Here is a 72,089-nt window from a genome sequence, read left to right as displayed (position 1 = left end):
CACACCGGAAAGGGATGTCCCAATATCGTCTGTCCACACTGCCATAAAGTGTTCTGCTTCCGCTGCTTGAAGTGCTATTTTGAGTATGATTATGTTTTTGAGTCCCATCTACAATGCACTGTGGTGGGTAACAGTCAGTCTCTCAGAGAGTTGGGAATGTAGAGGCTATGGCACATGGTCTTTGGAACATTAATTAATGCCTCATTCATTATCACTTGCATAATGAATCATTCATTATCACCATATTGATTGTAATTACTCCTGGAAATATTACACAAAATATATTGTACAAAGACAGTAAATTGCTATGCTTCATTATTGTCCATTATTGTCCTCAGTTGTCTGCATGCTACTCAAGTAAAAGATGAATAAATCCCGAAGTTATAATTTGTGTTCTGAGACCAGTCATGAGTTTCTGAATATCAGGGGGGAGGAGATTAACATGTTTTTGTGGCCTATGATGGGTTCAGGAATCATATCACAGACAGTCTATAATCAGGTGGCCATTTATAAACGCTCCTCCCATCCACAGATGGTGGAACCTCCATTCCAGTCTTATTACATCTGACTAGTGTTCTGAGAATGGTCATATTTTTGGCCTCTGACATGTCTATATACAGCCATGTTATAACTATCATACATAACTGACTCCTGGTGGTGGCACTTTAAATAGCCTATACATCTGAACTAACAGGACGTCGCCACTATTTTTAGCACAGGATTATTTGCTTCCTATGGATTTAAAGGTATCTACATTTAATCTGCACGCTTATTACTGCTAAATTCAATAAAAGATAATTAATTAATTTTACACAAAAATAATGTAACAAATCTGTTGATATGGCACTGTGGATGTATTAGACTTCAGACTTCAGAATTAAAAGAGCATTCAAAATAAAAGTCCACATTGAAACTAATGCAAACAGATAAAAAAAGTGGAAGCATGCCACAATTGGACTAGATAATGCATTTGTAGGTTGGAATGTTGTTGAATAAATTCAATAAAAGATAATTAATTTTACACAAAAAGAATGTAACAAATCTGTTGATATGGCACTGTGGATGTATTAGACTTCAGAATTGCATTGGGTACTGTCACATCCTGATCAGTTTCACCTGTAATGGTTATTGTCTCCACCCCCTTCAGGCGTTGCTTGTTATCCCTGGTGTATATATCCCCGTGTTTCCTGTCTCTCTGTGCCAGTTCGTCTTGTATGTTCCAAGTCAACCAGCGTGTTTTTCCCGTGCTCCTTCCTTTTCTATTCTGTTTTACTAGTTCTCCCGGTTTTGACCCTTGCCTGTTTTCTGGACTCTGTACCCACCTGCCTGATGTCACAATCGTCTTGATGAGGAAGAGTGGACCAAGGCGCAGCGTGATATAAATACATCCTCTTTTTATTATACGAAGAAGATGAACATGAAACGAAACACTTTACAAACTAATAAAACAACAAACGACCGTGAAGCTACAAAACGAAAGTGCACACACAAGCTACTAACGTTTAGACATAGACAATTACCCACAACAGCCTAATGCCTATGGCTGCCTTAAATATGGCTCCCAATCAGAGACAACAATAAACAGCTGTCTGATTGAGAACCAAACCAGGCAACCATAGACTTTCCTAAACACCATCACTGAACACAACCCCAAACACTCTACAAAACCCCCTATACAATACAACCACCCAAGACGAGACAAATACACACAAACATCCCCCATGTCACACCCTGACCTAACTAAAATAATACAGAAAACAAAGATAACTAAGGCCAGGGCGTGACAGTACCCCCCCCCCCCCCCCCCCCCAAAGGTGCGGACTCCGGCCGCAAAACCTGACACAGAAGGGGAGGGTCCGGGTGGGCCTTCCTACGGCGGCGGCTCGGGTGCGGGACGTGGCCCCCACTCCACCATAGTCAATACCCGCTTTGGTGGCTCTGGCAGATCCTGGCGGCTCTGGCAGATCCTGGCTGACTGGCGGCTCTGGCAGATCCTGGCTGACTGGCGGCTCTGGCAGATCCTGGCTGACTGGCGGCTCTGGCAGATCCTGGCTGACTGGCGGCTCTGGCAGATCCTGGCTGGCTGGCGGCTCTGGCAGATCCTGGCTGGCTGGCGGCTCTGGCAGATCCTGGCTGGCGGGCGGCTCTGGCAGATCATGGCTGGCTGGCGGCTCTGGCAGATAATGGCTGGCGGTCGGTTCTGGCTGCTCCTGTCTGGCGGGCGGCTCTGGCTGCTCCTGTCTGGCGGGCGGCTCTGGCTGCTCCTGTCTGGCGGGCGGCTCTGGCTGCTCCTGTCTGGCGGGCGGCTCTGGCTGCTCCTGTCTGGCGGGCGGCTCTGGCTGCTCCTGTCTGGCGGGCGGCTCTGGCTGCTCCTGTCTGGCGGGCGGCTCTGGCTGCTCCTGTCTGGCGGGCGGCTCTGGCTGCTCCTGTCTGACGGGCGGCTCTGGCTGCTCCTGTCTGGCGGGCGGCTCTGGCTGCTCCTGTCTGGCGGGCGGCTCTGGCTGCTCTTGTCTGGCGGGCGGCTCTGGCTGCTCCTGTCTGGCGGGCGGCTCTGGCTGCTCCTGTCTGGCGGGCGGCTCTGGCTGCTCCTGTCTGGCGGGCGGCTCTGGCTGCTCAGGACAGACGGGCGGCTCTGGCTGCTCAGGACAGACGGGCGGCTTTGAAGGCTCAGGACAGACGGGCAGTTCAGGCGGCTCTGGGCAGACGGGCAGCGCAGGCGGCGCTTGGCAGACGGACAGCTCAGACGGCGTTGGGCAGGCGGGCAGTGCAGGCGACGCTGGGCAGACGGACAGCGCAGACGGCTCTGGGCAGGCAGGCAGCTCAGATAGCGCTGGGCAGACGGCAGACTCTGGCCGGCTGAGGCGCACAGTAGGCCTGGTGCGTGGTACCGGAACTGGAGGTACCGGGCTAAGGACACGCACCTCAAGGCTAGTGCGGGGAGCAGCAACAGGACGCACAGGACTCTGGAGACGCACAGGAGGCTTGGTGCGTGGTGCCGGAACTGGTGGTACCGGGCTGGAGACACGCACCATAGGACGAGTGCGTGGAGGAGGAACAGGGCTCTGGAGACACACTGGAAGCCTGGTGCGTGGTGTTGGCACTGGTGGTACTGGGCTGGGGCGGGGAGGTGGCGCCGGATATACCGGACCGTGCAGGCGTACTGGCTCCCTTGTGCACTGAGCCTGCCCAACCTTACCTGGTTGAATGCTCCCCGTAGCCCGACCAGTGCGGGGAGGTGGAAATTGCTCCCAAGGATGAACGAGACTTCTACAATTTATTTTCTGAGATATTTTCTGATTTCCTTTGATTTTCCCATGATGTCAAGCGAAGAGGCACTTAGTTTGAAGGTAGGCCTTGAAATACATCGACAGGTACACCTCAGGTGCCATTAATACAGGTAACGAGTGGAGGACAGAGGAGCCTCTTAAAGAAGAAGTTACAGGTCTGTGAGAGCCAGAAATCTTGCTTGTTTGTAGGTGACCAAATACTTATTTTCCACCATAATTTGCAAATAAATTCATTAAAAATCCTACAATGTGATTTTCTGGATTTTTCTTTTCTCATTTTGTCTGTCATAGTTGAAGTGTACCTATGATGAAAATTACAGGCCTCTCTCATCTTTTTAAGTGGGAGAACTTGCACAATTGGTGGCTGACTAAATACTTTTTTGCCCCACTGTATGTGCCACCTCTATTGGAATCCTATTGGACTACTTTTTTCCTATTGGAAATTAGAGTAATCCTATTGGATCATATAGGATTCTCGCAACCCTAAAGGATTTGTGTCACCTCTATCAGAATCCTATTGGAATCCTATTGGACTACTTCTTTCCTATTGGAAATCAAAAGTAATCTTATTAAACCCTATTGGATTCTCGCAATCCTGTAGGATTTTGTGTCACTTCTATCAGAATCATATTGGAATCCATTTGTACTACTTTTTTCCTATTGGAAATCAAAAGTAATCCTAATGGATCTTATAGGATTCTCGCAATCCATAGTGTGTCACCTCTATCAGAATCCTATTGAACAATTGTTTCCACTATTGGAAATCAATCCTATTGGATCCTATAGGTTTTTGTCTTGTAGGATTTTGACACCCCGATCAGAATCCTATTGGATTTTTTTCCTTAATTAAACACATTAAATTATATGTAGTTTGTTGTCATTTGTTCCAGTACAATAAAACAACATTAATTACTATATGTTCTTTGATCAGAAACAACAGTTCTATAGTAATTTCAGTTTTATTCACCATAAAATACTATATACAATGTTACAATACCACAATATTTGGGGTGGGGGGTATGCACAGCATCTAAGGAAAATAAATGTTTAGGTACAGTAACACACAGATATGAGTTTTTCTTTCATTTATTATATAATAGTCAGCTATGCATACAATACATGGAATGTTCCCTTTACTCTCTTTATGTTGGGATAGGGAGAGGAAAATAAAAGCCTAAAGATAATGAGACCCCCCCACCCAACTCTTTCCCTCCCAGGGTTGTAGAAACCCCTCTCCCTCCATCCCTCCCTCCCAGGGTTGTAGAAACCCCTCTCCCTCCCTCCCTCCCCCCCTCCTGGATGTAACTACCAGTGCCCATCTAGTGACCTCTTGGCACACCTGATCCAGGTGTTGTAAAAAAATAAATGATGATCTGTGTCATTAAGATTACATCAACTTGTTAATATATCTCTATGCTGTTTGGCTGTAATGCCACATAGCACACCTTTTTGACACAAATGTAAACAACCTTGCAGACAATCTCAGTAGGTTTATCAGCTATTGTTGTTGCAGTTGAAACAATAACTTTAATGTGTGATGCAGATGCACCAGATGCAAATGTTTACTCACGTTGTGTCCCCTGGACATCGGGGGGATGGAGCTGCATGAGATAGCTACTGTGCTAGCGGTTTCACCAAGTGGCAAGGGTGGCAGTTCAATATCGGTCACTTATGATGTTATTACAGTTCACATGTGTCCACTGTCCCACCTTCTTAGGTAATTGTCTAAGAAGTTTGGAGGTGCTCCATAGATGCTCCACATGTTAAGCAGCCAAGGTAACTATAGTCTATAGCCACGTTTTGGGGATAAATCCTTTAAAATGTCATGTAAATATCTATACAATTTCAATCTACAAAATGTATAGAAATTCAATAGGAGAAAAAAACATTGAAATCCTATAGGATCCTATAGTATTTCAATTCAAGGATCCAATTAGAATCCAATTAAAATCCATTAGAAAAATCATATCAGATTTTGGAAGCAGCCCTATTGGACTCCCATGGGATTATAATCTATATGATTTATATACAATAATCTAATAGAGACAGTTTTTTTCAGTGTGCAGGAGTCTGGTGTAGCGGTCTAAGCTCCTGACTGGACCTCCTTGATGACCTGTGTTTGATCCCTGGCTCGGCTGACTGTCTGTGCCCTTAACCACTTTCTGTACTCACATCTGTCCTGTCAACAAAATTAGTCTGATCTCACAAAAACACATTTTACCCTAGTCTAAAAATTCTATTAGAATCCAAAAGAAAATCCTATCAGATTTTGGAACCAGTCCCATTTGACTCCTATAATCATATAGAATAGGTTCCAAAATCTGCTAGGATTTTCTCTTGGATTCTAATAGGATTTCTTTTCTTTTTTTTATCCTATAGGATTTTTGGACTTGGGCAGAATCCTGATTTATCAGCCTGTCAGGAATGGCACTCACCTACTGTAAATCAAAATATTATCCACAAAACATGAAATGTTATGTACATATCAGTTATGCACGCTAACAACCAGCATAGATAAAAAGCAAGCTTGCTAGCTAGCTCACAAGACTAGCCAAGTTAGCTGCTTTATTCCTTGCATGCGATTGGCTGTGGTCTTGGGTTCGGCACCCAGCCTGGAAGACAGGGCTGTCTGTCAGGCATCATTCAGGGCTTAAATGTCCCACGGGTGCATAGTGATCAACGCAGCCACAGGGCTACTTGATGAAGTGCATCTGAACAAATTAATGAAGGATGCATGGTACTTTTGATTATCTCTTAATCTCCACAAAGAGACCTGTCTTATTCGCACCCATCTCAGTGAACTAATCGATTGCGGAGGACGAGACTAATTTATTGCGGAGGCCGCAGGGATGGCACAGTCCAGGAAGAAGGGGGGTGTGGCTGTACAATGCACTTCTCTCTCCAGAATGTGCTCTCTCCCACTAATTTGTGCACATTCATTATTTCATAACTTTATTGTGTGAATTGTTTGCGTTTGATTGTTAGTGTCTATCAATTCCCCATTACATAGGCCTATATCACCAGTAGTACATTTACCATTAATTCCTATAATTTCTAATTTACAATGTTTGTTTGGTTATGGTAATGTCTGTTAATGCATTCAATATATTATTATTATAGATTTTACCGTTCTCATTGTCGGACTGGACAATGAGAACGGTCATCTGTTGTTTGCAGAGCGCACAATCAATGCTACACTTGTCTACTTGTCTATCATCTACTGCATCTTGCCATCTTTATGTAATACATGTATCACTAGCCACTTTAAACTATGCACTTTTATGTTTACATACCCTACATTACTCATCTCATATGTATATACTGTACTCGATACCATCTACTGCATCTTGCCTATGCCGTTCTGTAACGGTTTTCTTCCTGGGATGAAGGAGAGGACCAAAATGCAGCGCGGCTAGTGTTCAACATGTTTAATAGACGAATAAACGGTAACACTACTACAAGTAACAAAATAACAAATGTGAAAACCGAGACAGCCCTATCTGGTGCAGACAAAACACAGAGACAGGAAACAATCACCCACAAAATCCCAACACAAAACAAGCCTCCTATATATGATTCTCAATCAGGGGCAACGATTGACAGCTGCCTCTGATTGAGAACCATATTAGGCTGGACACAGAAACAGACAAACTAGACACACAACATAGAATTCCCACCCAGCTCACGTCCTGACCAACACTAAACAAGCAAAACACATAAGATCTCTGGTCAGGACGTTACACGTTCTGTACCATCACTCATTCATATATCTTTATGTACATATTCTTTATCCCTTTACACTTGTGTGTATAAGGTAGTAGTTGTGGAATTGTTAGGTTAGATTACTCGTTGGTTATTACTGCATTGTCGGAACTAGAAGCACAAGCATTTCGCTGCACTTGCATTAACATCTGCTAACCATGTGTATGTGACAAGTACAATTTTATTTTATTTTATTTGTGATAAACACGTTTTGGTTTTATTCCATTTACGAGTTTTGTCAATTTAGTCATTGTCTTTTGTTTGGAGCCTCCTGTCAATGTGGAGTAAGGATGCACACCTGATTATGCATAGAAGTAGGCCTATAGGCTGCCTGGTTTGCGTGCATATGTAGGCATATCAATGTTCCCATTTGGGGATCTGATGGTATTTCTGACTGGCTTAATGCACAACCACTAATGAGCTGTGGAGCTTGTTAAAGTAATGTTTTCTTCACCTCAAACAGCAAGCAAACAAAGTCTGTTTTTACATCCATTGAGAAAGACAATAATTCCTCAATGTATTTGAAAAATCTTTCCAGCTCTTTCCCTTTTGATAACCACTCAGTATGAAAGGGGAAAATGTCATGCTCTGATCCAGTGGAAACATCATAAAATAGGCCTACCTGATTACTTCTTATCCCTTGAACAAATAGCCTACAGCTTTGTCTGTCCCGGGTCCCAATGTTGCAAGCAGCTTTAGGCTGGACCCAAGTTAATAGTTGATATGTTTTAAGTTCGTTGCAGACAGTCCATGCATAGCCAATGTGGTATTTATTTTTATCAGGATATTTTCTACCTGCAGGCTGAAATGTTTTTGTTTGTTGGCTTTATAGGCTATTTTTACAAACTGTTGTTGGCAATGACAGTAGACGTAACTTTTTAGGTTTGTATCATTTTCATTTAGATTTGGACAGAATTTTACGAAGACATTATTATAAATGAAATGAATCTCTTCCACGAAAATGTGCATATGAAAACCATAACTGGCACACATATCGGTAGAAATGGTAAGATAAATTGGCATTCCACATGAGAAAGTTTACCGACTCCTTGTGTAGCCTATTACCGGCAACTTCAGGAGAGTAATGGCAGAATCTACAAAAGCCAGTAGGAGCGAGAGGAGAATGGTCGGGACAGCTTCAGTTCTCCCTCTTATGTTTATCTTGATCTCTGGCTCCCTCTTGAGTCATTTGTGTGTAATTTCATCAAACAGTGAGCTTAAAGCATCAGACAAGCTCAATAGTTTATTTTATTAAAACACATAGGGTATTGTCTAAATATGGAAAAATAGACGTTCAACATTTTCGACCAATCAATTGGTTGAAAGAACAGACGAAGCGCTGATGGCTTGACTGCTTTTTGCGAGTGTCGGCTCACTTGACCGCAGTGTACATATCACAGTAGCCACTACTGTGATATGTACACTGCGGTCAAGTGAGCCGACACTCGCAAAAAGCAGTCAAGCCATCAGCGCTTCGTCTGTTCTTTCAACCAATTGATTGGTCGAAAATGTTGAACGTCTATTTTTCCATATTTAGACAATACCCTATGTGAGCAAAAACTATTTAACAATCCAAGCAACTTTTCTTCTAAAACATAGTTATTACACAGTTGAATAATGCAACCAAACCATATTACACTCTTGAATAATGCCACAATTCACAAGCATGTGCAGACAATTAAAGGGTTTATTTTCTCCTCCGTACACATTAGCTGACAATACACAGCTAACTCCTGCTAGTCAAGCAGTCAAGCAAAGAAACATAAAAAATACAGTTGAGATTTAAAGGTACGGTGACAATTTCAGAATGTTACAGGCTGTTATTACAATTTCAGGTAAAAACTCAATAAAACAAGTCTTAAAAATAAGGAAAATGTATGTACATTTAAGCTGTTTCAAAATCATTGCTCTGCTATTGCAATTTGTACTGTAAGAGTGTTGGCTCAACAATACAATTCTGTTTACACTGTCCTGCTTAGAGGGGGGCAACTGTCAGGCGAGTGTCGTGCGCTACTTCCGGAGGTAGTGGTTGAGACGTGACAAGTTTGCAAGTTTACATTGCAGTAATATGTGTAGCCGAGGGTATTTTTGCGCAAAGTCTACTAATTGTGAAGTCCCTCTAAGTTTGTTTCACAAAGCCTATATTTATGGAGTGTGACCAGGCAGCTGGCTGACCCACTTGATTTCAGCAGCCTGCTCCACTCTGCTCTGCCCTGAAACATTTGGATTTCTCTGGATTTATGCAACAGGCAGGCCCCTGGAAGTCCTGGCTGTACTTACCTTATGGCGACCTTAATACAGATCCACTGGTTCTGCCCATTAAATCTAGCTGGGAATCAGTATCGACCTCTGATTTACTCTTAACCTTACAAAGAAGTACTGAATCTTTACATTTACATTACATTTAAGTCATTTAGCAGACGCTCTTATCCAGAGCGACTTACAAATTGGTGCATTCACCTTATGATATCCAGTGGAACAACCACTTTACAATAGTGCATCTAACTCTTTTAAGGGGGGGGAGGGGGGGGTTAGAAGGATTACTTTATCCTATCCTAGGTATTCCTTAAAGAGGTGGGGTTTCAGGTGTCTCCGGAAGGTGGTGATTGACTCCGCTGACCTGGCGTCGTGAGGGAGTTTGTTCCACCATTGGGGTGCCAGAGCAGCGAACAGTTTTGACTGGGCTGAGCGGGAACTGTACTTCCTCAGAGGTAGGGAGGCGAGCAGGCCAGAGGTGGATGAACGCAGTGCCCTTGTTTGGGTGTAGGGCCTGATCAGAGCCTGAAGGTACGGAGGTGCCGTTCCCCTCACAGCTCCGTAGGCAAGCACCATGGTCTTGTAGCGGATGCGAGCTTCAACTGGAAGCCAGTGGAGAGAGCGGAGGAGCGGGGTGACGTGAGAGAACTTGGGAAAGTTGAACACCAGACGGGCTGCGGCGTTCTGGATGAGTTGTAGGGGTTTAATGGCACAGGCAGGGAGCCCAGCCAACAGCGAGTTGCAGTAATCCAGACGGGAGATGACAAGTGCCTGGATTAGGACCTGCGCCGCTTCCTGCGTGAGGCAGGGTCGTACTCTGCGAATGTTGTAGAGCATGAACCTACAGGAACGGGTCACCGCCTTGATGTTAGTTGAGAACGACAGGGTGTTGTCCAGGATCACGCCAAGGTTCTTAGCACTCTGGGAGGAGGACACAATGGAGTTGTCAACCGTGATGGCGAGATCATGGAACGGGCAGTCCTTCCCCGGGAGGAAGAGCAGCTCCGTCTTGCCGAGGTTCAGCTTGAGGTGGTGATCCGTCATCCACACTGATATGTCTGCCAGACATGCAGAGATGCGATTCACCACCTGGTTATCAGAGGGGGGAAAGGAGAAGATTAATTGTGTGTCGTCTGCATAGCAATGATAGGAGAGACCATGTGAGGATATGACAGAGCCAAGTGACTTGGTGTATAGCGAGAATAGGAGAGGGCCTAGAACAGAGCCCTGGGGGACACCAGTGGTGAGAGCACGTGGTGCGGAGACAGATTCTCGCCACGCCACCTGGTAGGAGCGACCTGTCAGGTAGGACGCAATCCAAGCGTGGACCTTGCCGGAGATGCCCAGCTCGGAGAGGGATTTAGATGCCAATTGTGTCCCGATGATGCCTTGAACATGAACTTAGGTCCCCAGACCCTCATAGTGACCCTTTAACAGTTAAACGATTTCCCTGTAGTTCTACTCCAACATTGCATGTCAGTATATAATTGCATTGTTACTTAACTGTATAATGTTCAACCTACATAATGAATTACGCAAACTCACTCAAACAATCACATGTAGTTTTAGCCTGCTTATTCGTTGTCGAGTCATTCCTCATAACCTACAGATGCCGTATCTTAATTTGATCATCCTTTTGTTGCAGGAATTTTCCTGCAGCAGAAAATGCAAACTTGCAGTGTATTCAAGCTTTAAAAAAGCTTCTAAAGTTTGTAATTTGATTTGCCCTAACGAAAAATGCATCAACCCTTACAAAAAATGTCCATTCATTATAATCCACAAAATAATTCACATTTCGTGTTGCTGTAAGATTTTTTCCCCCGGTAGCAACTGGCTCAAATTAAGATCCTACATCTGTACAGATTAATACTGGAGCCAGAATAGCTCCTATTACTTCATTAAGAACTTTGATGGAGTCACCCGATCGATTATAGGGGGGATGGGTGATGGGGGCTGTCTGCCGTGCACCTAAGCTGCTTTCGTGTTCCCTCCTTCTACAGGTCTGCTTAATAGCAGCCATTTGATTAATTCAATTTGACTTAAAGCTTAGAGAAAAGGAGAGAAGACGAAAAGAGAAGGCAGTCCAAAACAGATCATCCAAGGATTTTTGTAACCAAACCCATTGTCAATTGACCATGCCTTTGCCTACTACCGCTCGTCAGCCTTTTACTGTTCTCTGATTTTAAAGAGCGTTGCCTTCCAATATCACTTTGCACTATTTGTTACTGCTTCACTTTGTGATGTAGATGGATGTGTGTAGAGTGTAGATGGATGTGTGTAGAGTGCATTGGTACTCTCATTGCCCTCGATGATCTGACTTTACAGTGCTATTACTAGACTGTATGAAGACCAAATTACACTTTGACCAGAGGCTCATCATGTGTCAAAAGAGTGTGTTCTCTCCTTGCCCTTCGGTTCTGGGTGCTCTCTCTGTGATAGCTATAGCGAAAGGGTCAGTGTCAGGGCTTTGCTATCTGTGGGAGACTCTATCCCTAAGTGTAACCTTGCTTTGAGGCGATCTCTGTCAGTGCTGTCAGCCTGCCTCACATACTGCTAAGAGGCTTGCAGATAGCGGCCCAGTTTAGCAGGACCCCATCAGACTAATCTTATTAGGTCAACTGGACTCTATCAATCTTAAGATAGAAGAGCACACAGTCATACTACAGACCATGTGGTTAGCACATGACACGTGACACTTGTGATCATACAATCAGAAAGCTGTATGAGAGCATTCTCATGATATGTGTGTGTACGTGTATGAGTGCGTGTGAGATTTTTTCTCTCTAAGAAGCAGTCCATCACAGTCCAATAAACGGTGCCATTCACCCCACCCCTCTGGTTTTTCCAGGAAATCCAGCTGTATAGCAGGCCATTTCCAGGTATCCATGTACCTACCATGTACATTGCTGCATCTGTGGACTGGCCTGTGTCAGTTTTTTAAAATATATTTTCAGCCCACTATGGGGGACGGACCATCCCACTGGCAAAAACTGGTTGAATCAACATTTTTTCCATGTAATTTCAACCCTAATTGGATTTGAAAACTAATCAACGTCAGGGAATTTCATATTATTTTCACCCAACTTTTTACCTAAATCCAATGACATGGTGATTTTAAATTTTTTCACGTTGAATTTATGACAACTCAACCAAATGTAAATCCAAACTAGACGTTGAACTGACATCTGTGCCCAGTGGGATATGTCTGTTTACTGATATCTTTATCACTGCCTTGAACTTTGTCCTCGATATATAATGGCATCTTATGAGAGGGTTCTCACAAAACATCCTCTCGTACTAAATACCACTTAAACAATACTAAAGCCCTCTACCTGTACCTTGCATATAAGCTGTTTTTCTTTCCTTAAGCCCCCCTCTCATCCTCAGTTGTCTCCTCTCTCTGCCATTATGTGGGGAGCATCTGTAACCACCTGTAAATGGCACTCAGACATCATATGAACAATAGATTAAATAAACAATGAATAAAACAAATGGCAAACTGTGTGATAGTGTAACAAAAGGATGCAATCAAGATCTTAAAGTAATTGATTTGGTGTGATGACAAAGGAAGCTATACTTATCCATTTCAGGAAGTGAAATCCCCTTCGCCATGTCTCACAGCCAATCCAATGGAATGGTTGTTAGGCGGTCGTGCGGAGCTAAAGAACAGGGGAGTGAACAAGGAGGGACACCAAACCAATCAAAGCCCATCAGAGATTCTTAATTGGGAAAAAGTCTGTCCTCTCCTCGACTCCTCAGTCCTCCTCTTCTCTCCTCCAGTGAACCGGAAACCGATAAGTGGTTGCCATATGTAGGAGAGTGTCAATAATTTTTTCTCCAGTGGAGGATGCTCAGGTGTATCCTACCGTGGAAGAGTTTTGAAATCCACGCACCCCCTTTGAAATAGCTGTTTTTTAATTTAAATATGCTACTTTTCTTTTTATCAATAAAATGTCTAGCATAACTATACATTTCTTTACACGTATATTTTGGGATTCCACCTCAGTAAATGTAATTTGCCTGATGACGCGCTAGTGGCGAAGTAGTCTCATTTCATACAAGTGCATTTGTTTCTACCTTTCCTCTGCTCGCCTCTTCTCCCCGATTACTTTTGACCTTTTTCAAAAGGAGGCAAGGAGAGGACGAAGGAGACAATGCAAGGAATCGAGGAAATCCAATTGAAATTCTCCCCATGAGATTTGTTTTAGCATGCAATGTCTGTGTCCCTTTACCTTTTCACCACCTGATCAGTCTAACCACTAATGAGCATGTCCAGGTTTACGTTGGGTTATGGCAGCAGTCTGCACTGTTCGTCATAATGACGAAGACATATGTAGCATAATCCAAAACACATGTAAGCATGCAAGCTTTCCTGCCTGAACCAACACTGTGTAGAAGATGCACAGCTGTGCACAGGTCATCTAACAGCTTTCCTGCCTGAACCAACACTTTGTAGAAGATGCACAGCTGTGCACAGGTCATCTAACAGCTTTCCTGCCTGAACCAACACTTTGTAGAAGATGCACAGCTGTGCACAGGCCATCTAACATCTTTCTGCTCTGGCACGTTTAGTTCTAGTCGTTTTTCGGTTTGACACTGCCTCCTTGAATAAAACTTCCATTGTTACTCTGGCCTCGGTGGAAGCCACATTATTACCTTTGAGTTCTAAGTTCTTGTAATAAAAAAACATTTGTTGTGTGACCCTGGGATAGGTAGAACACATTCCCTTTCTTTCCCCCTCTTTCTCTTCCTTTCTGATCCCTTCTTGCTTTCCCTCCCCCACCGAGCCTTAACTGCACTCTCAGGGCTCCAACACTGTTACTTATGGATTAAAAGCTAAAGCCAGTTGAGAAGTCAAAGCTTCCCTGTCCCCCCAGCCCTTCCCTACCCTTCACCTGCTCTCTTTCACCAACTATCAGTCTATCTATTTGTTACCAGACTGGGTGAATCTCACCCTTCTTCTCACATCCCGATTAGTCCCTTGCTCCTAGGTTTGGGGCAGGTCCCAGTCCAAAACAGGGGTGGTGCCCCAGGGACTAAATTACAGGAAGCCTGTGGATTTTTTTAAACAAGAGAATTCTAAAAACAAGAGGAAATATGTAAAAAAAAAAAAAAAAAAGAAGCAAAAAACCCCCCACCTTACTTGGATTACTATTTATTTTGAATGTTCATGCCAAGATACTGCACCTGCTCTACTGCTGAATGTCAATCTGCTCATCACTTGGATTCCTGCCATTCAAAGACGGAGAGCATTGATATGGCATTATAGACAAACTACTCCAGGTCAGCAACACTTCCAATCAATATGATTTAGTTGTACTATGTTTCAGTACTAGGTAGCTAGTGTTTTCATTTCAGTACATTCCAACCTAACTTTTATGCTGTTGTGCTGTTTTATGTGGTCAGTGGTTGAAATACTTACAAATTACTTAGAACTTTTCAGGGTAAATTTTGTGACATTTTTGGGCCCATCTGCACAGGTGTGTTATCAGCATAGGTGTATGGCCAATATCAGCTATGAAAGCTGCAGTGATATCAGGATAGCTGGATTACACCCTAGACTAACATTTCAGATTCATAGAGGAATTTGTTTTTGATGGATTCAATAATCCTAGAGTCACAGCATCACATTTTAGTTGTAAGATCAGTAAATGTCCCCAAGAGACATTGTGCTGGATTTTTCATTCTATATCTATCCAGTATTGCTTTCTTATAATTTGTTTCATAGCTTAAGTCCTCACAGCTAATGTCAGTCATTTGAAATCAATGGATAATTTGAATAATATACAACAAACATTTTATATGATGCTTGTGATATCCCTTACTGTAAATTGTACCAGCTTGTTAGCAGCTTATTAGCTATTACCACTATTAGCTTTTTAACAATAGCCATGTAGCTTAGCTACTGTTTGTACACTGTGTGTTCACTGTATGTGCTGGCCAGGGTTGAGGTTAATTCCATTTAAATTCCAGTCAATTCAGGAAGTACACTGAAAATCCAATTCTATTTCTCTTTAATGTTTTTTAATAAGGAAAATGTGTAATTGGAATTTGGTTTAATTTATGAATTGACTGGAATTTAAATGGAATTGAACCCAACCCTGGTGCTACCTGCAACTCACAATAAACTATAACTTTATCATGTTGTACACTCACCCACTTCAGAACAGGTCATGTTTTATCATGTCAGCAACTGAGGGGCAACCATCCATTGAACACCAGTTCATGAATTTACATTTTTGTCTTTTAGCAGAAACTCTTATCCAGAGTGACTTACAGAAGGAATTAAGGTTAAGTGCCACGTTCAAGGGCACATCAACACTTTTATTTACTTAGTCGGCTCAGGGATTCGAACCCGGCGACCTTTTGATTACTGGCCTAACCTATCCAACCTGTCCACCTCTTTTGCACATAGCTGTGTGTGTAGAGTTAAGGAAAGAGGGGCAGTAAGCCTACACTTTTGCTGCTTAACCAATATACTATGTACATAACACACTTAGCAAATAACACTTTTAGTATGAGCACTTTAATTTTAGAAATTAGCACTTTTAGTTTGAAATTAGCACTTTTAGTTTGAAAGTGAGAGGGCATGGGTCAAGGTGTGGGGACAGTGGTCTTTTCTTTCAAAATCCAGGTAACTCAATCAGGGTTAGGGGTCAATTCCATTTAAATTCAGGAAGTATTCAGTTGAGGAAGTAAACTGAAATTCCAATTCCTATTTTCTTCAATGTATTTTCTGTTTACTTCCTGAATGGTCTGGATTTAAAAGAAATTGACCCCAACCCTAAAACTGCACAGTTCCATTGATAGGACAGGTTCTAATAAAAGGTCAGTGATGATCAATCAAAGCTTCTTGATGGTCTTCCAAATCCAGTTATGTCTGGAGATATTACAGAGTGAGATAGAAGAGATAGAAGTGGAGGAGAGGCTGACCACAGGGAGTGAGTGACTTCAGAGAAAGAGAAAGCGATAGGAACATGGAATACATATTTAGAGCCACGTTACATGGCCCCCACCTGTCACAGCCTCATAGCAGCTAATCTGATTATTATTTGCATGTCATGAAAGCTGACGTTGCAAAGAGCTGGGCATTGATTCAGTTATGGTTTCAGGGCACCCTGGTCTGAAGAGACAGATGGACTGGGACTGAGCTCCTCCAACATCACATTACATTCTTATATAATAAGGATGATTTTTGTCCAAACATGTTGAGGCAGTTTTGAGAGTTTAGTACTACAACACTGTCAGTCTTGTTCACCGGTGATTTGTCTTACATCATTACTTCATATGTATCATTACTTCATACTTCATACAGTTGTCCAAAAGCAGTTGGTAATTCCATTTTTTTTTCTTGACATTGTCAAGCATAGATTGGTACCTTTTTTCTAATTTGGCACACAGAAACTAGAGGCCATGAGTAACTTGGCCAAAAAGAATGGCACCGATAGGTGGTTCTGTTATAAGCAATCTCACTTAAACCCTCATATCCGCCTCCCCGTTTGATCTTGAAACTTGAAACTTTGTACTGATCACTGATCAAATTTGCATCAAAGATTCTCCTACACCTTAGAAATTTGGGAAACTTTTGAAAAACGTATTCTCATGAACATGTCCAAAATTACACAAAATTCGGGTATGTATGCCAATGGTAAATTTTTTTAAGTTGTGAGAAAAGCTAAGGGATCGTGTTACTTCACAACAGCCTATCAACTTGAAACTTTTTAGGGGTCATCAGACATTTGCCTGATGGCCCAAAATTGATTATTATGCTGCTTTATTGTTCGGTTACATACTGTCAATTCGGAAAGAATTCAGACCCCTTGACCGTTTCCACATTTGTTTACGTTACAGTCTTATTCTAAAATTGATTAAATTATTTTATTTTTCTCATCAATCTACACACAATACCCCATAATGACAAAGCGTAAAAACAGTTTTTTAGCTATTTTTGCACATTTATAAAAACTAAAACTAAAATTCCTTACTTACATAAATATTCAGACTGCTATGAGACTCGAAATTGAGCTCAGGTGCATCCTGTTTCCATTGATCATCATTGAGATGTTTCTACAACTTGACTGGAGTCCACCTGTGGTAAATTTGATTGATTTGACATGATTTGGAATGGCACACACCTGTCTATATAAGGTCCCACTGTTGACAGTGCATGTCAGAGCAAAACCAAGCCATGAGGTCGAAGGAATTGTCTGTAGAGCTCCGAGACAGGATTGTGTCGAGGCACATATCTGGGGAAGGGTACCAACAAATGTCTGCAGCATTGAAGGTCCCCAAGAACACAGTTGCCTCCATAATTCTTAAATGGAATAAGTTTGGAACCACCAAGACTTTTCCTAGAGCTGGCCGCTCGGCCAAACTGAGCAATCCGGGGAGAAGGGCCTTGGTCAGGGAGGTGACCAAGAAGTCGATGGTCACTCTGACAGAACTCCAGAGTTCCTCTGTAGACATGGGAGAACCTTCCAGAAGTCCAACCATCGCTGCAGCACTCCACCAATCAGGTCTTTATGGTAGAGTGGCCAGACAGAATCCACTCCTCAGTAAAGACACATGACAGCCCTCTTGGAGTTTGCCAAAAGGCACCTAAAGACTCTCAGAACATGAGAAACAAGATTCTTTGGTCTGATGAAACCAAGATTGAACTCTTTGGCCTGAATGCCAAGTGTCATGTCTGGAGGAAATGAATGTCTCTGAATGTCCTTGAGTGACCCAGCCAGAGCCCGGACTTGAACCCGATCGAACATCTCTGGAGAGACCTGAAAATAGCTTGCCAGTGACGCTCCCATCCAACCTGACAGAACATGAGAGGATCTGCAGAGAAAAATGTGAGAAACTCCCCAAATATAGCTGTGTCAAGCTTGTAGCGTCAGACCCAGGAAGACTCGAGGCTGTAATCGCTGCCAAATGTGCTTCATCAAAGTACTGAGTAAAGGGTCTGAATACTTTTGTAAATGAGATATTTCCGGTTAAAAAAAATTATGTTTTTGCTTTGTCATTATGGGATATTGTGTGTAGATTGATGAGGGGGAAAAAATGATTTAATCAATTTTAGTAACAAAATGTGGAAAAAGTCAAGGGGTCTGAATACTTTCCGAATGCACTGTATTTTAGTCTGAGACTGCCATCATTGAAGTTGTTTGTGGTAAAGTCAAAATGAGGGTTGGTGTACAAAACAAAGTCATCAGCAAATTGATTTTCTCTAATCAATCAGAGTATCAAAGCCAATGACACATTTTCAAAATGCAGTTGTACCCACGTGTGTCATGGTTCTGTCCTAATGCACTGGTTTCTGGGACCAATTCCATTCTAGAAATCATCAGGTAGGTACTCAGATCTAGACTCATTGCAGAGAAGAAACTGACGTCCGTGAGCGTGGCGTAGTGTTTTGTCGGAACAAGGAGTTTGGGTGGCCAGGCAACAAACACATTACCATGATAAACCATGTTAAGTTTGGCACTGATATCTTAAAAAATAAGGAAACTATTAACAATGAACTTTTTTGACTATGTAACACAAAAGCTTAAAATAATAAGTCAAAATCTTCTTCTCATGGACTAAAAGTCAGATTCACTCCAAATGTGGTCTTAGGACTCATCACAATAGTCCCTAAAGAGTTTGAGAAAATAACATTGATGCACTCAAAGATGCCCACACTGTACCAGAATATATATATTAGCACATACACTAATATGCTAAAATATGTTAAAAAGATCAAAACAAATCTTCTCCTCATGAACCATACGTCAAATTCCCTCCAGATGTTGTATTTAGACTCGTGATTGCACATAAAGGAAGGTAGTTTCTGCATGATAGGGTGCCTGCTTTGTTATTCAACTTGCTTTGTTATCTTGCGTCCTTTCTGTTATCCTGTGAACCCTGTTCATTGCTCCTGGCAGCTATATTTTAATATGTTATGTAATAAACCTATATTAATGGTAATATAGTTAAAGTCCAATTATTATAGAAACAGTGCATTTCTGAGCCTCTGGTGACACTGTAGCTCACCAACAAAAACAGAGTTATGTCCTAGAAAATTGAGACAGTAAATAATACATATATGGCCAGGCAACACAATATGTCTAATTTTGTTCTCTCTCTCCCTCCTTCTTTCTCATATATTCCATGGAAGCAGTAATGGCTGGGAGTCCAGTGGTGACCTTCCCAGCTCTGGGCTAGTGCCCTACAGAGCGCTAGGGGTCAGAACACACACACACACACCCACTCTACCCTCACTTCCAACCCTCCACTCCTCATCTGTGGTGTCTGACTAGTTAGAAGCCCTGTAGGACAATGGCAACTCACAGAAACTCTAGTTTCCTCATCAACCTCTCCCACCACCCACGATGGACACAAGATCCCTCAATGAGGGAGAGAAGGAGACAAAGAAGGACAGAGGATACAGACACAATGAACAGTACAACCCCCACATCTAAATCTGCAGTGCTACGCTCCAGAAGCTGGTGGGGCAACTGGCTTATGTTGCCCCTGCTGATGGCCACCTATCTACCGTGTGAGGCCTGGGGCGCCACTTTCACTGTGGCCGTAGTTGGGCCCTGGACATGTGACCCTATGTACTCCAAAGCCCTCCCTGACCTGGCTGCCCGCCTGGCCACCGCCCGCCTCAACAAGGACCCCTACACTAAGAAAGGCTACTGGTACGACTATACTCTGGTCAATGAGGACTGTAAAACATCCCGCGCTCTGGCCCGCTTCACCTCTCTGGAAGGCTATGGCTCAGCTTTTCTCGGCCCTACTAACCCAGGCTACTGCTCATCGGCCGCCCTGTTTGCGAAAAACTGGAATAAGCCCCTTCTTTCCTGGGGCTGCCTGAAACCCAACATGGAGGATGGACAGTATCCCACCTTTCATCGGCCCCTGCCTCTGTCCTCCCGGGTTCTGTTTTCTATGCTGCGGTACTTCCGCTGGGCCCATGTAGTCATCGTGACGTCAGAGGATGACCTGTGGGAGGCTACAGGACACGAGCTGGCGGCCTCTCTGAGGGCCTTGGGCCTGCCGGTCAGCACTGTGGTCACCATGGAGCCTGACAAAGATGGGCCCACAAAAGCCTTGAAAAGGATACGGGAGTTAGACCGTGTCAGAGGTGTGTATGCACATTTGTGTTTGTTTGTTTCTTTATGTGTGTGTGTATTTGTTTAAGTGTGTGTGTGTGTGTGTTTGTGCATGCGTGCATTCTTGTGTGTGTGTGGTAAAAGGTGAGAGGAAAGATAGACAACATCACTGACTAACTGTCATCTATTCCCTTGTATGACACTGCCACACTGCAATGACTAATAATTGTCTACTATTTCCTTCTGTCCCCTATCTCTGACTTCACTAACTTTTTACTCTCCTCCTCCTCCTCCTCCTCCTCTTCTCCTCCTCCTCATCATCCTCTTCTCCTCCTCCTCTTCTCCTCCTCCTCCTCCTCTTCTCCACCTCCTCTTCTCCTCCTCCTCCTCCTCTTCTCCACCTCCTCATCTTCTCCACCTCCTCCTCTTCTCCTCTCCAACTCCCCCTCCTCTGCCTCTGCCTCTGCAGTGGTCATCATGTGTATGCACTCAGCTTTGATCGGTGGTGTGGCCCAGTATCAGCTCCTAACCTCTGCCTTGAATATACGTATGATAGAACGTGGCTACGTTTTTATCCCCTATGACACCCTCACATACTCACTGCCCAAGGGCACAAACTTTAATGCCCTGACTAATGACAGCTTGTTGAGAAAAGCCTACGACGCAGTTCTCACAATCACCATGGATTCTGGCGAGAATACTTTCTATCAGCGCTTCAAAGATGCTCAGGAGAAATTTGAGATCCGCACCAGCACTCCACCAGATCAGGTGAGACATCCCAGAACACAGCTCCTGGGATATTCATCTAGTCATCATTAGTCACACATGCCATGGACATGTAGTACTGTAGAAAGCACCTTTGGATGAGCAACAGTCCTCTTGAGTTTTAGTTCTTCACAAACAGGTTACCTATAGGTCTTTGGACCTCTCCAGCCTTAAAACCAAATACATATGAATGTTGTTGGAATGTTTTATTATTGATGATAATGACCAATGGTTTGTCAGTGCTGTACCACTGTCTTAGTAATTACATTTAAGTCATTTAGCAGACGCTCTTATCCAGAGCGAGTAATGAGTAATGGTATGTTCCTCTATTTCTGTACTCCTTGCCTAACGTCATCAAAACCCTTAGTGCCAATCTAAAGAGTCTACAGACAGAGTCTTCAATAACAGTCGGTCAGATAAATGATTTATACATTGTCACCACTCTTCTCCCCTGACGTAGGTGTCTCCATTTTTCGGCACCATCTACAACATGATATATTACATGGCCTATTCAGTGGAGAAGAGTCGGATGGCAGCGGGGCGCTGGGTGGATGGGGAAACCATGCTCCAGAGCGATGGAGGGGTCAAATTTGAGGGCTTCAACCAGCACATCTCATCCGACAAAGATGGGTTGGGGATGCTGGCTCGCTACGTGGTCCTGGACTCAGACGGGGGAGACAAACTCTACATGACACACACTCTGGAGGGCCCCCACACCCTTGGCAAATTTGGGGCGGTCAAGTACAATGGGCGCTCCATCCACTTTGCAGGCAGTAGCCCCAGCACAGACTCCCGTTGCTGGTTCAGTCCATACATCACCTGTGGTGGGGGTAGGTGGTCTAGCGTTGGGGTCAGTGATGTACCAGTAGCCTATGGTAAAATGAGGTCTGTGTTCCCTCAAACTATTTCTCTTCATAACTCTTTCTCTATCCCCCTCTCTGCCTTTAGGAATGGATGCAGGTACTATTCTCTTTCTGTTTGTCCTGTTCTGTGGGTTGGTTGGAGGTGGAGCTGCCTTCTATATGAAGTAAGTTAGGCTTAAACACAGAGAGGAGTGTGCCAATCAGTGGCCAATTTTGTCTTCTGCATTGAACAAACTTTTGATTGTAAATGAGGTTACTAATGTTTTGGGGTCTTCACTTTGTGTCTGACCAGGAGAGGTGGCCAGATTGGAATCAGCTTTGGAGGATCAGGGGAAGGAGAAGGGTCCTTAAAAGTAGTCTTGAATCTGAATGACCTGATTTTCATCAATACCCAGACCAGCATAAGGGTCAGCTTGATGCCTATCATACCATAAAGGATTATAGCCTAAATACTGTATTTGTATGTGTGTGTGTTTTTCTGTTTAAAGTCCCTTATCTTTGATGGACTGTCTATTCTGAAGCCATTGTAACCTCTCTCTCTCTCTCTCTCTCTCTCTCTCTCTCTCTCTCTCTCTCTCTCTCTCTCTCTCTCTCTCTCTCTCTCTCCTCTCCTCTCCTCTCCTCTCCTCTCCTCTCCTCTCCTCTCCTCTCCTCTCCTCTCCTCTCCTCTCCTCTCCTCTCCTCTCTCTGAGTAGAAGCTGAATGAGGACAGTATGATGAAGAGTCAGCTGGACGTGAAGACGCCTCGCCACTCAGTGTCAGGACGCAGCTACTTTGCCTCCACCCCTGACAGCTCCAACGTCGCCGTCTTCGAGGTGGGTCACATGTTAATGTGGTGAATCTACTTAAAACTACTTTCAAACAGAGACAGCAATCCAATATTCCAATGTGTGATGCGCTGCATGTAAGAAATAACACCCAATAGTGCTACTCTTGCCTGTCTTGGTGACAAACAGTTATGAACAAATACATCTCTGTTTAGTGTCCCTGTCCCTAGCTTTATGGGTTTTCCAGATAAACATTTGCTAATACCTTTGTATTATATGTTCACTAGGGTGACTGGGTGTGGTTGAAGAGATGTCCCAATGGAAACACTGTGTCTAGTGTCAGTAATAGCACAAAAAATATTTTCACCAAGGTGAGTGAGTGACAGCAAGACATTGAAGCGCTGTCTGAACGCTGCACTGTTCCTCTGTCATAATTTACTTCTCCTCTCTATCCTCTCCCCCTCTCTCAGCTCAGGGACATGCGGCATGAGAATCTCAACCTGTTCCTTGGCCTGTTCCTTGACTCAGGGATATTTGGTATTGTGACAGAGCACTGTACCAGGGGCAGCTTGGAGGACCTTCTCAACAACGAGGAAATGCGTCTCGACTGGATGTTCAAGTCCTCCCTGTTGATGGATCTGGTCAGGGTGAGGAGACATAGACATTTCTGACCATATCTCTCTCCTCGTTGTTTACACTGTCCTCAATCTTTTCTGACCCTCCCTCCCAGGGAATGAAGTACCTGCACAACCGGGATGTCATCCACGGGCGCCTGAAGTCCCGAAACTGTGTGGTGGACGGACGCTTTGTGCTGAAGGTGACTGAGTACGGCTTCAACGAGATCTTATCCACCCAGAGCATCAACTTTGACAAAGGCAGGCCTGAGGGTAAGTCCATGGAGACAATGAGTACTCAACATATCAGAGACAGCAAATCATCCTCATCATTTACCAAGTAATTACAAGAACAAAAGACACTTGTTCGTTTATCACCCTAGTCAGGTTGTGTGTGAAAAACATTTAATCTAAACCACCACTCTTGTGCCCTAACTCCCTGTTCCACCTAACAGATCACTTAATCCAACCCTCCACTCTTGTCCCCTAACTCCCTGTTCCACCTAACAGATCACTTAATCCAACCCTCCACTCTTGTCCCCTAACTCCATGGTCCACCTAACAGATCACTTAATCCAACCCTCCACTCTTGTCCCCTAACTCCCTGTTCCACCTAACAGATCACTTAATCCAACCCTCCACTCTTGTCCCCTAACTCCCTGGTCCACCTAACAGATCACTTAATCCAACCCTCCACTCTTGTCCCCTAACTCCCTGGTCCACCTAACAGATCACTTAATCCAAACCTCCACTCTTGTCCCCTAACTCCATGGTCCACCAAACAGATCACTTAATCCAACCCTCCACTCTTGTCCCCTAACTCCCTGGTCCACCTAACAGATCACTTAATCCAACCCTCCACTCTTGTCCCCTAACTCCATGGTCCATCTAACAGATCACTTAATCCAACCCTCCACTCTTGTCCCCTAACTCCCTGGTCCACCTAACAGATCACTTAATCCAACCCTCCACTCTTGTCCCCTAACTCCATGGTCCACCTAACAGATCACTTAATCCAACCCTCCACTCTTGTCCCCTAACTCCATGGTCCATCTAACAGATCACTTAATCCAACCCTCCACTCTTGTCCCCTAACTCCATGGTCCACCTAACAGATCACTTAATCCAACCCTCCACTCTTGTCCCCTAACTCCATGGTCCACCTAACAGATCACTTAATCCAACCCTCCACTCTTGTCCCCTAACTCCATGGTCCACCTAACAGATCAGCTGTGGGTGGCTCCAGAGCTGCTAAGGAACTCCAAGCTGATGAAGAGAGGAACGTTCCATGGGGACGTCTACAGCTTCGCCATCATTATGCAGGAGGTCATCGCCCGCTGTGCTCCCTTCTGCATGCTGGACATGCCTCCCAAGGGTTAGACCTCCTATCAAACAGTACCACCATACATGGGGCTAGTTGTGTCAGATGTAAAACAAAAACAGCAGGAATGGCCTCCATGCCAATGTGAACAGTACAATTATTGGAGAGTATAGGTGTGTGTGTGTGTGTGTGTGTGTGTGTGTGTGTGTGTGTGTGTGTGTGTGTGTGTATTTGACAGAGATCCTCAGTAAGTTGAAATCTCCCCCACCACTGTGTCGGCCCACTGTGTCAGCGGATGAAGCTCCACTAGAGGTGATCCAGGTCATGAAACAGGCCTGGAGTGAGGAGCCAGACAAGAGACCCACCTTCGAGGAGATATTCAAACAGGTAGCCTACTTTACTGTACACAAACATACACAAAGCTACATACAGTACCTTCGGAAAGAATTCAGACCCCTTGACTTTTTCCACATTTAGTTTTGTTACAGCCTTATTCTAAAATGGATTAAATAAAACGTTTTCCTCAGCAATCTACACACAATACCCCATAATGACAATGATAAAGTGAAAACAGGTTGTTCTAATTTTTTGCAAATTTGTTCAATATAAAAAACAGAAATACCTTATTTACATAAGTATTCAGAGCCGTTGCTATGAGACTCAAAGTTGAGCTCAGGTGCATCTGTTTCCAATGATCATCATTGAGATGTTTCTACAACTTGATTGGAGTCCACCTGTGGTAAATTTGATTGATTGGACATGATTTGGAAAGGCACACACATGTCTATATAAGATCCCACAGTTGACAGTGCATGTCAGAGCAAAACCAAGCCATGAGGTCGAAGGAATTGTCTGTAGAGCTCTGAGACAGGATTGGGAAGGGTACGAAAAAAGTCTGCAGCATTGAAGGTCCCCAAGAACACAGTGGGCTCCAACATTCTTAAATGTAAGAAGTTTGGAACCACCAAGACTCTTCCTAGTGCTGGCCGCCCAGCCAAACTGAGCAATCCAGGGAGAAGGGCCTTTGTCAGCGAGGTGACCAAGAACCCAATGGTCACTCTGACAGAGTTCTAGACTTCCTCTGTGGAGATGGGAGAACCTTCCAGAAGGATAACCAATCAGGCCTTTATGGTAGAGTGGCCAAATGGAACCACTCCTCAGTAAAAGGCACATGACAGTCCGCTTGGAGTTTGCCAAAAGGCACCTAAAGACTCTCAGACCATGAGAAACCAGATTCTCTGGTCTGATGAAACCAAGATTGAACTCTTTGGCCTGAATGCCAAGTGTCACGTCTGGAGGAAACTTGGCACAATCCCTACGGTGAAGCATGGTGGTGGCAGCATCAGCCTGTGGGGATGTTTTTCAACAGCAGGGACTGGGAGACTAGTCAGGATCAAGGGAAAGATGAACGGAGCAAAGTACAGAGAGATCCTTGATGAAAACCTGCTCCAGAGTGCTCAGGACCTAAGACTGAGGCGAAGGTTCACATTTGAATAGGACAACTACCCTAAGCACACAGCCAAGACAACGCAGGAATGACTTTGGGACAAGTCTCTGAATGTCCTTGAGTGGCCCAGTCAGAGCCCGGACTTGAACCCGATCAAACATTTCTGGAGAGACCTGAAAATAGATGCGCAGCAACGCTCCCATCCAACCTGACTGAGCTTGAGAGGATCTGCAGAGAAGAATGGGAGAAACTCCCCAAATACAGGTGTGCCAAGCTTGTAACGTCATACCCAAGAAGAATCGATGCTGTAATCGCTGCCAAAAGTATTTCAACAAAGTACTGAGTAAAGGGTCTGAATACTTATGTAAATACGATATTTCAGTTTATTTTTTATACATTTGATGAAATTTCTAAAAACCAGTTTTTTGCTTTGTCATTATGGGGTATTGTGTGTAGATTGATGAGGGGGGGAAACAATTTAATACATTGTAGAATAATGCTGTAATGTAACAAAATGTGAAAAAGATCAAGGTGTCTGGATACTTTCTGAAAGGCACTCTATATACATACACATACATACCTTCTTATGGCTGCAATCCCGCTACCGGGATCGATGTGCAGGGCGCCAAATTCAAACAACAGAAATCTCATAATTAAAATTCCTCAAACATACATGTGTCTTATATCATTTTAAAGGCAATCTTGTTGTTAATCCCACTAAAGTGTCCGATTTCAAATATGCTTTTCAGCGAAAGCACTACAAACGATTATGTTAGGTCACCACCAAATCACAATAAGCACAGCCATTTTTCCAGCGAAATATAGCAGTCAGAAAAAGCAGAAATAGAGATAAAATTAATCACTAACCTTTGATTATCTTCATCAGATGACACTCATAGGACTTCATGTTACACAATACATGCATGTTTTGTTTGATAAAGTTCATATTTATATAAAAAAATCTGAGTTTACATTGGCGCGTTACATTCACTAGTTCCAAAAACATCAAGTGATTTTGCATAGCCACATCGTTTCAACAGAAATACTCATCATAAATGTAGATGATAATACAAGTTATACACATGGAATTATAGATATACCTCTCCTTAATGCAACCGCTGTGTCAGATTTCAAAAAAACTTTATGGAAAAAGCAAATCATGCAATAATCTGAGACGAAGCTCAGAACAATAGCCAAATTAGCCACCATGTTGGGGTCAAGAGAAACCAGAAAATACATGATAAATGTTTCCTTACCTTTGATGAACTTCATCAGAATGCAGTCCTAGGATTCCCAGGTCCACAATAAATGCTTGATTTGTTCGATAATGTTCGTTATTTATGTCCAATTAGCTACTTTGGTTCGCGCGTTTGGTAAACAATTCCACTATAACGTGACGAAATGTCCAAAAGTTCCATAACAGTCAGCAGAAACATGTCAAACGATGTACTGAATCAATCTTTAGAATGTTGTTAACATACATCTTGAATAACGTTCCAACCGGAGAATTAGATTGACTTCAGTTGAGCGATGGAACGGAGATGCCTATCACGTGAACGCGCATGGTCAAAGCATGGTCAGCTCGTGGCAGTGGTGACTAATTCCTGTCTCCTTCGGCCCCCCTTCACATTAGAGTCATCAGACAAAGTTCTATTGACTGTTGACATCTAGTGGAAGCCGTAGGAAGTGAAAACTCATCAATATCTCGCTGTAATTTCAATGAGAGCTTGGTTGAAAATCTAGCACCCTCAGAAAAAACAGGAAGTGGAACTTCTCAGGTTTTTGCCTGCCATATGAGTTCTGTTATACTCACAGACATAATTCAAACAGTTTTAGAAACTTCAGAGTTTTCTATCCAATACTAATAACAATGTGCAAATATTAGCAACTATGACTGAGGAGCAGGCCGTTTCCTCTGGGCACCTCTGTGCACCTTTCATCCAAGCTACTCAATACTGCCCCTGCAGCCATAAGAAGATACAGTACATTGTTATGGAATAGGTCAGGTAGTTTAGACAGCACACTCCAGCTCACTACCACTTCCAGACTCCATTCCCCCAGGGGGCAGCAGCAACCTTGTCCAAGTGCTGAACCTGGTGTATATGCACATCAGGTGCCATCACTTAAGGTGATCGTCAGTCAGAGTGCCAGCTTGGAGTCGTGAGGCTGCTGGTTGGTTTGGTGGAGATAATGCCTTTAGTTTGGTTTTGATTCTTTACTTTGGGCATGCCGTTTGTAGTTTTCCTTTTTGTATATATTTATTTTTGTCACCAAGAGGTCAAGAGGGACAGAACTGGTCCTGGACCAAGATAAGGTTGCTGTCTCCCTGGGAACATGTACACCTAGATTCATACACAGATTTTTCACATAGATGCACATCTTAAATTAGGTTACAGACCAGTTAACTAGGCCTTAGACCCCTACACTTAGAGAGGGCAACAATATTACTATGCTAGTTAATCAGTTTCGTAACAACATTTTGTAGAAGAATGGTGTAATATGCGATTGTTAAGGACACCATGCTGCTTGCTTAGCAAGTACCACTTCCTCCCGATTCGGACCATACCTGGCGCGAACTCGGGACCTCTTCCTTACTAGCACACGTGACTGTCCTCACTTAGCCAATTGCTCCACCTCAAAATCTAGCTCATGAGGCGACCCAAGCCGGACACATAAGGCTGAGGAGTAAGTTTCACACATCCCCATGTGCTACACTATGATACATGTCTAATTCTTTAGGTTATTAATTGACAATATTACCTGTGAAGGTTGGAGCACCACCTACTCTTTTGTAGTTGGTAGGAAACTATAAATAGCTACAATTATACAGGGTAGGTCCTTGCCTGCTGCCCTGTGCCAGACCTTAAAAATACATGTTTTCCAGGACGTTCAAAAGGCATCTTTTCTCGATGTTGAAAAATACATATTTTCCGGACATTGAAATCAGGTTCATTTTCAGTTCTGAATGAAATTTGAAAATATGTAATTTATAGACGTCTATATTGTACCAAATCAAGGCTGGTCCAGACCGGACAAAATCTGAACAAAAAATGTATGTCCGTGGATGTTGAAATCAAGTCCTGTCTGGACTGCACCAAATCTGAACCAAACATAGACATCCTATGATTGGTTCAGATTTTGTATGGACCAGACCAAAAACCAATGTCCATGAATGTGGAAATCAAGGCTGGTCCAGACTGTACCAAAAAAAGATGTCCAAAAGGCATGGTGTCGGACCATGCTTACTGAGGTGTAGCCTAGTGTTGCCTGAAATATAATTTTATGAATGTCCATCTATGTGGTAAGCCTACTGTTTGTAAAACACAAAAAATGACAAAAAAAGACATACAAAAGACGTTGGCTCGTGCTTACTGGGGTGTAGCCTACCATGTCAACCGCAATGAAATTTGATGAATGCCCATCAATGTGGTAGGCCCACCATTTGTAAAACAGGCCGTTGCATTGGCATTATTAGTCCTGATTCCTGTGAATAATCAGTTTGGCTATTTAAGCTCTGAATATCAGCTACCCAACTTCATCAGGATCGTGTCGCTATTTGCAATGTGTTTATATGGCAGGAAATGCAGAAGCATTTTCTTTTTCGCTATGATCAGCTTGTCAAAAAAGTACGGAAAACAATGTTAAACCACTGATCATGACAATGGGGTGAAACTCCTGTACAACAGTTGTGATTGTCCATTCCATATTGTCCATTTTACTTTGACCTGTTCTGTTTTTCTGATATGTTAACATGACAGCACATTTTTTTATCGATTGGGTGCCATTTTGGTTAGGTTATTTGAAAAAAGTATCCGTGTCATTATATTGTCATCATATTACACTGGCATACATTTGATCTCCAGCCTGTAGGCTACAGAAAAGGCCACATACTCTTTCTACCATATCTGCTACATGATTTATGTTAGATCGTTTTTTTTTGATGGAACGTTGGTGGAGCGCCTCAGCGCTGCGTCTCTCCAACAGCACCCTGCCCCGACCTTTGACAAAATGGGCACTGTTTATCACAAGGCGCCATCAGCGCTCAACTGAAAAACTCATATGCCACTGGTTGTAGAGAATATGTAATTGTTTTTGTGCAGAATTATGTGAGGTTTTATGTGTTGTTGGAGGTGCGTTTTGGTCCGTTTGGCTCAGAAAATGTCGCCCTCGTCAATCTGTCGCCACCTAATCCTGCCTAATGAGTGTGCCGATCTTGCAATTATAACTAACTACAATTATTATAATTCTGAAAGCAATTGAGTTATTGAATGACAAGACAAATGAATCTCTCAGAGGCAGCGAATACTTTATAAACGAATAAGATTTATTTTAAGCGCATCAAGATAAAGCAATTCATTTTACAGAATTAATGATTAATGAAGGATTTGGAGCAAAATTATACAATAGGGTTACAGATTCAAATTCAACAGGGAAAGGGGAATTAGATAGCCCAAAAGGGTCAGGCAAGCAGTTGTTCTAATAACTCTAAAATGAAACAGCAAGGAATTTCTAGGAGAAAGATAGTAATAATATAGAGGTACACACAGATTTACACGCTCAAACCAATCAGGGATTTTAGGGATGAGAAGACAACATTGAATGCATTAAATTAAACTCTGTAGTGGCTCTGGGTCAAAGTCCGAATGAGTCCGAATGGGTTTCTACCCTGTGTTTTGTATACGTGTTTGTTTGGTCTTTGTCTCCATGCCTTTACACGGCACGCTGTAATTTGGGAAATAAAAACCCTTATTACGCATTCCTGCGCCTGTCTCCCGATCCTTCACACCAGCGTGACAAATAAGGCACCTCGGGGTTTGTGATATATGGCCAATATACCACGGCTAAGGGCTGTATCTAGGCACTCTGCGTTGTGTCGTACTTTAGAACAGCCCTTAGCCATGGTATATTGGCCATATACTACACCCTCTCGTGCCTTATTGCTTAAATATCCCTGTTCAATAGTCCAAGATTGATATCAGCTGTTAGTCCACTGAGATTGAGGCGAGAACAATGGACAAAAGGTGCGTTCCAGTTATCTATTTTCACTACATCTAGTGAATGGCGCCCAACCGATTGTCACGGCCGTTGTAAGGAGGAGACCAAGGTGCAGCGTTGTATGCGTACATTCTTCTTTATTTAAGAATGAACACTGAACAAACGAACAAAATAACAAAACGAACCGTGAAGCTAATATGAGTAGTGCAGACAGGCAACTAAACATGGAACAAGAACCCACAAACACCAAAGGGAAAATGGCTACCTAAATATCATCCCCAATCAGAGACAACGATAAACAGCTGCCTCAGATTGGGAACCATATCAGGCCACCATAGACATACAAATCACCTAGACCTACATAAACCCTAGACATACAAAAAACCCTAGACAATACAAAAACTAACGTACCCACCCTAATCACACCCTGACCTAACCAAAATATAAAGAAAACAGAGATATCTCAGGTCAGGGCGTGACACCGATTGTGTTTTTTGTTTGTTTATCTGCGTTGTTTGTAACTTATTTTTGTACATAATGTTGCTGCTACCGTCTCTTATGACCGAAAATAACTTCTAGACATCAGGACTGTGATTACTCACCACGGACTTGCAGAATCCTTTTTCTTCTTTCACAACTCTGACGAGCCCGAGGCGGAGGATATATACGGCTCCCTCGGGAACAGGCCCCAACCCCAGTGATCTGCGTGAAGAGGAGGCTGAGAAAGAGAGGCCGGAGGGCGGGCTGCCTTCTGAGGAGTAGGAGGAGATCGAATAAACCCCCACTCCCCTCAATTCTGCTCGCAAACATACAATCTTTGAACAATAAAATGGACGAGTTATTGGGAAGATTAAACTACCAATGGGACAATAAAAACTGTAACATCTTATGCTTCACGGAGTCGTGGCTGAACGACGACAATATCAACATACAGCTGGCTGGTTATACGATGTACCGGCAGGATAGAACAGCGGCGTCTGGTAAGACAAGGAGCGATGGTCTATGTATTTTTGTAAACAACAACTGGTGCACGATATCTAAGGAAGTCTCAAGCCATTGCTCGCTTGAGGAAGAGTTTCTCATGATAAGCTGCAGACCACATTACCTTCCGAGAGAGTTTTCCTCTATATTCTTTGTAGCTGTTTACATACTACCACAGTCAGACGCTGGCACTAAGAAAGCATTGAATGAGCTGTATTCCGCCATAAGCAAACAAGAAAACGCTCACCCAGAGGCGGTGCTCCTAGTAGCGGGGGACTTTAATGCAGGCAAACCTAAATCAGTTTTACCTAATTTCTATCAACATGTTAAATCTGCAACCAGAGGGAAAAGAACTCTGGACCACCTATACTCCACACACAGAGATGCATACAAAGCTCTCCCTTGCCCTCCATTTGGCAAATCTGACCATAATTCTATCCTCCTGACTCCTGCTTACAAGCAAAAATTAAAGCAGGTAGCACCAGTGACTAGACCAATAAAACAAGTGGTCAGATGAAGCAGATGCTAAACTACAGGACTGTTTTGCTAGCACAGACTGGAATATGTTCTGGGATTCCTCCAATGGCATTGAGGAGTACACCACATCGGTCGTTGTCTTCATCAATAAGTGCTTCGATGACGTCGTCCCCACAGTGACCGTACGTACATACCCCAACCAGAAACCATGGATTACAGGCAGCATCCGCACTGAGCTAAAGGCTAGAGCTGCCACTTTCAAGGAGCGGGACTCTAACCCGGAAGCTTATAAGAAATCCCGCTATGCCCTCCGATGAACCTTCAAACAGGCAAAGCGTCAATACAGGACTAAGATCGAATTGTACTACACGGCTCTGACACTTGTCGGATGTGGCAGGGCCTGCAAACCATTACAGACTACAAAGGGAAACACAGCCGAGAGCTGCCCAGTGACACAAACCTACCGGATGAGCAAAACTACTTCTATGCTCGCTTCGAGGCAAATAATACTGAAACATGCATGAGAGCACCAGCTGTACCGGAAGACTGTGTGATCACGCTCTCCGCAGCTGATATGAGTAAGACCTTTAGACAGGTCAACATTCACAAGGCCGCAGGGCCAGACGGATTACCAGGACGTGTACTGCGACCATGCGCTGACCAACTAGCAAGTGTCTTCACTGACATTTTCAACCTCTCCCTGTCCGAGTCTGTAATACCAACATGTTTTAAGCAGACCACCATAGTACCTGTGCCCAAGAACACTAAGGTAACCTGCCTAAATGACTACTGACCCATAGCACTTACGTCTGTAGCGATGAAGTGCTTTGAAAGGCTGGTCATGTCTCACATCAACACCATCATCCTAGAAACCCTAGACCCACTCCAATTTGCATTCTGCCCCAACAGATCCACAGATGATGCAGTCTCTATTGCACTCCACACTGCCCTTTCCCACCTACAAAAAAAAATAGGAACACCTATGTGAGAATGCTATTCATTGTCTACAGCTCAGCATTCAACACCGTAGTGCCCTCAAAGCTCATCAATAAGATAAGGACCCTGGGACTAAACACCTCCCTCTGCAACTGGATCCTGGACTTCCTGACGGGCCGCCCCCAGGTGGTAAGGGTAGGTAACAACACATCTGCCACGCTGATCCTCAACACAGGGGCCCCTCAGGTGTGTGTGCTCAGCCCCCTCCTGTACTCCCTGTTCACGCATGACTGCACGGCCAGGCATGACTCCAACACCATCATTAAATTTTCCGATGACACAACAGTGGTAGGCCTGATCACCAACAACAACGAGACAGCCTGTAGGGAGGAGGTCAGAGACCTGGCCATGTGGTGCCAGGACAACAACCTCTCCCTTAACGTGATCAAGACAAAGGAGATTATTGTGGACTACAGGAAAAAGAGGACTGAGCACGCCCCCATTCTCATCGACAGGGCTGCAGTGGAGCAGGTTGAGAGCTTCAAGTTCCTTGGTGTCCACATCACCAACAAACTAACATGGTCCAAGCACACCATGATAGTCGTGAAGCGGGCAAGACAAAACCTATTCCCCCTCAGGAGACTGAAAAGATTTGGCATGGGTCCTCAGATACTCAACAGGTTCTACAGCTGCACCATCGAGAGCATCCTGACTGGTTGCATCACTGCATGGTATGGCAACTGCTCGGCCTCCGACCGCAAGGCACTACAAAGGGTAGTGCGAACGGCCCAGTACATCACTGGGGCCAAGCTTCCTGCCATCCAGGTCCTCTATACCAGGCGGTGTCAGAGGAAGGCCCTGAAAATTGTCAAAGACTCCAGCCACCCTAGTCATAGACTGTTCTCTCTGCTACCACACAGCAAGTGGTACCGGAGCACCAAGTCTAGGTCCAAGAGGCATCTAAACAGCTTCTACCCCCAAGCCAAAAGACTCCTGAACATCTATTCAAATGGCTACCCAGACTATTCACATTGCCCACCCCACCTCCCCTCTCCACACCACTGCCACTCTCTGTTGTCATCTATGCATAGTCACTTTAATTAATTCTACCTACATGTACATTCTACCTCAACTAACTGGTGCCCCCGCACATTGACTCTGTACCGGCACCCCCCTGTATATATTGTTATTTTTTACTGCTCCTCTTTAATTTGTCCCATTCCCCCTGACAGAGCTGTTGTAACTGAATAAGGTTTGTCGGCCTCCTTGCACGCACACGCTTTTTCAGTTCTGCCCACAAATGTTCTATAGGATTGAGGTCAGGGCTTTGTAATGGCCACTCCAATACCTTGACTTTGTTGTTTAATTAACTTGTTACTTGTATCTCTTATTCTTATCCGTATTTTTTAAAACTGCACTGTCGGTTAGGGGCTCGTAAGTAAGCATTTCACTGTAAGGTCTACACCTGTTGTATTCGGCGCATTTGACTAATACAATTTGATTTGATTTGAAACAGAAGTTGGGCAGCAATAGAGCTCGCCAGCTTGTAGTCCTAAAAAACAGAAATAAGTTACCTCTGGTTCATTCAGCCATTCCTATGAGGGAAATTAATGCGGAAATAATGGGGTTTTGGAATAAACGCCGAAAATAAGGTCTGAGGTTAACAGGCTTAGGAGATCTTATATGTTTTGTTCTATGAGATAATATCAGTCAGTTAACATGACCATAATGAATTCTGAAGCCTTTATGTGCTCATTTTGATTACATAAATGCTTAAAAATTCACAAAATTATCTCATAGAACAAAATGTATAAGAGCCTATTTTCGGTGTTTATCCCCCCCAAAACTACAAAAAAACATAAATGTTGTGTGCCTACAAAAATACATTATTACTAGTGCTCTTCATGCGCTGTTTTCGTGAAATGCTAATGTAGTCCAGTTTGAATGGAGAGCAAGGGTGGAGTCAGGCATGCATCAACAAAAATTGTTGAGTTGCCCCACCGAGATTTAAATGCTAAAATCGCCACTGGTTTATTGAGATGCATGAATACACCACACCAACAGCTTGATTTTATGGCTGCTTTAAAATGAATTTCCTGCATTTCTATGTAGTAATGATTTAGGTTCACTTTGGTCAATTGATTTGATAGCATGTTTAATCTATGTAAATAAATGATGAATTGATAGTTCAACTCTCTGGGTTTTTTGTCTTTAAAAGGGTAGATTGTAACCATATGTTCAAGCTAATCAAAGTGTATTTATGATACAGCGTGTAAAAGCTACACAATACAATGAAATGCCTACTCACAATAAAGTTCTCCTTGCAAACAGTGCAATTATATGAAACTATATGTATTTGTATTTACATTAGTCTATAGCCTACTGCAAATTATTGTTTGTTCCTGAACTGGCCAAATGCGCAGAGATATCCTTCAGCACCACAAGTTGGTTCAACTTGTTCAAATCAAATCATATTTTATTTGTCACATGTGCTGAATACAACAGGTATAGTAGACCTTACAGTGAAATGCTTACTTACAAGCCCTTACCAACAATGCAGTTCAAGAAACAGAGTTAAGACATTTTTACTAAATAAACTAAAGTAAAAAATAAAATCAAAAGTAACACAATAAAATAACAATAATGAGCCTATATACAGGGGGTACCGGTACCAAGTCAATGTGCTGGGGTACAGGTTAGTCAAGGTAATTTGTACACAGGAGTAAAGTGACTATGCATTGATAACAAACAGGAGGGGGGTCAATGTAAATCGTCTGGGTGGCCATTTTATTAATTGTTCAGCAGTCTTATGGCTTGGGGGTAGAAGCTGTTGAGGATCCTTTTCAACCTGGATTTGACGCTCCAGTAACGCTTGTCGTGCGGTAGCAGAGAGAACAGTCTATGACTTGGGTGACTGGAGTCTTTGACATTTTTTTGGGCTTTCCTCTGACACTGCCTAGTATATAGGTCCTGGATGGCAGGAAGCTTGGTCCAGTGATGTACTGGGTTGTGCGCACTTTCCTCTGTAGCGCCTTATGATCGGATGCTGAGCAGTTGCCATACCAGGCGGTGATGCAACCGGTCAGGATGATCTCTATGGTGCAGCTGTAGAACTTCTTGAGGAGCGGACCCATGCCAAATCTTTTAAGTCTCCTGAGGCGTTGTCGTGCCCACTTCACGACTGTCTTTGTGTGTCTGGACCATGATAGTTTGTTGGTGATGTGGACACCAAGGAACTTCAAACTCTCGATCCACTCTACTACAGCCCCGTCGATGTGAATGGGGGCGTGTTCAGCCCTCCTTTTCCTGTAGTCCACGATCAGCTCCTTTGTCTTGCTCACGTCGAGGGAGAGGTTGTTGTCCTGACCTCCTCCTTATAGGCTGTGTCATCGTTGTCGGTGATCAGGCTGTGTTGTCAGCAAACTCAATGATGGTGTTGGAGTCATGCTTGGCCATGCAGTCGTGGGTGAACAGGGAGTACAGGAGGGGCCTAAGCAGGCACCCCTGAGGGGCCCCCGTATTGAGGATCAGTGTGGCAGATGTGTTGCTGCCTAGCTTTACCACCTGGGGGCGACTCGTCAGGAAGTCCAGGATCCAGTTGCAGAGGGAGGTGTTTAGACCCAGGGTCCTTAGCTTAGTGATTAGCTTTGAGGGTACTATGGTGTTGAACGCTGAGCTGTAGTCAATGAACAGCTTTCTCACATAGGTGTTCCTATTTATTTTTTTACCCCTTTCTCGTGATTTCCAATTGGTAGTTAGTCTTGTCCCATCGGTGGAACTCCCGTACGGACTCGGGAGAGGGGAAGGTTGAGAGCCATGCGTCGTACAAAACACGACCATGCCAAGCCGCACTGCTTCTCGACACACTGCTTGCTTAACCCGGAAGCCAGCCGCACCGATGTGTCAGAGGAAACATCATACAACTCGTGACCGTGTCAGCGTGCACTGCGTCCGGCCCGCCACGGGGGTCGCTAGAGCGCGATGGGACAAGGACATCCGGCCGCCAAACCATCCCCTAACCCAGTCGACTCTGGGCCAATTGTGCTCCCCCTCATGGGTTTCCCGGTCGCGGCCGGCAGCTACACAGCCCAGGATTGAACCTGGATCTGTTGTGACGCCTCAAGCACTGCGATGCAGTGCATTAGACCGCTGCGCCACTCAGGAGGCCCTATAAAAGGTGTTCCTTTTGTCCAGGTGGGTAAGGGCAGTGTGGAGTGTGATTGAGATTGCGTCATCTGTGAATCTGTTGGAGTGGTATGCGAATTGGAGTGGGTCTAGGGTTTCCAGGATGATGATGTTGATGTGAGACATGACCAGCCTTTCAATCAAAGCACATCATGGCTGCCGACGTGAGTGCTATGGGGCGGAAGTCATTTAGGCAGGTTACCTTTGCTTTCATGGGCACAGGGACTATAGTGGTCTGCTTGAAACATGTAGGTATTACAGATTCAGTCAGGGAGAGGTTGAAAATGTCAGTGAAAACACTTGCCAGTTGGTCCGTGCATGCAGAGCGTACCACTAGGCAGGATACAGTTGAAGTCTGAAGTTTACATACACTTAGGTTGGAGTCATTAAAACTCGTTTTTCAACCACTCCACAAATTTCTTATGAACAAACTATAGTTTTGGCAAGTCGGTTAGGCCATCTACAACAAAGTCAAGGTATTGGAGTGGCCATTACAAAGCCCTGACCTCAATCCTATAGAACATTTGTGGGCAGAACTGAAAAAGCGTGTGCGTGCAAGGAGGCCGACAAACCTTATTCAGTTACAACAGCTCTGTCAGGGGGAATGGGACAAAATTCACCCAACTTATTGTGGGAAGCTTGTGGAAGGCTACCCGAAAAGTTTGACCCAAGTTAAACTATTTAAAGGCAATGCTACTAAATACTAATTGAGTGTATGTAAACTTCTGACTCACTGGGAATGTGATAAAATAAATAAAAGCTGAAATAAATCATTCTCTCTACTATTATTCTGACATTTCACATTCTTAAAATAAAGTGGTGATCCTAACTGACCTAAGACAGGGAATGTGTATGTAAACTTCAGACTGTATATGCTTTGATTGAAACAAAATACAAGAAAGGCTAATAGTTTGTCAACATCATCTGCTCTAATTGGCTCATGAAACAGTAATTCATGAAGATGTAAATGCATATTCCCATGAAGCTGATGAATATCAATCAAATGGTTGGCATGGAGATGCAGTTTGGACTTTTAGGTAGCCTATGCCTAACTTGGTGTTTGAGGGTATTAGAAATGTAACATTTTCTTGAGACAATACGTGGGCATAGGCAGACATTGCAATTGGAGGATTCATATCATGCATATTCTATAATGATAGGTTATTCAATTGGCTACATCTGTCAGTAAAAACTTTGATTGAGGAAATTACATTTTTATCGCTCCGTCACCTAAAAAAAATACCACTACACCACTTTATACTATATTTCCTCACTATGAGGTTGGAATAATACTGTGAAATTCTGAGAATGTAGATAATGCACTTTTAGTGCAAGATCTGTTTCAAAAGACCACCTGTAATTTCAGCCTGTTTTGTAGGGTTGGAGTTTTGGCCTGCCAGGTAACATCAACATCAAACAGTTCCAACCCTCTCTGTCAATAACAGTTTCCTCTTCCCACTCAGAACATTCCCAGACAGTACTAGCAATATTCTTGCTTGCTCTTTGCTAAGAAGCTATTTTTGTTTATTTTTGACAATTTTTATTGAAAACAACTGCAGTAAAGGTACTTAATTGGTACCCAGAAATTCTTTGATATTTAGATAAAAATGGCTGCATTGGACCTTTAATCCTGAATGTGGTGGGGAAGGGGAGAGAGTGATTAGGTCCTGTCTTTCATCTCTGCTGTTGGTGGGCAGTTGCAGAAAGGTAGATGTCTACTCGGTGAGCTCTGCTGGTTCCAGACACCTCGGATCGGCCTGGTATTCAGTCAGCCAGATGTACAGAGGGGTTGAATTAACCCTACAATTTTTTCATAGACATGCATGAGCACACATCTGAACACAATGAACTCAGTCTCAAGCTAACAAGAACTCAAAACAACATGCTTTTTGTTAACTATATTACAGTAATATGTAACATACTTCACCTCTTCACTGCATGCTGTATGTTTCCCTTTTATACTTTAGTTCAAGAGCATAACCAAGGGGAAGAAGACCAACATCATAGACTCAATGCTGCGTATGTTGGAGCAGTACTCTACTAACCTTGAGGACCTGATTAGGGAGAGGACAGAGGAGCTGGAGGTGGAGAGGAAAAAGACTGATCAGCTGCTGGCCCAGATGTTGCCCAGGTCAGTCCCCCCCCCACTCCTCCCACTTCACATTATATTTCACTTCATATTTGCAACATCAAAAATAACAAATGTCTCTGTATTGAGAATATTGAATTGTATTACTGTGCAAGGCAAAAAACAATTTTGTTCATTGGCCGCTGGTCATTTATTCTCCTAACCTCTATCCACATCCCTCTATCAACTCCCTTGTCTTATCTTACACCATAGGTCTGTGTGCCTGGCCCTGAAGACGGGCAAGCCTGTGAAACCAGAGCACTTCTCTGAGGTCACTCTGTACTTCAGTGACATTGTGGGCTTCACTACCATCTCTGCACTCAGCGAGCCCATTGAAGTGGTAGATTTACTCAATGATCTCTACACACTCTTTGATGCCATCATCGGGCAGCATGATGTCTACAAGGTGAGAATCCTGTCCTGCTGCAAAATAGTTGTGTCCTATTAGTGATGCAATGGAAGCTTGTTCTACTTTCAATACAAATCCTGGAAGTAAATGGCTGCATTCCTTAGTGTGCATGAGTTTATGTCACCTCCTCCTTCCTTTGTAATTTTGACAAATTTCCCAATTGGGACAGTAAAGATATTGATTGTGTGGCCTTCAGGTGGAGACCATCGGAGATGCCTACATGGTAGCCTCTGGAGTTCCAAACCGGAACGGTAGACGCCACGCAGCTGAGATGTCCAACATGTCCCTGGACATCCTCCACTGTATTGGAACCTTCAAGATGAGGCACATGCCTGATGTCAAGGTCAAGATTCGGATCGGCCTGCACTCTGGTGCGTGGCCCATCTGAAATTCTTTGTCATATTTTTATCCTCTGCCTCAGCGTTCATAATGTAGACTAATTGACTGGCCTTTTCTCTTGAAAACCACAATTCTTCATTAATTTTTTTAGCTAAACGATAGCCCAGCCACTTGGTTTGCAATTAAGCTGGGGGATAATATAATAATAACAACATATTCCATTTAGTGGATGCTTTTATCCAAAGCGACTTACACTCATGCGTGCATACATGGGGCTGGAGAAATGTTACTGTCAAATTCATAGATGGATCTATAGATGCATTGACTGGCAGTCCATGAGATCAACTGCTATACATTGCAGTTCATGCATATGCAACAAAGTCAATAGATGAATAGTACAATTCAATACATAAGCAAACCATACTTTTGATATGTTATATTTAATGAAATTTGAGAATGAGTATTGGAATTCTATAGAACATGGCATTAACGTCAGAGTATTGGAGCAAAAGTGTATTTTTACCTGATCCCCGTCTGGAACATATTCCTGGAATGGTGCAATGTCATCCACTAAGCCCTGTTATCCTATTAGTCTCCACTGCCTAATGCTTTCTTCTCGTTACTCTACCCTACCAATTAATATAGAAGGTTTTGCATGTTTCAAGTAACACAGAAGTGACTACTTTTAGGTATGGTAAAGGACAGCTCAGAAAAAAATATAATTGACATACAACAACAATATTCTAACATCTCTGCTAAATATTGAAAGGATATTCTGCAATTAAACTAAATTTGCCATTTTTTCTCCAGAAACTTTTGTGAGATATTGGAGGCTTTTTGAATAAGTCATGAATCACAAGTCATAAATCAGGAAATATGCTACTTCTGATCTTATCAGCATGTCTGTGTGTTTCTGTGTTCACCAGGCCCTGTGGTGGCAGGAGTGGTGGGTCTGACGATGCCTCGGTACTGTCTGTTCGGAGACACTGTCAACACGGCTTCTCGAATGGAGTCAACAGGGTTGCGTGAGTACCTCACACTCGTTGTTTGCCCATCACGCCGTGTGAGGTCACTAAGGATAGGGACAGGTGTATTGCCGTTTGTGTGCATGCAACAAGAGGCTAAGGAGGGTTACGATGAGAAGTCCTGACTAATCCTTTAAGACTATCAGTAGAATTAGTGGGCAAATTTAGGGTTTAATAAAAATATCCTCCATGTACGGGCTTGCCTCAGATATCCTTTCACCACCAATTCTGCTGGTACAGCAATGGTAAACTTCATAATGTGTTGAGATTTGTATGTGTTATGAGTTAATGTAACAATTATAAAAACCATTGGCGTGATGATATGAATAAACAACCTCATAATCTTTAAAATTTTTAAAACAATATATGCTTATTTAACTGCTGATTGCTAGGAACACATAGAGTATTTCATAGAGTATAAACTGTATGTACTAGTCAGTGACATGAGAGTACAGGAAATCTCACATCTACTCCCACCAAGTGGCCATACATATGAATTGCTGCACAAAAAAACTGCTGTTGTGAGAATTGTCAATGGGCTCACAATAAATGATATTTTGTTACTCTATACTAAATACATTAATGATCAACCAATGAATGAAAATCTAAATATATGTAGGATATGTGAGTACTGTATGATGTCACAAGTGTTGATACTCTATAGACATGAATAACTAATGGTAATTGTTTACATTGAAAAAACTGTCAGAATATATGAAGACTAATGCAGCCTTTGTGGTTGCTGTTGTTGTTTGATATCCCAGCTTACAGAATCCATGTCAACCAGAGCACAGTCGATATCCTACATGAACTGAAAATGGGCTACAAAATAGACACCAGGGGCATGACAGAGCTGAAGGTAGAGACACACACACACACACACACACACACACACACACACACACACACACACACACACACACACACACACACACACACACACACACACACACACACACACACACACACACACACACACACACACACACACACACACACACACACACGGACCCAAATAATGAATTCACTTAACTTACCACAGAAAAATCTAATTTTTATTTGTCACATGCTTTGTAAACAACAGGTGTAGACTAACAGTGAAATGTTTACTTACGGGCCCTTCATTCTGTTATTCCCTACTTCTCTTTCAGGGGAAGGGAGTTGAAAATACATTCTGGTTGGTTGGGAGAGCTGGGTTCGACAAGATTCTCCCAAGACCGCCTGACCTTACTCCAGGGTAAGATTTAACAAGCCTTCCTGCTCTATTTATGTTGTACTTTGTTTCTCCTAACTATACTCTTATTGACTCTCAGTCCTGCCAGCTGCTTGTCCCAGGCCCTTTGTCAGTAGTACTCATGAAACCCGTTCACATCAAAGTTGATTTTCATCTAGGTCATCGTGGATATAGAAGATAAGATGTCCGAAAATAATTGTAAAAAATCTGATAATGTGCTGACCCATTGACCATTTGTCAGATTGTGTGGCAGGAACTAAACGTTTTATAAATCATACTTTCTATGTGCTGCTGACCTGACCCTTGTGTCATAGTTCAGTTCACATGTTGACCCAAATGTAAAATTCTTCATCTACTACCTGTCTGTTGAACTTAATTAATCCTTACCTCCCACTGCTGCTACATGTGTGATGAACGCTCTCCCTGGCATCCAGAAAACATCGCTGTAATGTTTTAACACATTACCCTGGTGATTGCCTCATTTAGACCTGTCCAGCTTAACTTTTTATATCTGTGTTAAGAGTTCAAACTCAATTGTAATGAACATTCTGAGACCCGGTTGTCAACAGCGGTCGATGAAAACAGTTGTCAGTGTGGACAGGGCTTTTGTTGCTTTATATGCTGGGATTGATATGTTTAATACCTATTCCAAGAGACTCTGAGTGCTCAATGCACTGCCAATCAAACAAGCCATTAAGCCTTCTGTCTTTGACTTTCCTCAGGGCAAGTAACCATGGCATCAGTTTGGAGGAGATTCCTCCAGATAGAAAACAGAAATTCCTTGACCGGCAGGCGAGGAATAAGTAGCCGGTAAGGTATGCCTGGTTTAGCCATCATATTCTAGATTTACTTTAGATTGACTTTATTTCCAAAATGATTTGTAATGTAAGTGAGGTCACTGATGTCACTGCTTTTATGATATCCCTTTATGATATCCCAATTCAGGTACATATGTACGCTATCCCTGATGCAGTGAAAATAATTACAAAAATGTAATGTAATGTAAGCTTTATGCGACAAACCCATTACACCTTTTAATTTGTCTCAATTCAGGTACATACCAATGAGTGCCGCATTTATGATATCCCTTTAAGTGATAATATATATTATTTTTTCTCCACAGATTGTGTTGCCCAGTCCTCCTACCTGTTGGAGTGAAAGACCAGATAGGTGAATTGACCAGGTTGGTTGAGAGGATGGGTTAGGGGTGTGTCTGACAGACAGTCTGTCGCATCACCCCATGTGTCCTGTCGAGTGCTGATCCACATTGCACAAATAAGCCAAAGTCGGAGAGACACTGTCTGTCTTTAACACAATATACACTGCTCAAAAAAATAAAGGGAACACTTAAACAACACAATGTAACTCCAAGTCAATCACACTTCTGTGAAATCAAACTGTCCACTTAGGAAGCAACACTGATTGACAATAAATTTCACATGTTGTTGTGCAAATGGAATAGACAAAAGGTGGAAATTATAGGCAATTAGCAAGACACCCCCAAAAAAGGAGTGATTCTGCAGGTGGTGACCACAGACCACTTCTCAGTTCCTATGCTTCCTGGCTGATGTTTTGGTCACTTTTGAATGCTGGCGGTGCTCTCACTCTAGTGGTAGCATGAGACGGAGTCTACAACCCACACAAGTGGCTCAGGTAGTGCAGTTCATCCAGGATGGCACATCAATGCGAGCTGTGGCAAAAAGGTTTGCTGTGTCTGTCAGCGTAGTGTCCAGAGCATGGAGGCGCTACCAGGAGACAGGCCAGTACATCAGGAGACGTGGAGGAGGCCGTAGGAGGGCAACAACCCAGCAGCAGGACCGCTACCTCCGCCTTTGTGCAAGGAGGTGCACTGCCAGAGCCCTGCAAAATGACCTCCAGCAGGCCACAAATGGGCATGTGTCAGCATATGGTCTCACAAGGGGTCTGAGGATCTCATCTCGGTACCTAATGGCAGTCAGGCTACCTCTGGCGAGCACATGGAGGGCTGTGCGGCCCCACAAAGAAATGCCACCCCACACCATGACTGACCCATCGCCAAACCGGTCATGCTGGAGGATGTTGCAGGCAGCAGAACGTTCTCCACGGCGTCTCCAGACTCTGTCACGTCTGTCACATGTGCTCATGTGCTCAGTGTGAACCTGCTTTCATCTGTGAAGAGCACAGGGCGCCAGTGGCGAATTTGCCAATCTTGGTGTTCTCTGGCAAATGCCAAACGTCCTGCACGGTGTTGGGCTGTAAGCACAACCCCCACCTGTGGACGTCGGGCCCTCATACCACCCTCATGGAGTCTGTTTCTGACCGTTTGAGCAGACACATGCACATTTGTGGCCTGCTGGAGGTCATTTTGCAGGGCGCTGGCAGTGCACCTCCTTGCACAAAGGCGGAGGTAGCGGTCCTGCTGCTGGGTTGTTGCCCTCCTACGGCCTCCTCCACGTCTCCTGATGTACTGGCCTGTCTCCTGGTAGTGCCTCCATGCTCTGGACACTACGCTGACAGACACAGCAAACCTTTTTTGCCACAGCTCGCATTGGTGTGCCATCCTGGATGAACTGCACTACCTGAGCCACTTGTGTGGGTTGTAGACTCCGTCTCATGCTACCACTAGAGTGAGAGCACCGCCAGCATTCAAAAGTGACCAAAACATCAGCCAGGAAGCATAGGAACTGAGAAGTGGTCTGTGGTCACCACCTGCAGAATCATTCCTTTTTTGGGGGTGTCTTGCTAATTGCCTATAATTTCCACCTTTTGTCTATTCCATTTGCACAACAGCATGTGAAATGTATTGTCAATCAGTGTTGCTTCCTAAGTGGACAGTTTGATTTCACAGAAGTGTGATTGACTTGGAGTTACATTGTGTTGTTTAAGTGTTCCCTTTATTTTTTTGAGCAGTGTATTTGCTGCACAGAGCAAAGATGAGTTAAAATAAGAGTATTTTTTAAATTGAGCAAATGTGGGAAATAGGAGGGATAAATAAAGGTGTATTACAATCATGTACAAAATACCAAATATATTGATTTAGGAGTCACTGTAGAATGAAAACATCACAACACAAACATGGGACGAGATTGTCTCTTTGCTTGAAATAAACTATAAATGGCCATGATATTGTGTGTAATATACTCTATGTATCTCTACTGTCTCTTTTGCTTTGTAGAAATATTGGACAGAGTATGGAAAAGTGTTCATACTCCACTATATGACATGGGTATATTTAAGCAATAAGGCACGAGAGGGTGTGGTATATGACCAATAAACCACGGCTAAGGGCTGTTCTTCTGCACGACGCAATGCGGAGTGCCTGGATACAACCCTTAGCCATGGTATATTGGCCATATACCACAAACCTCAGAGGTGCCTTATTGCTATTATAAACTGGTTACCAATGTAATTAGAGGAGTAAAAATAAAAGTTGTGTCATACCCGTGATATACGGTCTGATATACCACGGCTGTCAGCCAATCAGCATTCAGGGTTCGAACCACCCAGTTTATAATAAAATGTAGCACATGCTCTATTTCAAATGTGGTACTGTAATCGCTCTCAATGATACATTCATCTTAGAAGTAATGTATTTCCTTAAAGGTATAAGGTAGGCTGTTGAAGAATCTGGTCCAAGGCGTTCTGTTTTTTAAATTTCCTTATTGTTATGCTTCAATAATTAACGCCTTCTGATTGTTTGAATGATATTTGAGAAATATCAACCCATTAGAAAATATTCATTGATATTTTTTCAAACATTTGCCAGTTGGAACATTAATTTAATCATTTTCAAATCAAATAAATGTATTGCAAAATCACTGTTCCCAAAATGAAGCTTCACGTAAACAGATTATTAGGAAAAACATTCACTCATACATTTATTTCTATAGAGATAAAACTATTTCTACGCCCCTCTTTAAAATCATGCTTCATTCATGTTATTACTGTATTTCTTTTCTTATTCAATAAAATTCACGTATGTATAGGCAATATATCACACTTTTCTTTCTTTTTTAACTGTAAATTTGTTTTAACATGAAGTGATATGCATTTTCTTACAACAAAGAAATAAACTGAGCAATGGGTTGAATAAATGTTCCAATGGGAAACATTTAGATGAAAAAAATGAGACCAAATTGTAAACTTGTCAGGTTACAAACTCATACCAGCAGCATACCACCCTGCATTTCACTGCTGGCTTACCTCTGATGCTAAACAGGGTCTGTTTTGGTTGGTCGTTGGATGGGTGATTAGATCCTGCTGGTAGTGGTGTTGGAGGGCCAGTAGGGGGCACTCTGGTCTAAGAGAAATCCCAATGCCCCAGGCCAGTGAAGGGGACATTGCCCTGTGTAGGGTGCTGTCTTTCAGATGGGATGTTAAATGGGTATCTTGACTCTGTGGTCATTAAAAAATCCCATGGCACTTATTGTAAGAGTAGGCCCCATTCCATCATGGCCACCTAATCATTCCCCTAATTGGCATAAATCAAACCTCACCTTTCCAGCTGATGTGTGGTGAGTGTTCTTGCACAAAATGGTTCCAGTGCATCACCCAGGTGGGTGCTACACATTGGTGGTGGATGATGTAAGTTTCTCCCTTACTATGTAGTGCTTTGAGTACCTCAGTTGGTAGAAAAGTGCTATATAAAGCCAATCAACTACAAACTCAATTCTTATAGGGTCTTGTCAACAGCATGTTGCCTTTCACTCAAGCTCTTTTCTGCTCTGTGAATTGGTTCAAATATTACATTTAAGTAACATAAAATGTTGGGGGAAAATAATGCCGGCACTCTTTTTGATTTCTACATATTCTACAGCTTTGAGTGATAGGGGACTGCTTACAAATCAAGAGCAGAGACCGGAGTAAACTTGCCTGGCTACCAATGATGTGCATAAACCACGGTATATACCTGGCTACCCATCTACATCGCTCTGGCCACATGTTATGCCCACTAACGTTTCTTCTCCATGATGAGTCAGGATTTGCCTCCCTCCTCGACAACTTCTGGAATGCGAACACATTCTGACCATTCTGATTGATCTCATAACCGATGGGTTTGTGATTAAACGATGGGTTGGGCCAGAGCCGGCCTACATGATGACGATATCAACTTTGATACTCTGACTGGTTAGATTTGTTAGAGACAATCCAATCGCTGATGAATTTGTTTTGTATGACGCCCCTCGTTTTGACGTAACACAAACAACTTCTATGATAGCAGATTCATACTAAATGTATGTGGCGTTCAATAGAGCAGTGGAATTAAATTCATGAGTCGTCAGGCAAAAAGTAAAACACCAGCTTGTGCTGTACATGGTTCCTATTAGGAATGAATTTATTCAAACAATGAGCTACATGTGTTTGGTCTAACATATATAGACTTAGTCTATTAAACCCAAAAAGCAATGTTTAGTTTGGTATTATGATGACTGAATTGTACATCTTGATGTGTGGTCTTATGTGTGCTTGTGTAAATAAATAATGGTTTTAGTGATGTTTTATGTGTAAATGTACTTCGGTTTTACATACAACACATAACAGGACCTCATTACCAACTGCACATATGAACATGGACAGAAATCCTTGACCTTGATCCCCTTGGTTGATGGTTTTAGGATTTAGAGAAAATCTTAATGTTTAATTGAATGTTCATAGTATTGTGAATGACTACACATAGTAAAGGTATAATACGTTGTCATGATCAGCGATGATCTCATTCTGTATTCTCTGCATTAAACATCCATCATTTTTGCTGCATTTCCAATTCCTGGCTGGTTTAAGAAAAGTCATATAAAGTAACAATATGAAAGCACAAACCATATACAACTCCAAGGAGTACATATAGTTTTATCAAAAGGCATAGAGGTTGAAATTATGGTCCTGGGTGGGAAGACCTATGTCATGACTGCACAGTGGGATAGAGCTACAGAACACTAGTTGATAAGAGCTAGAAACTATACCATCCAGTGAAATTGGAGTATGCTTATTTAGGATGCACACTAAGCATCTTTCGTAAGGCTACAATCCTGAGTTTGTATTTCAGCCAAACAGCAGCCCCACCACTTGATTTAGTAGAAAGCTGAGGGATGGGGCTGGAGAAATGTAACCACTCTCAAAATCAAAGACTGGCGCAATGGATGCAAGGACTGACAATCCATGAGATTATGAACGTAAAGCATATTTACATATTTTGAAGCTATACATTGACTCAGCTGAGAACAAAAAACACAAACAAAAGACAATATCACCTATTTTCCTTGGCTTATTATAGGGTAATTAGGCAGTTGTAGTCCACATCCATTAAGTGTATATTCTTAAAGAATAAATGGGTATATCATTATTAAAAACAACCCATAATTGTGTCTTCAAGGTAATACATGAGTAATTACATTGGTGTGAGTATAAGGCTAATTCTATGCTCATAAATAATTACTAATAAATAAAGCACCTAAAAGCAATTTTGGTTATCTGCCATCTGTAATATATAATCTGGGATGTAGGATTATATGATTGAATGCGTGATATTTCCCATCCTAATGGAGAGGACACTATCTGAACTGTAATTTGAGTGCGAAGGCTCCGCCTATTAAACTGTAACTAATTTGAACATTGGTCTGCATTGTTTTATTTAGATAAGGATTCTGTGGGCGTGGTTTGACTGTACTAAATCTGATTGGCTTGAGACTCTATCAGTCAAGGTAGCAGTAGCACTACAGGCTTTTAGAGATACATCATTTAATAACTGTTACTGGTGAGCTGTCATTGACATCGAATGATCAAGCAATCTGAAACTAACCAGTAGCAGGTGTCTTCAACCACGCTCAAAGAGTCAGCCATCCAGCCTTGGTCTTTTTTCTATTCGATTTGCGGCAAAACCGAAACGTCTGAGCAATTAGGCTACTGGTTGATTTGCATCTCGTAACAACACTATTTCATTGCACACAATGCAGGACAGAGCATCACCAAGAATCAGATTCATTACGCGTTTCACGGATTTCCAGGAAGACCTATAACGAAAGGTAAGACTTGGATAAAGAAACGCATGGCATAGCCACATATTTTATTGTACTGCTAATAATTATACATTTGTCAATTTACTATGTTTTGATGTGTATATGCGCCAGTCGCCCTCTAGAACTCGCTTTATAGCCCATTGGACATTGTCGGTATGAATTCAACAGTCGTGACCCCGCTTTTAAATGCATATTTATGAATTTACAAGTGAAACACTGTGATCCATATGGAAATAATGCAACCGTTTGCCTCCACAGTTATTGCGACGTGTCATTGTGTTTCTACTACAAATCTAGGATAAATGTTATCAAAATGTAAGGGTCCCTTTTCGTTTCAAATATGGATATTGCTGTAGTCCAGTTACTTTTGTGCTGTTGAGCGCACGAGGGCGGGCCAGCCCAAATATATGTGGGGAGGGAAAAACCAAGACAACAAATCCTCCAAATGTAGGCCACCGTGCATGACCCAATTCCTCTTGCGAGTGTATATGGAACACGGCGTTCCCCCCGCCCCTCGTCACGGCTCGGCACAGTTCCAGAGCAAATCTTTCTGTTTCACTGTGCCAGGATGGTAGGTTCAATTAAAAAACTACACTACAATAAGTAGGTTATCATGCATATATAAGATTATATTGGGATTCCTCCTATTGCTGTTATTTCACTGTCTCTAATGATGATGGCAACAAACACACAAAGTATTTTAAAGAAACAAAAGAAAAAATATATTGTGAATCAAAATGCTGAATATGTATGACATTTAGAAAGTCATGTGTGCATACATTTGACGTAGTAGTCAAGTTTAGCTTCTCCGTCTAACCTTCTATGTCTTCCCTTGAATCTAGCCATACTTATTGCAGTGAGCAGGGTGAGGTTTGTATTAAAGTATCGTGGCTCAAGCTTGGCATTTGTTGCAAGGCCAATAGATTGTGCTGCTGTGTGACAGATGTTTTGTTTTGGCCCCCTGGCAGTGTGATCAGTCTGCCTCTGACCTACTTTTCTCCTAACTTCATACCTGCAAAGCCATTTATCTCCCTGGGGTTGGAGGAGCAGCACACAGCATCTTCAACTGGACCCAGTTTTACCTTTATTATCAGCATCTGGTCAACCTATATTGGTCACACTGGTCAACTTACTGTACACTGATTGTACAAAACATTAAGGACACCTTCCTAATATTGATATTCACCCTCTGAATGGCACACATACACAATCCTTGTCTCAATTGTCTCAAGGCCTAGAAATCATTCTTTAACCTGTCTCCTCCCCTTCATCTACACTGATTGAAGTGGATTTAACAAGTGATATCAAATCAAATTAAGCTTTATTTATACAGCACATTTCAGACATGGAACACGGCGGCAGGTAGCCTAGTGGTTAGAGCGTTGTACTAGTAACTGAAAGGTTGCAAGATCGAATCCCCGAGCCAACAAGGTAAAAATCTGTTGTTCAGCACTTACTTTTCTTCAGAAGGGGTTTCACCATAGCAGTTTTTAGTGCAGTGGGGAAAGTGCCTGTGAACAGGGAGTGATTAACAATAGCTTGCATTTCTTCAGATATGCAATTGAAAACTGTTTTGAAGAAGGTGGTGGGGATAGGATCGAGAAGGCAGGTAGAAGGCTTAAGTTGTGATATCACTTTTCTGAGCATGTCTGTGTCAACCAGGGAAAATAAATCCATAGAGCCTTTGTGTGGTGGGCTAGGGCACATATCATCAAACTTCTCATTAGGTCTTGCTTGACTGATACCCAGCCTAATGTTGGTTATCTTATCTCTGAAATATGCCGCAAACTCATCACATTTAGATATGGAAGAAAGTTCACATAAGTTTGCGGGGGTAGGATTTATCAGGCCATCAATGGTCGAGAAGAGCACACTCAAATGATTCTGATTATTAGTGATCAAGTTAGAAAAATGAGCCCGTCTGGTATTTCTAATTGCTTTATTGCTCTCTCAGAATATCATAATAGACCTGCAACTTTGATTTCCTTCACTTCTGTTATTCTGTAATTTCCCTTTAATCTATTAGTTTCCTCACTCATCCAAGGGGCTCTCCGTTTGAATGTGGCCTTTTTCAACTTTACTGGAGCTGTAGCATCAATGGTTGCCCTTAATTGATCTACTAAATTATCAAAAGAGGAAGGCAGAATAGGTGATGGAGTATTGCTCATACATACACTCAATGAAATCTGTAGAGGTAAGATCTTCAGTGGTAACATGAATATTAAAATCACCCAACACAATGATTTTGTCATAGTTCTCAAGGACAATAGACAATAAATAGACAATAAATAAAAATCAGTAAAGAAAGTGGGGCAGTGCTTTGGTGACCTATATAGAGTTATGGCCAGCACTAGTGGCTGACATTTAAACAGTATAGCATGATGTTCAAAAGACCCAAAGTTGAAATGAAATGTCCTTACAGTTGAGAGCGTTAGTAAAAATAGAAGCTGTCCCCCCACCCTTTCCCCCTTTTCTGATGGGGGGGGGGGGGGGGGGGGGGGGGGTCAATAAAAGTGGCACTACAGTCTGAAGACAGCCATGTTTCAGTGAAATGCAGTCAACTTTGCGCTCAGTAATGAGGTCATTCACGAGAAAGGTTTTACTAGTGATTTCTCTAGTGATCTGCCTAGAGGTAACCAATGGAATAACTATTACATTTTTAATGTTACAACCACATTTTCTGACAGTCTCCAATCTATCAGAATGGTAGGAGATGACAGTTTGTATAAACTCACTAGAAGGTAGAGTTAAAGGAACATAAATTAGGTTACTCACAATAACCATAGTGCAATTTCTATAGGAGTTGATATGGTTTCCAAGTCCTCTGTTGCTTATTCTGACAGGAAGAACTGGAGCACTACCACTGAGCTAACAGCCAGAGAATCTCTTCCCTAAGATGCTTGATGGTGGTGCATTTAGGGGAGACAGATTTCTGTCCAGTTTCCAGTTCCACCGTATCTTCATCTTGTGATTGTGTGGAAATCTCATCTCATACCTTAAGTCTTTATGCCCAGCGGTGGATAAAAACACCTGTGGGCTAGCACTGCTCCATTTTCATGATGGCTAGCACTGCTCCATTTTCATGATGGCTAGCACTGCTCCATTTTCATGATGGCTAGCACTGCTCCATTTTCATGATGGCTAGCACTGCTCCATTTTCATGATGGCTAGCACTGCTCCATTTTCATGATGGCTAGCAGCTAACTGCTACTTAACAGGAATCCGGGACACCAACTTGTGGTCCCAACCGCGTCGCGAATCAGTAGCAATACAAAAACTTTAGCTATTATTGAAAACTATTTAATTTAATTTATTTCATAAAAACAACAAACCGAGTGTAGGCAGTACACTGTACTGTTGTGTGCTCTGATGACGTCTGTTCAATAAGGGATCATAGCGTTCACCTGGTCAGTCAATGTCATGGAAAGAGCAGGTGTCCTTAATGTTTTGTGCACTCAGTGTATATCTATACTATACAGCTGCTTATGGCTATTTCTGAGAAGAGGAAACCCCTAAGCTAATTATTGTGCTCAGGTCAGGACTGCATACTTAATAATATGTTGCTTAGCAGAGAGGAACTGGACAGGACATGCGATTCTAAGTGAGGATAATTCAAAAGACAAACAGCTGTGAATTTACATCTATTTGATTGACACATCTTAGGGAAAAAAGCAGGATGTACATTTAAGCAAAGTAGAACAACCTCCATTATTGCCACAATAACATTACTGGATATATTTGGAAATGGTTTCCGATATTTGAAGCCTGGTTTTACCAATTGGGGGTTAACCAAAATGTTATATTTAACTGTGTTTGGTGCGTTTTCAGAGGCCAGCCATGGAGGACAGGAGACTTCCCCCTACAGTTCCCTTAGTGGTCAAAACTGAGCCAGACACAGAGACCCGTAGGGTGAGAGAGGAGGAACAGCCTACTATTCCCATCAGGGTTAAAAAAGAGGACCTCTCTGAGGTGCCCCTCAAAATGCTCAGATTCAAGTACGTGGACTTCCCTTCGCTACACCAGTGCATCCAGCAGCTCACTGTGCCACCCCTGGACAGCTGGCTGGAGGGCTTTCCCCTGGCTCTGGGAAGACCCTCTGGAGGACACACCCCTGTCACTTCCAAGGAGAGAGTTCCCAAGTTTCGGTATGTAGATTATCCATCTCTGCACCACTGCATCCAGCAGCTGTCTGTGCCGCCTCTGGAGAGCTGGAGCTCGGGGTTGGCCAGATCAGGGTGTGGGGTGACAGGGGGACCTGGATCCACCAACTCTCAGCCCAGCTCTGTGAGGGGGAATCAGACAATACAGGGAGATGGTTCAGCATCGGCTTACAAGCAGGACAAGTATACTGCTTTCCCCTTTCCTGGTCCTAACTCCGGCTCCATCCAGTGTGTGACCTCCTCAAACGAGGCATCCCATAAGCCTCAGCGGCTTCAGCTGCTCTTGAGCAGTCCACCCAGAACCAGGCCCCCATTAAGCTCACAGGGGGAAGAGGCTCGCCATAAGGTGGTGTGTTCAGATCAGCTGTCTCAAAAGTTCTCTAATCCAAAATCTTGGGTTGCTGGAATGAAGCGTGTCAGAGGAGCGGGACCACTCCATCAGAGCAATAGGAAGTCAGCTGGTGATGATGAATGGCATGCAGACCTAAAAAAATCTCCACAAAGTCATCAAGAGGCCCAAGTAAAGCTAAGTGACTCTCCTGACCTAGGACAAGGGTTTTGGAGAACCATCCCAGAGTCTGTCTGCCCCTTTTGCCAAAAGATGTTTTCAGATCCAGAGGAATTACGGATCCACCAGAAGAGTCACAGAGAAAAAGGTAAGTCTGTAGTACCCTGAAACAGTTCTGGATATGTGACAAATCCTTCTTTAACTGATCAAATTGTGTATCAAACAATGATGAATCTTGTCTCATGTTTGTCATATAATTTCAGAACCCTCATTGATGTCTTGACCAAGGAAATGTACAGCTGACAACAATGAACATCTTAAAAACTGTGCATCTACTTCAGTACTTGCTACACAGGCATGGACTAGGTCAGGCTTCTCCACAAATTATTGGTCACCTGATAAGAGTTCCACTGAGGTTGTTTTGAGTGTTCAGTGTTTATCTTGATGACCTAAGTGACTGACTACAAACAAACCACTTTAGCTAAGGGCTTCATTCATAATTCAGTCTAGGAATTAAGCTCTCAATGTGAAAGACTGACCTGCAGTGGCTCTTGGTGGTCTTACAACTCCTTATTTACCTATGGGTTAATTTGCCAGGAGGGGGTACACATTAGATGAGATATAACAAGGAAATGAGCCATTTGATGTTGTTTAAATTAAAATGTCAGGAATTAGATTGTAATGCATTGCAGTGCATACATTTTTGTATTACTGTAGTTGAGAATTAGGCTTTCATTTATTTTCCTTAAAAGGGATGCCAATGTTTTCCTGTTTACAAGCTGTTTTTGGCAGAAAAATGAATAAGTGGGGGTATCAGCACCTTGTTGACTGGAGATGGCTGCCTGTTCCAATATTTCAACATAATTATCTAGATTTGGGTGCCTATAAAACCTTTAACTTCTGGCTTATGCTGTGAAACAACACATGCTTCCTTATAATTTCTTATCTAATGTTTTTATGCTTTGTATTTTAATGTTTCTTTTTTACAATGACAATTTATATATATTATTGATTGTATTGTCTAGAAATAACTTTCAACTTTTCTTAAACTTTGTTTTCAATTCTGTGTGCATTAAATATTTTCTAGTAAAGATTACTCTACTTTACATCTCCAACAAATGTTTTACACTTACAAGTGTCACATTGTTTTCAGTACATACTATACAGCGTCATCTAGAAATTTCCTTGAAAATAGCCATGATTATTTAGAGCTCATCTAAATTTAGAGCTCCATCGATTTAGAGCTCCATTATTTAGAGCTCCATCGATAACATAATGACAAAATTATTATATATATTTTTTCATTTACCCCGTTTTCTCCCCAATTTCATGGTATCCAATTGGTAGTTACAGTCTTGTCTCATCGCTGCAACTCCCGTACGGACTCGGGAGAGGCGAAGGTTGAGAACCAAGCGTCCTCCGAAACACAACCCAACCAAGCCGCACTGCTTCTTGACACAATATCCACTTAACCCTGAAGCCAGCCGCACCAATGTGTCAGAGGAAACAGCGTCCACTGCGCCCGGCCCGCCACAGGAGTCGCTAGTGCGCCGTCCCTGCCGGCCAAACCCTCCCCTAACCCAGACGACGCTGGGCCAATTGTGCGCCGCCCCATGGGTCCCCCGGTTGCGGCCGGCTGCGACAGAGCCTGGACTCAAACCCAGAATCTCTAGTGGCACAGCTAGCACTGTGATGCAGTGCCTTAGACCACTGTGCCACTCGGGAGGCCCATAACAAAATTATTTATAATGATGTATGGCTATGATTAAGAACTAGGCCTATACCATTAAAAGTTGTAAACCAATCCAGACCATAACTAAATGCTTTTTATGTAAACAATGTGGCATCACTGTCATCCCACATTAAAAAATACTTACGTTTACTATAGTACTTACTATAGCATTCTGTAGTAAACTGTAGAATACTATACTACAAACTGTAGTATCCCTCGAGCATGTGTAGTACATATAGAATGTTGTAGCATACTGTAGAATACTATAGTAAATGTTGTAGTATACCGTAGAATACTATAGTAAATACTACAGTAATGTTTCCAAAATCACTAGTCTGCAAAAACAAAACTTTTTAAACTAAAGTAAATACTAGTAAAATGCTAAAAAAATCCAAGGGGTATGAATACTTTTGTAAGGCACTGTACAGGTTATAGAAATGTGCTCTTTTAGTATTTATTCAGTAGGCTTCCTCAAGGAGATCGCTTCCACTGCTATGTCAAAGATAAAACAAAAAATGCTATAGTAATACTACAGTAATGTCTGCAAAAACACTACAGTAAATACTTCAGTATACTGCAGTATGTAAAACACTACAGTAAATACTACACTATACAAACTGCAAAAATACTACATTACTATAGTATGCACTACAGTTATTTTAATACAGGATTTATACTATAGTTAACTGTAAATACTACAGTAAGGTCTGCAAAACCACCAGTGAATACTATAGTATTTATACCATAATATACTACAGTATTTTTTCCATATGGGATGGAACTTTCCATTCAAATAATGCAGTGGTATAAAGTACTTAAGTAAAAATACTTTGAAGTACTACTAGTCATTTTTGGGGGGGGGTGGGGTATCTGTACTTTACTATTTATCATTTTTCACAAGTTTTACTCCACTACATTCCTAAAGAAAATAATGTAATTTTTACTCCATACACTTTCCCTGACACCCAAGTGCTCATTACATTTTGAATGCTTAGCAGGACAAGAAAACAGTCCAATTCATACATTTATCAAGAGAACATCCATGGTCATCCCTACTGCCTCTGATCTTGGGGACTCACTAAACACAAATGCTTAGTTTGTAAATGATGTCTGAGTGTTGGAGTGTGCCCCTGGCTATCCGTAAATTTAAAAACCAAGAATGGTGCCCAGGGACGTCATGCACCCAAAATCTGAAGCCACAAACTACAGGAGGATGGCTGGTGGGGTGGTCCGGAAGGGAGCTAGACCCCCGTACTTAAATTGGAGAATTTTGAAAAAAGCTTTTTCCTGCAATCTAGAGCCATAATCATTATGCTTAATTCTATGTACAAAAATTACTTAATTTTTCCTGCGTATCTGAGCTGCTCTTTTGAAGAAAAGATTGAAAGGAATGTGAGTCTTATTCAGTACATTTAGTTTTTGCTTGCTTTTCTAAATTCTACAGTGCATTTGGAAATTATTAAGACTCCTCGACTTTTTCCAAAAATGTTTTACATTACAGCCTTATTATAAAATGTATTAAAACGTTTTTTTAACCTCATCAATCTACACACTATACCCTATAATGACATAGCAAGAGTTTGACGTTTTTGGAAGTTTAAAAAATATAAAAAACTGAAATATCACATTTACATAAGTATTCAGACCCTTTACTCAGTACTTTGTTGAAGCACATTTGGCAGCGATTACAGCCTTGAGTCGTCTTGGATATGATGCTACAACCTTGGCACACCTGTATTTGGAGAGTTTCTCCCATTCTTCTCTGCAGATCCTCTCAAGCTCTGTCAGGTTGGATGGGGAGTGTCACTGCACAGCTATTTTCAGGTCTCCAGAGATGTTCGATAGGGTTCAAGTCCGGGCTCTGGCTGGGCCCCTCAAGGACATTCAGGGACTTGTACCGAAGCCAATCGTGCATTGTGTTGGTTGTGTTCTTAGGGTCATTGTCCTGTTGGAAGGTGAACCTTCACCCCAGTCTGAGGTCCTGAGCGCTCTGGAGCAGGTTTTCATCAAGGATCTCTCTGTATTTTGCTCCGTTCATCTTTCCCTCGATCCTGATGCTGCCACCACCATGCTTCACAGTTTGGTTGGTGCCAGGTTTCCTCCAGACGTGATGCTTGGCATTCAAGCCAAATAGTTCAATCTTGGCTTCATCAGACCAGAGAATATTGTTTCTCATGGTCTGAGAGTCTTTAGTTGCCTTTTGGCAAACACCATAAGGGCTGTTATGTGCCTTTTACTGAGGAGTGGCCTCCATCTGGCCACTCTACCATGAAGGCCTGATTGGTGGAGTGCTGCAGAGATGGTTGTCCTTCTGGAAGGTTCTCCCATCTCCACAGAGGAACTATGGAGGTCTGTCAGAGTGACCATCAGGTTCTTGGTAACCTCCCTGACCAAGGCCCTTCTCCCCCGATTGCTCAGTTTGGCCGGGCGGCCAGCTCTAGGAAGAGTCTTGGTGGTTCAAAATTTCTTCCATTTAAAATGGAAGAAATTGTAAATAAATGTAAATAAAAAATGTACAGGACAAATCTGAGGGGGCCTGTGTCCCGTCTGGTTTGCTTAATATAAGGAATTTGAAATGATTTATACTTTTACTGTGGGTATTTAAGTATATTTCAGCAATTATATTTACTTTTGATACTTAAGTATACTTAAAATCAAATACTTTTACGAAAGTAGTATTTTACTGTGTGACTTCCACTTTTACTTGAGTCATATTCTATTAAGCCACAGTATCTTCACTTTTACTTAAGTATGACAGTTGGGTACTTTTTCCATCACATAAAGAATGGCGATATGGTGGCCGCTGACTGGCTGAACACCCGGGCCGTGAGGTGGTTGGAGTTGTCAACAAATCAGCATGACAGAAATATGATGCCAAGTTTTCAAACGACCAGTAGTTTCTTAGAGAAGATATGTAAAGTGATCTGTGCATTTGAACAGCAGCATAAATACACCTATTTTACTTTTGCATGTCAGAAACCCAATGACCACTGCTGCACATGCTGCCACTGTTTTGAACAGATTAGATTATACTATTTAGAACGAGCAGCCAGCTCACCAACAAACGAGTGCACCAGGGAGAACGCAACAAGCATGCAGATGCAATAAGTCAAAATACATGATCTAACTGGGGATAGTTAGCTAACATAACATCACAAAGCATGATACGCTAGCCAGTTAACTTTCATTCTGAAATAACGTTTTATTTCTGAGTCAGTCAGATATTAGTTTAGAAAGACTTGAAATTGGCATGGGAGCTCACAAGCTAGCAAGCTTATCAAAGGTAGATAACTGGTTCATTTGACCAAACTATTTCTCAATGTTTCTCAAAATTACTGTAGCTGGCTAATTCATTGGATCATGCTTTGCGATACACCCGGTTTTAGGCTGTTTTAGTCCACACATGTCACCTGTCACCTACAGTAGAACCTGCTGAACAACATGGGGGGAAACAATAAGCCACTGTCATGCTTGTTTGTCCTATCAGATCTGCAATGAGAAGGTTCTAGCTAGTGTATCCCTCTGTCCTTCCACTCTTGTTGGATGTAGGTCAAAGGCTCCCATGACTGTTGTGATTATTTATTTACAAGTTAATTACAATTTTCTTTAGAGCCATCTGTACCTGATAGAGAAGATAGTCTGATGTACGGAAGGAAGTAAGCTGTCTGGTCCGAAAGACTCATTGGTATAGAGACTATAGCAGACTCAGAAGTTCTGACTGTACGCACATTTAAGTGCCACAGGCTGGTCCATTTACATTGTACTGTTATAATTTATTTTATGCTATGAAATCCTGCGATTTCATTGGGGCAGTTCCCCCTCATTGCAAATTGCTGGCAAAACAATCAAAGCAATGTTCGACAGAGCTGCTGCTGCTGGCAGTTACTGAGGGGCAGTAAGTAACTGAATAGCTTGTTTTGAACAACATATTTTTGAAACAGGAAAATGTACACATTTACCACACTTTTATGATGATTTAAAACATAATCCATGAATGATATATTATATTATTATTTTGGGGACCAATAACCAGTGGCGATTTTAGCATGTAAATCTTGGTGTGGCAAACACATTTTTGGGGGGGGATGCAAGCCAGCAAAGCCACTACACAACACTAAACAATACATTAATTGCACTGTACCAGTGACAAACGGTGCCCACAAACTGTTAGGGCCTACATAAAGCTGTCCCAACAGCAGAGTCCCAACAGCAGTCCCAACACCTTACCACTGCTACACCTGGCTATCAGCGGAGCATTGTCTGGCAGCGAAACATTTCATTCGGCCTCATTTACTGCCTTTAAAAAAACATAGCTGATATGGCTGACTTGCTTAAATAAATGTGGTTTCTACTGACAATTGAGATGTACAAACTATGGCATAAGGGGACGACAAGCGGATAAGAGGCAATCAGTAATTTTGATTAAGACATGAGTGAGCTAGGACGGATGTAGTCAATATAACTATTTGTTCAGCACTTTTTAAATGTACAGCGATAGAATTCAGAACATTGGCCATTCTTACAGTGTACACCAAGTCAGAACCATAGGATAAATAAAGGGGGCATATATGCAGACAATGAAAGGTCTTTCGATGATTGAATTTCTCTAAAACAGGTTTATATGTGCACCACCAAGTCAGAACAGTAGGCAAAATTAAGAGGCAAAAGGGACCAAATTATTGAAGTGAGGCACATGGGCTACTAACAGCTTACTACACAACATACACCTAGTATTACTTTCTTAGCTACAGTATACATATCTCTTTTGCATATTACGTAATTTATGCAGCAGCATACAATACATTTTTGGACTCACCTTGTTGTGCTGTGTTCACTTGAACAGGAAGGTGGCGCGGTGGTCCTTCGTGGGTAAATTTTGTCATCAAAGTCTGGCATTCTCTGAATGCCCGGGCCGTGTTGTCTTGAACTCACTGAAGTCAGATTTCCCAGTTCTGAAGTATCAGTTGTTTTGAGTGCGCAGAAATCATGCTGGATTGACAGCATGGCCAATGTTGAATATTCACCTCAGCTAAACCACTCTTCTGATCTGAACAACCAGAGTGGAATTGTCTATCCCGAAGTAAGTTTATCCTAAAGTCATTTTTACAAGTAAGCTATTCTTGTTCACACCTGCCATGTTGTGTGCATGCCTTCACTACACTTCTGAAACCACACAGATTGGGTAAACGCGTTAGTGGTGGTGGAGAAAATATGCACAGGCAAGCTCAGAGTATGTCTCGACCCAAGAGACTTGAACAAGGCTATCACACGCCCCCATTACCCTTTACCGACGCTAGATGGCATCACACACAAGCTAGCGGGAGCCCACTACTTCAGTGTCATGGATGTCAGATCAGGCTACTGGGCTATCAAGCTCACAGAAGAGTCATCTTAGCTCACAACGTTCAAAACACCGTTTGGACGCTACAAGTTTCGTTGCCTGCCTTTTGGGATTATCTCAGCCCAAGACGAGTTTCAGCGAAAGATCGACGAAGTGTACGAAGGCCTCGACGGAGTTGTGGCAATTGTGGACGACATCCTTTTCTATGGTCGAACCAAAGAGGAACATGATATAAAACCTCTGTGCGATGCTGCAAAGGTCCTGCGAGAGAGGAGTCCGGCTCAACCCCGAGAAGAGCACAGTCGGCGCTAAAGATGTCAGCTACTTCGGACATCTTCTCACAACGAATGGAATCAAGCCAGATCCATAGAAGATCTCTGCCATAAAAGAAATGGAGCCACCAAAGAACCGTGCAGAGCTAGAAACAATGCTTGGCATGGTCAACTACTTAGCCAAGTTCGCACCCAGCCTCTCCAATGCTAATGCACCCCTGCTTCAGCTGCTAAAGCAGTCCAGGGAGATTCTCTGGGACAAGCAACAAGACATTGCTTTCCAGAGAATGAAAGGCTTGATCACTAGAGAACCAGGACCAATCCTTGCCTACTGTGACCCCAACAAAGAGCTGACTCCAAGTGGACCCGTTGAAGTATGGACTAGATGCAGTGCTACTGCAAGAAGGAAAGCTCATCGGCTACGCTTCCAAATCCCTCAGACTGTGAAATCAACTACGCTCAAATCGAAAAGGAGCTGTACGTCATTCTGTTCGGATGTAAGCGTTTCCATCAGTACGTATATGGACGACAAGTCATTGTGGAATTTGACCACAAGCCCCTCGAGTCAATCATGAGGAAACCGCTAGCCACAGCCCCGCCAAGGCTACAGAGAATGATCCTTCAACTACAAAAATACAGCTTCACAATCACTCACCGTCCAGGCAAAGACATCCCTGTCGTAGACACGCTCTCCAGGAGGTTTATTACCTATAAGGACAGCAGCCTCAGTGAAGGCATGGACATGCAAGTGCCCACTGTGTACAGCAACTTACCAGTTAGTGACACAAAACTGGAGGAGATCCGAGCAGAAACAGAAAAGGACTCACAACTTGCACAGCTGAGGAAAGTCATACAGGATGGATGGCCTGAGGAGAGGAGAAAATGCCCTCAGAGCGTCTCAGAGTTCTGGAACCATCGTGATAAATTATCACAGATCAACGGAATAATTTTCAAAGGAGAGAAAATCATAATTCCTGCCAGTCCCAGAGAAGAGATTTTGACAAAGATCCATGCTGGACACATGGGCATGGAAAAGTGCAAACAGAGAGCACGGGACATTTTGTTTTGCCCTGGAATGTGCAAACAAATGGAGGACATTGTTGGTAAATGCGCCACCTGTCTTGAACGACGCCCCTCAAACACCAAAGAGCCAATGTTACCTCACTGTATCCCAGACTGACCCTGGCAGGTCGTGGCAACCGATCTGTTCACCTGGAACAACAAGGACTACATCGTAACAGTGGACTACTACAGCAGATACTTTGAACTCGACAAGCTTCACAGCACCACATCTGCAACTGTGATACACAAGCTGAAAGCAATCTTTGCCAGGTATGGCATTGTAGAGACTTTAATATCTGACAATGGCCCCTGTTACAAATCAAATGAGTTTGAATCCTTCACAAAAGCATGGGAGTTCACACATGTCACCACAAGCCCACATTACCCTCAAAGTAATGTCCTTGCTGAAAAATCTGTGCAGATTGATAAATCACTCATGGACAAAGCAAAAGCAGACAAGAGACCCCTACCTCAGTCTCCTTGAATACCGCAACACTCCAGATGACAACTTCAAATCATCAGCCCAGCTGTTGATGAGCCGCAGACTTCGCTCAATCTTTCCAGCACCAACCAGCAGCTGCAACCTGAGGTCGTCAGCTACAAGGAAATGTATGAAAAACGTGCAGAGATGACAACAACAACAAAAGCGATACTACAACAGGTCAGCGAAACTACTGCCACCACTGAACGACATAGAGTCAGTTAAAATCCAGGAGCATGGCTACTGGAAGAAAGCAGTCATCATCCAGCCAGCTGACACTGAACGTTCATATCACGTCCGCACCGCAGAAGGAGCGGTGTACCGCCGCAATCGGCGTCACCTACTGAACACAAAAGAACAATACACTGACGAGATGAACTGTTCCCCTGAAAGAGAACGTGATGGACTAAACACACACACAGCACAACATACACCATACTTACCTGCAACACCACAAGAACTGTTGACTGACACAGAAGCATGCTCAGCATCATATCACACAAGGTCAGGAAGAGCGGTCAAGCCCAGAGCTGTCCTAGACCTGTGAAATATCAAAGGATATAGGCAGATTGCTGCCCTAAAAGAGTTCCAGACTGTAAACTTGTTATTGAAAAGTTGACTTGAAATGCTTTGGTATTGTATTTGTTTGAAAAGTTAAGTTGTCATTGCTACGGTGAAAGCTGAATTGCTGAGAAACCTTCGTTCTAAAAGTAACTATGCTGAATCATTGTTTCAGAGTCTTATGTTGATTCAGTTGGTGCAGTATAAATGGTTACTTACCTTGTGTTAAAACTACAGAGCATGTATTCAAAATAAATGCTTAGAATATGTAAAACATTTGTATTTTTGTTTTAAAAGAAGGTGGATGTAATATTCATATGTATAAACATACTGAATTGTAATTGCATGCATTTTACAGCCGTATCATACTGCGCTGATTGGTTAACCTTTCTAGCCCAGGGGTTCCGCTAGCGGAACACCCACAACATTCCGCTGAACAGGCAGCGTGCGAAATTCACAAATATTTTTTCGAAATATGTAACTTTCACACATTAACAAGTCCAATACAGCAAATGAAAGATAAACATCTTGTTAATCTACCCATCGTGTCCAATTTTTTAAATGTTTTACAGCGAAAACACAACATATATTTATGTTAGATCACCACCAAATCCAAAAAACACACAGCCATTTTTCCCAGCCAAAGATAGTCACACAAAAGCAGAAATAGAGATAAAATGAATCACTAACCTTTGATAATCTTCATCAGATGACACTCATAGGACATCATGTTACACAATACATTTATGTTTTGTTCGATAATGTGCATATTTATATCCACAAATCTCGGTTTACATTGGCGCCATGTTCAGAAATGCCTCCAAAATATCCGGAGTAATTACAGAGAGCCACATCAAATAACAGAAATACTCATCATAAACTTTGATGAAAGATACATGTTTTACATATACTTAAAGATACACTGGTTCTTAATGCAACCGCTGTGTCAGATTCTGAGGTTCTGACTTGTTGCACCCTCGACAACTACTGTGATTATTTATATTTGACCATGCTGGTCATTTATGAACATTTGAACATCTTGGCCATGTTCTGTTATAATCTCCACCCGGCACAGCCAGAAGAGGACTGGCCACCCCTCAGAGCCTGGTTCCTCTCTAGGTTTCTTCCTAGGTTTTGGCGATTCTAGGGAGTTTTTCCTAGCCACCGTGCTTCTACACCTGCATTGCTTGCTGTTTGGGGTTTTAGGCTGGGTTTCTGTACAGCACTTTGAGATATCAGCTGATGTAAGAAGGGCTATATAAATACATTTGATTTGATTTGACATTTGGATGCTGCAGCAACAGGTCCTGCCAGTTAGTGTCCACTCTCCTCATCTGTTGTCTGGTGACAGACCCCAAGAGCCATGTTTGGGGCTGTCCAGAGTTCCGTGCCTGCCCCAGGTGCTACAGTCTGATAATGATCCTGATGGCACCGGTAGAGATGGTCGTCTCGCTTTGTGTTCTGAGGAAACTGCAGTATTTTGGAGTATTTTTTTATGTATTATTTCTTACATTGTTACCCCAAGAAATCTTAAGTCTTATTACATACAACCGGAAGAACTATTGGATATAAGAGCAACGTCAATTTACCAACATTACAACCAGGAATACGACTTTCCCGAAGAAGATACTCTCTTCGGACCACCACCCAGGACAATGGATCTAATCCCAGCAGCTGACTGAAAACAATGGCGACACAGAAGGGGCAGACGGAGCGGTCTTCTGGTCAGGCTTCGAAAACGGGCACATCGCTCTCCGCTCCCGAGTATACTTCTCGCCAATGTCCAGTCTCTTGACAACAAGGTAGACAAAATTCGAGCGAGGGTTGCCTTCCAGAGAGACATCAGAGATTGTAACATTCTCTGTTTCACGGAAACATGGTTTTCTCGGGATATGTTGTCAGAATCGGTTCTGACACCGGGCCTCTTCATGCATCATGCCGACAGAGATAAACACCTCTCTGGGAAGAGGAAGGGCAGGGGTGTATTCTTTATGATTAACAACTCTTGGTGTAATCATAACAACATACAGGAACTCAAGTCCTTCTGCTCGCCCGACCTAGAATTCCTTACAATCAAATGTCGTCCATTCTACCTACCAAGAGAATTCTCGTCAGTTATAGTCACAGCTGTGTACATCCCCCCCCCTCAACCGAACACCAAGACGGCCCTCAAGGAACTTCACTCGACTCTATGTTCTTAATGCAACCGCTGTGTCAGATTTTTAAAAAACTTTAGGAAAAAGCATACCATGCAATAATCTGAGACGGCGCTCAGAAATACACAACATTTCTCCGCCATGTTGAAGTCAACAGAAATACGAAATTACATCATAAATATTCCCTTACCTTTGATGATCTTTCATCAGAATGCAGTGCCAGGAATCCTAGTTCCACAATAAATCGTTGTTTTGTTCGATAATGTCCATTACTAGTGTCCAATTAGCTACTTTTGCTAGCACTTTTAGTTCACATGTCCAAACGCTGGCGCCGGTCCAGGCGAACTCGGACGAAAACTTCAAAAAGTTATATTCCAGGTCGAATAAACTGGTCAAATTAAGTAGAGAATCAATCTTCAGGATGTTGTTATCATATATATCCAATAACGTTCCAACCGGAGCATTTCTTCATGTCTGTATAAGTCATGGAACACAGGGCCATATCATGACTAGCGCGCATGACCAGGAACTAGCATTCTGCCAGACCACTGACTCAAATAGCTGCCATCCGGCCCCACATCACACTAGAGGCTTCATTCCACGTTCTACAGACTGTTGACATCTAGTGGAAGGCGTAGGAAGTGCAAACAGATCCATATATTACAGGGAATTGAATAGGCGATGACTTTAACATCGACCCTTCTCAGAATTCTCACTTCCTGTTTGGAAGTTTGCCTGCCATATGAGTTCTGTTATACTCACAGACATAATTCAAACAGTTTTAGAAACTTCAGAGTGTTTTCTATCCAATAGTAATAATAATATGCATATATTAGCATCTGGGACAGAGTAGGAGGCAGTTCACTATGGGCACGTGATTCATCCAAAGTGAAAATGCTGCCCCCTATCATAGTATGAGACACGTGAACATACCAGTTATTGCTAGCTAATAAAGAGCTACGTTTAATATCCTGTCATACGGCATTTTATTATTTTGTACAAAGCAAGACATATGCCTGTGCTCAAAATCAACAAAGGTAGGCACAAAGTTAGTTTTAAAATATGTAGCCTATTATTGGCACTGGCAGCTAAACGTATCAACACTAAATAGACAACTTTACATGACACAATTCTAGACGTAACAATGAACAAACAGTCTATCTTCTGGCAATTTATCTGCTCACTTTACCAACATTGCTTCGCGTAGATGCCGGAAAAATAGATTTGCTTTCTAATTTGATGCGCATGACTCATTCACTAACATGTATTCTAATACCAGCGTGTACTTCTAAAAAAAAAAAAAAAAGAAATTGGGGGGGTTGATTTTGGCTTAGGCCTACATTACTGCCTCTCCTTTATCCAATTCTCAGCTACACAACACGCATCGCCATCAATGTGACATTCTACCTGCTACACAGAACCTAACCAGAATTAACTTAATTTCGCATTATTTAAATTCACAAGATAGAATGTACGCGCGCGTCAGCCATCGAGAATTGAACCTTGGTGAATCTTGTGCTTGGATGCTGCCATTGGACGCAACGCGAGCAGTAGCAGCTTTTATTGATTTCAAAGGAAGTGTTCCCTAATGGCATATAGTTGATGGCTATGCGGGATGCCCGATGGCTATAGTCAGAGAGGAATAGGCAAAGCGAGAATGGGGTTACTCCCGTCAAAATCTGTCCACGACAAGCAGACCGCCTGCCTTGCCACCTTTGGGACACCGACTACCTATAGGGCGGAGACAAGGCCATCTTGTCAATCTCTGCTGTAGTGTAGCAGGGCTGTCATAAACCACATTTCCATCCAACCATTTAATGCGGATGTATTAGGCCTACCTAACGCATTACAAAAATCACTTCCACTAGGACTCAGGAAAGCGTGCAGTTTAATAAACTACAGATCAAATAAATTATTTTGAACTTCACAGGGTGACGAATGTGCAAGGTAATGAGTTAGTGACAACATCAAAGCACTTCAGGTAATCATTGAACACATTGTTTCAGGTGGTTCAGAGACATTGCATGGTGGAGCATCCTGATCTAAACAAGAGGGTAAGCAATAGGGTAATCTGATCTTTGGTAATTTCCCTATTCATGTCAAGAAAGTAAAAAAATAGGGTCGGGTCTGGCCAAAAATAACTTTGTTTGCAAAACCTTTCTAACGCTCCCTCCCTGTATTCTAGTACCTATCCTGTTCCTCCACTCTGATTCGCCTCCTGGGCAGAGATGGAATCCCCAGTCAGATCGCCCAGTGCCCTTTATCTCCACGAGTCTGCTGGTCCTGCCTATCCCCCTGGGCCTGGCACTCTACTACTGAAGCTACATCTTCCATGCCGTCCCTAGGAGGGGTGCGTCACTTGAGTGGGTTGAGTCGCTGACGTGATCTTCCTGTTTGGGTTGGCGCCCCCCCTTGGGTTGTGCCGTGGCGGATATCTTTATGGGCTATACTCGGCCTTGTCTCAGGATGGTAAGTTGGTGGTTGAAGATATCCCTCTAGTGGTGTGGGGGCTGTGCTTTGGCAAAGTGGGTGGGGTTATATCCTGCCTGTTTGGCCCTGTCCGGGGGTATCATCGGATGGGGCCACAGTGTCTCCTGACCCCTCCTGTCTCAGCCTCCAGTATTTATGCTGCAGTAGTTTATGTGTCGGGGGGCTAGGGTCAGTCTGTTATATCTGGAGTACTTCTCCTGTCTTATCCGGTGTCCTGTGTGAATTTAAGTATGCTCTCTCTAATTCTCTCTTTCTTTATTTCTCTCTCTCGGAGGACCTGAGCCCTAGGACCATGCCTCAGGACTACCTGGCATGATGACTCCTTGCTGTCCCCAGTCCACCTGGCCATGCTGCTGCTCCAGTTTCAACTGTTCTGCCTGCGGCTATGGAACCCTGACCTGTTCACCGGACGTGCTACCTGTCCCAGACCTGCTGTTTTCAACTCTCTAGAGACAGCAGGAGTGGTAGAGATACTCTCAATGATCGGCTATGAAAGCCAACTGACATTTACTCCTGAGGTTCTGACTTGTTGCACCCTCGACAACTACTGTGATTATTTATATTTGACCATGCTGGTCATTTATGAACATTTGAACATCTTGGCCATGTTCTGTTATAATCTCCACCCGGCACAGCCAGAAGAGGACTGGCCACCCCTCAGAGCCTGGTTCCTCTCTAGGTTTCTTCCTAGGTTTTGGCGATTCTAGGGAGTTTTTCCTAGCCACCGTGCTTCTACACCTGCATTGCTTGCTGTTTGGGGTTTTAGGCTGGGTTTCTGTACAGCACTTTGAGATATCAGCTGATGTAAGAAGGGCTATATAAATACATTTGATTTGATTTGACATTTGGATGCTGCAGCAACAGGTCCTGCCAGTTAGTGTCCACTCTCCTCATCTGTTGTCTGGTGACAGACCCCAAGAGCCATGTTTGGGGCTGTCCAGAGTTCCGTGCCTGCCCCAGGTGCTACAGTCTGATAATGATCCTGATGGCACCGGTAGAGATGGTCGTCTCGCTTTGTGTTCTGAGGAAACTGCAGTATTTTGGAGTATTTTTTTATGTATTATTTCTTACATTGTTACCCCAAGAAATCTTAAGTCTTATTACATACAACCGGAAGAACTATTGGATATAAGAGCAACGTCAATTTACCAACATTACAACCAGGAATACGACTTTCCCGAAGAAGATACTCTCTTCGGACCACCACCCAGGACAATGGATCTAATCCCAGCAGCTGACTGAAAACAATGGCGACACAGAAGGGGCAGACGGAGCGGTCTTCTGGTCAGGCTTCGAAAACGGGCACATCGCTCTCCGCTCCCGAGTATACTTCTCGCCAATGTCCAGTCTCTTGACAACAAGGTAGACAAAATTCGAGCGAGGGTTGCCTTCCAGAGAGACATCAGAGATTGTAACATTCTCTGTTTCACGGAAACATGGTTTTCTCGGGATATGTTGTCAGAATCGGTTCTGACACCGGGCCTCTTCATGCATCATGCCGACAGAGATAAACACCTCTCTGGGAAGAGGAAGGGCAGGGGTGTATTCTTTATGATTAACAACTCTTGGTGTAATCATAACAACATACAGGAACTCAAGTCCTTCTGCTCGCCCGACCTAGAATTCCTTACAATCAAATGTCGTCCATTCTACCTACCAAGAGAATTCTCGTCAGTTATAGTCACAGCTGTGTACATCCCCCCCCCTCAACCGAACACCAAGACGGCCCTCAAGGAACTTCACTCGACTCTATGTAAACTGGAAACTATATATCCGGAGGCTGCATTTATTGTAGCTGGGGATTTTAACAAAGCAAATTTGAGAACAATGCTACCTAAATTTCATCAGCATATTGATTGCACGACACGTAGGGATAATACTCTCGACGACTGCTACTCTAACTTCCGCGATGCATACAAAGCCCTTCCCTGCCCTCCCTTCGGCAAATCCGACCACAACGCCATCTTGCTCGTCCCGGCTTATAGGCAGAAACTCAAACAGGATGTACCAGTGACGAGAACCATTCAACGCTGGTCTGAACAATTGGAAGCCACATCCAAGATTGTTTTGATCACGTGGACAGGAATATGTTCCGATCACCCTCAGAGGACAATATTGACCTATACGCTGACTCGGTGAGTGCGTTTATAAAGAAGTGCATTGGAGACGTCATACCCGCTGTGACCATTAAAACCTACCCTAACCAGAAACCATGGATGGATGGCGGCATTCGCATAAAACTGAAAGCGCGATCCACCGCATTTAACCATGGAAAGAGGTCTGGAGATATGGCTGAATATACAATCGTGGCCAAAAGTTTTGAGAATGACACAAATATTAATTTTCACAAAGTCTGCTGCCTCAGTTTGTATGATGGCAATTTGCATATACTCCAGAATGTTATGAAGAGTGATCAGACGAATTGCAAAGTCCCTCTTTGCCATGCAAATGAACTGAATCCCCAAAAAACATTTCCACTGCATTTCAGCCCTGCCACAAAAGGACTAACTGACATCATGTCAGTGATTCTCTGGTTAACACAGTGTTGACGAGGACAAGGCTGGAGATCACTCTATCATGCTGACTGAATAACAGACTGGAAGCTTCAAAAGGAGGGTGGTGCTTGAAATCATTGTTCTTCCTCTGTCAACCATGTTTACCTACAAGGAAACACGGCAAATCACAGGCAAGGATATTGCTGCCAGTAAGATTGCACCTAAATCAACCATTTATCGGATCATCAAGAACTTCAAGGAGAGCGGTTCAATTGTGAAGAAGGCTTCAGGGCGCTCAAGAAAGTCCAGCAAGCGCCAGGACCGTCTCCTAAAGTTGATTTAGCTGCGGGATCGGGGCACCACCAGTACAGAACTTGCTCAGGAAAGGCAGCAGGCAGGTGTGAGTGCATCTGCACGCACAGTGAGGCGAAGACTTTTGGAGGATGGCCTGGTGTCAAGAAGGGCAGCAAAGAAGTCACTTCTCTCCAGGAAAAGCATCAGGGACAGACTGATTTTGCCTAAGAACACAGCCATGAATAAAGAATGGTACCAACACATCCTCCGAGAGCAATCTCTCCCAACCATCCAGGAACAGTTTGGTGACGAACAATGCCTTTTCCAGCATGATGGAGCACCTTGCCATAAGGAAAAAGTGATAACTAAGTGGCCAGGGGAACAAAACATCGATATTTTGGGTCCATGGCCAGGAAACTCCCCAGACCTTAATCCCATTGAGAACTTGTGGTCAATCCTCAAGAGGGTGGACAAACAAAAACCCACAAATTCTGACAAACTCCAAGCATTGATTATGCAAGAATGGGCTGCCATTAGTCAGGATGTGGCCCAGAAGTTAATTGACAGCATGCCAGGGCGGATTGCAGAGGTCTTGAAAAGGAAGGGTCAACACTGCAAATATTGACTCTTTGCATCAACTTTAAGTAATTGTCAATAAAATCATTTGACA

At 43.0% G+C, this 72,089-nt stretch overlaps 2 protein-coding genes across 2 annotated transcripts; both read left to right on the top strand.

Annotated features, from left to right (window-relative positions):
• The first annotated feature begins 19,610 nt into the window (after positions 1 to 19,610).
• LOC120056536 (retinal guanylyl cyclase 2-like) lies at positions 19,611 to 43,682 on the top strand. Its single transcript, XM_039004717.1, has 18 exons — positions 19,611 to 20,421; positions 20,859 to 21,157; positions 21,615 to 21,984; positions 22,103 to 22,181; positions 22,310 to 22,424; positions 22,713 to 22,832; positions 23,072 to 23,155; positions 23,255 to 23,431; positions 23,515 to 23,671; positions 24,624 to 24,773; positions 24,958 to 25,106; positions 39,708 to 39,871; positions 40,082 to 40,274; positions 40,474 to 40,648; positions 41,543 to 41,641; positions 42,406 to 42,500; positions 42,793 to 42,878; positions 43,598 to 43,682. The coding sequence occupies exons 1-18, from the start codon at positions 19,611 to 19,613 to the stop codon at positions 43,680 to 43,682; spliced, it is 3,408 nt and encodes a 1,135-aa protein (XP_038860645.1).
• Positions 43,683 to 49,567: 5,885 nt separating this feature from the next.
• LOC120057110 lies at positions 49,568 to 55,631 on the top strand. Its single transcript, XM_039005529.1, has 3 exons — positions 49,568 to 49,873; positions 53,696 to 54,683; positions 54,799 to 55,631. The coding sequence occupies exons 2-3, from the start codon at positions 53,705 to 53,707 to the stop codon at positions 54,816 to 54,818; spliced, it is 999 nt and encodes a 332-aa protein (XP_038861457.1). The 5' UTR covers positions 49,568 to 49,873; positions 53,696 to 53,704; the 3' UTR covers positions 54,819 to 55,631.
• Positions 55,632 to 72,089: the final 16,458 nt, after the last annotated feature.

This window comes from Salvelinus namaycush, chromosome 12 (genome assembly GCF_016432855.1).
Source record: "Salvelinus namaycush isolate Seneca chromosome 12, SaNama_1.0, whole genome shotgun sequence".
In the NCBI taxonomy this organism is placed as follows: domain Eukaryota; kingdom Metazoa; phylum Chordata; class Actinopteri; order Salmoniformes; family Salmonidae; genus Salvelinus; species Salvelinus namaycush.
Note: the sequence above shows the minus strand (reverse complement) of the source record. Positions and strands in the feature narration are given on the sequence as shown.

Bases quoted from the DNA above. Each gene is read 5' to 3' on its own strand.
- LOC120056536 (XM_039004717.1), top strand. From the start codon at position 19,611: ATGGCAACTCACAGAAACTCTAGTTTCCTCATCAACCTCTCCCACCAC. The intron at 21,985-22,102 runs GTAGGTGGTCTA...CTCTGCCTTTAG, and splicing joins ATACATCACCTGTGGTGGGG to GAATGGATGCAGGTACTATT. The intron at 41,642-42,405 runs GTGAGTACCTCA...TTGATATCCCAG, and splicing joins AATGGAGTCAACAGGGTTGC to CTTACAGAATCCATGTCAAC.
- LOC120057110 (XM_039005529.1), top strand. From the start codon at position 53,705: ATGGAGGACAGGAGACTTCCCCCTACAGTTCCCTTAGTGGTCAAAACT. The intron at 54,684-54,798 runs GTAAGTCTGTAG...ATATAATTTCAG, and splicing joins GAAGAGTCACAGAGAAAAAG to AACCCTCATTGATGTCTTGA.